This window comes from Arachis hypogaea, chromosome 2 (assembly GCF_003086295.3).
Source record: "Arachis hypogaea cultivar Tifrunner chromosome 2, arahy.Tifrunner.gnm2.J5K5, whole genome shotgun sequence".
Classification (NCBI taxonomy): Eukaryota; Viridiplantae; Streptophyta; class Magnoliopsida; order Fabales; family Fabaceae; genus Arachis; species Arachis hypogaea.
The window spans coordinates 86,846,004-86,918,092 of record NC_092037.1 but is presented as its reverse complement, the minus strand read 5'-3'; the positions used below and the strand labels follow the sequence as shown (position 1 = coordinate 86,918,092).

The following is a 72,089-nucleotide window of genomic DNA, read 5'->3' as shown; positions in this document are numbered from 1 at the left end:
CAGTTTCTCTTTGTGTGTCCCGTCCCCTTGCATTTGGTGCAACGCCTCCTTTTACCAAGTGCCTTCTTCTTCGCAACTTTCGGGGCACCCTTTACCTTAGCAACAACAGGATCCCTTACCACCGGATTACCTTCACCAGCGTTTCTTTCGCTCCGTTGCACCCCAGTACCGAATGCCCTATAGTCCATCTTGAGGTCTTTACATAAAGATTCATTTCCACACATCGTCTTCTGGAACATGGACAGCCTTTGTACCCCAAGGGAAAACATCCATTGCGAGGCGGAGTGGAGTGCCCCATGTCAGAAGAGACACCACGCTCGCTAACTTCTCCCCAATTTTTTCAGTACTGCTCTGGGGACTTTGTGTCAGTTCTCCACCTCTGCAGAACGATCGTATCGGGTATCTCCTTTAGGTGCTCTGCCTTCATGATGAAGAATATATGCTTGCATAGATAACCATGCTTCTTCCAGAAATTACACTGGCAACTTAACTTCCCAGTTGAGTGACCAAATGAGGACATTATGTCACATCAGGTTCTTCGTACTCATCCAGGGTGTATATCATTGTATTCATGATCCTCCTTTTGCTAATCAGGATCAGCGCACCAACCCCTTCAATCTCTTTCTTAACATCACCAAACACTTCTCTAGTGTACACTGAAGCGGCATGTCATTCAATACTTCTGAGGCATGTTGTCATAACCAGAACTGAGTTTATGGATTGAAACTGGAGCAGCATCTCCTTATTCCGATACTCACAGGCAACCATCTCTAAGCACTGTACCAGCTCCAAAATTGTGTGGGTGGACTTCGAAAACTTGTTTACGTATGCGTTAATTCCTTCACAGCGGGATGTAGTCCGGTAGCCCGCGCAGAACTTGTCACGCAGATAAGCACTTACCCACGTCTCTTTTTTATCATACATCTGGCACGGCACCTGCTTGTGGCGGAGGCCATACTCATCGGCGGCCTGCTCCCATTCCGACTCAAAGACCTCTGTTGCCATGTCCGCATACAACCATCTTCTGAACAGCCCACGTAAATCAGCATCCTTCGCATTCGTTGTGACGTTCTTTTCCACATGCCATGCACACAACCGATGCGCCGACTCGGGGAGGACTTCAGAAACTGCTTTTATCATTGCTTTATCCCCGTTGATCACCACTACAGATGGCTTCTTACCACACATGATCTCCATCAAATTCTCCAGCATCCACCGATAGGATGCCAAACTTTCATCAAGCAACAACCCAAACCCAAATATAGTGGTCTGCTTATGATTGTTTGATTCAGAAAAAATCACAACCGGTCTCTTGTATTTATTTTTCCTGTAGGTTGAATCGAACGCCAACACATCGCCAAAGTATTGGTAATCGACTCTACTAGATCTGTCCGCCCAAATCAGATTTGCGAGCCAGTTGTCAGTAGTCACATTATATTTTGCGATTGCCATGGGGTCTGATTCGGCTTTTCTCTCTAGATACACTAATGCAGAATTTGCATCGCCATCAGCTATTTTAATGCGCTGCCTTTTGTCAGCATAGTTATAGACATCCTTCTTCAGGAACTCCAACAACAAATAGCCCCCGGCCATACCAGCCATGTACCCCACAATCTTAGACGTTGCAATACCATGTGCTTGCATCCCAACTATCTGACTTTTTGCAACTTCCGTTAACCGACGATGATTGGCAATCAAGTGCACCATTCCTGCCGGTGTCAACTCGTGATTGTGTTCAGTAACTAACTTCCTAACCTTCCAATACTTATCATTTTTGTCTAAATAAACCGATAACATTGCCTTGCAGTTAGTTCTTGTCTCCGGTTTGTGTACCCTCGTTCTGTCAACCCTGTCGTAGTGTTTACGTTCCCTCAACCCTTCCTTGTTACAAAAAAATCTATACCTTACAAGATTCCCCTCACAGTCTTTTCCGGAGTCACCCTTTCGCACCCCAAACCCATGCAGTTTTCTGAAACCCCGATAGAACTCATATGCATTATCAATGCTGTCCCATACCTTCTTTAGGATGTCCTCCTCACTCAGTTCGGCAAGGTCTTCCAAATCAGAATTTTCTACTTCGTAAGCATCACCTTCACTCCCTCCACAATTAGCATCCTCCTCGCTCGAAGTCACCTCCATTGAAATACTTTACCTAATTAATTATTACCTACCTCAAGGAATTTACCACACGGTGAAAATTGAACCCAACAAACAACCTTACAACAAAAATAATCCTTCACTAACAAATGAATTACCTATTCCAAACACAGCCTTACAACATAACAACCTAACTTTGGCCATATGCATTCATGACAAAATTTATTTTCAGAACATCAAAATTTTTTTTTAACCAATTTTGATATTTGAGCATTCATGACAACAACTATGCGTCCTGAAACAAAACAAAAAACAGCATACCGACATCCAGACTTTCAGCACTGTTCACAAAAAAACTGATTTCCGGAATAAAATAACCCCAACAACCACACTAGAATAGCATTTACATTTTCAACGCCCATCACAAAAAAATTGACTACCAAGACAAAACAAACCCTCAACAAAACACTCTTGTGGAGATTTTTATTTCTGTTAGAGAAGAAACCATTCGGCTTACAAGAAACCAATCATCACCAATATCCAACAATAATATCCCAGACAACAGTGAATACAATAAAACAGTTTAGCAACAAATCAAGAACGGGACCTAAATACATGATCCAAGAAATTACTTCTCACCGCCCTAACAACTTAGCAAATTACATCATCATCATCCCAACAATTTTGCAAAGTTTCCACTTAACAACTTTACGCACAGGAAATCAAAACAAAAGCTAAAAAAATTGAAATGAAACGACTAACAACGATAAAATAATAACTAGCAAATCCACAACTTCCCTAAAACAGTCGAAAATAACCACAACATACTAATGCTAGTGGAATCATCATGCTAACATATTAACTTCTCTGCAAGCATGCTATTTGTGCAGCTAAAATTTCCTAATTACTAAGAACCAATTATTCTATTTTCACATACAACAAACTTACTAAGTTTCCAAAAGCTAGCAATTATAAAGCCATCCAGTGACATGGTAAAACCCCTTCCTCAGGCATGTCAAGTGTAGTAAAATTAAAACAAAATAACATACTTCAGATCTTAACATCAACGTCATACAGAAGAGAACATATCTTCGGTATACTATAATTAAATCAATTGAAAATATCCAACCTACTATTGATTCAAAAACTTACTTATTGTAATAGAACTTAGAAGTTACAGACTTTGAAGCAGAGTATTCCTCTAGTCTGGGTGTATTGTCTTGTGGCAGGCGTTGGGAAACTCACCCAGGCGACAAAATACGGCAGTTTCACGGCCACGCGTAGCTCTCGCTTAGGTCCCAGCGTTGGCAGGCGACAAAGAGGGGTGGCTTCAGGATGACCGGGAATGCAAACTCAAACAACAAACAGCGACCGAACGTCACCGGCAGAGACAGCACGACGCCAACCTCCGGATGCAGACGCGAGCGAGAACGACAAACACACGATGGCTACAATGCGCCTGAGGAGACAAGGACGATGGAGGCCGAGCCCCGAGTAGGAGTTTTGATCGGTGACGGGTTCAAGAATTCGATCACCACTGAAGCTACATATACACAACGCCGGAGTACTATGACATCGACAAGAGCTACCGCTAGGGTTTCAATTTGGTTCTACTCTAATTAGCTTCATACAGGAGGGTCGGGGTGACTTCACGACGGAGAAGTGGGGGATTGGTTACGGGTTGGGTCCATTTCTTTTTTTTGCCATTGGGTATAATATTTCCCCCAGGCCCATCACTTTTTTCATCTAACTGAGGCCCGAGAATAAAAAACAAAAAAGCAATTACATTACATTATATTATATTTAATCTCCAATTAAGTACCTTACTGTTACTTCTAATCTATTCGATTAGAAACCTCGTTTCTGGCACCATGATTGAATTGTGGGACTTTTTACTAAACCAAATGCCTTCCACTGCAACACATGCAACAGGAGTGAATGTCTCAACGGGACACGTGTTCCTACCACCTTGAGACATGCAACACCCACATCTGCTGAAGAATCCTCCTTTCAGCACAGTAGTAGCTCCCATATTATACATTGAGACATGTATATATTTTACATGAAACGGTCTTCCTTTTATTAGTTTGGTAGAAATTTTTTGAACCTTTTTTTTATAATAAGTAATAAATTGATTTTTTAAATATTAATAAAGTATTGCTAATCTCTGATCATCTTGGATTTGTTTTTTGTGTACCATTAATCGGAATAAAATTGATTAATAATTTTTTTGGGATATAAAGATTATTGTGTATATGTCACTTATGCGAATATTAATTTACCCAAAAAAAATTATATTTGGCCAAGTTGTGTGTATACATTAATAATATTTAAGTAATAAAAAATATTATTTAATTGTTACATAAGGAAATTAGTAACAATTTAGATTATTATACCCACTTATTATTTAATTATTATATGAGGAATCTGAACTCTTATGAACCATATGTGATTCATGTGCTGAGAATGACTAATGAGAATTTTCTGGTCTCTATTTTCCTGGATAAATACAATCTTGACCTTGTAACCCCCTCTGGCTAATAACTTTCTCTTTTGTTTCAGTATTGCAAAAACAGATCAACCAAATTTTGATGATGCCTTTTTATTAAATCAATTGTTTTGTAGGGCCTTTTGTCCCCTGAAAATTCTGAACTATTGAGTTTGTCTACTGGTCCATGCGACAATTCTAAGGTTTGTGTCAAATGATTTCCAATTTAAATTGTTACAATGGTGTTCTTAGTTTTTACAAAGTAACTAAAATATTATTATTCTTATATTTGTTGGTACATGATGGCGTATCCCAGGCTTGTGAGAGTGAGCCAACTCCATCACCTGCAGTTAATGAGAAACATAATTCTAAGATTCTCAGAGATAAGAAACATATTGAAGAGGTTGGAGAGGAGTCAGTTTCGTCCAAATCTAAGAAATGGAAGTGGGTTGTGATGGAGGACTAAATCATCACGCCTCTACACAGTTCGATTTATAATATATGAGAATAATTTATTTAAACTATTATCTAAATGAATTATAGTTGTTTGAGAGTGATTAGGATCTACCATATATAAGTAGTTTATTTTTCAAAATTTGTGTTGACATTAATTTATCTCTTAGAAATTGATACAAGAGTTGTTTCTTATATTTGTTTATTTAATTCAAGATTTAAGTGTGTTTTCTTTTAATAAATACTTATTATTATTATTATTATTAGTATTTGAATAATTATATAAAAATATGAAAGGCCGTTGAAGAAATAAATGTAATATTAGTGGTGGTGATAATATGTTGGCAATTGCAAGGATAGTTGAGTAAGATTCAACTATGCACAGCATGCTCGGTCTCGAAATATCTTGAACCTTGCATTGAAATCCCCTCTCTTACATGGATATGATTACTACTTTGAGAACTTGGGAATAAATCATGCATTATTGAAATCTTTTGCTCATTCAAAATCATTATTATTATCATTATCGTATACTTATTCAGTTTTAAAATAAGTACAGCTTTTACTTTAATTTAAAATGAATATTTTAATTTTTTAATAAATCTAAAAGTTAAAATTAAAGCAACAATTATTTTAAAATAGAAAGAATATATTCAATGATCAGAAATAAGAACTTTTTTAATCAATCTTTTCGTTTACCAAATTACATGTAGAAAATTTGATCAATCACAAGTAGTCTCTTTATAAATTAGAATAAAGAAAGAAAACAAAAGAAAACAAAAAGGGAATAACACGTTACTGCTTGCTGGTCTCCCTCCTCTCTTTTGTTACTTTTGTAAATTAGGATAAATAAAGAAAACAAAAGAAAACAAAATGGAAATAACACGTTACTGCTTGCTGGTCTCTCTCCTCTCTTTTGTTACTTTCATTCATTCCTTCATTTAACGATAACAAAAAGGGAAAACCCTAGCTAGCCTCCACTGCCGCCGAATGGAGTGACCGGTTGCCGCTGTCCGTGGCTATCCGAGGAGTCTCTTTTTGGATGTCGGTGTTTTCCAAGTCAAATCCCCTGTTCGATGTCTTCTTCCTCACTCGGCGCCCATCCTCCGTCGAGTCAAATCCCCTGTTCGATGTCTTCTTCCTCACTCGGCGCCCATCCTCCGTCGGATTCGTCCTACAAGAAAGCAAATGAAAACAAAAAGGGAATAACACGTTACTGCTTGCTGGTCTCCCTCCTCTCTTTTATTACTTTTGTAAATTAGGATAAATAAAGAAAACAAAAGAAAACAAAATTGGAATAACACGTTACTGCTTGGTGGTCTCCCTCCCCTCTTTTGTTACTTTCATTCATTCCTTCATTCAAAGATAACAAAAAGGGAAAACTCTAGCTAACCTCCACTTCTGCCGAATGGAGTGACCGGTTGCCGCCGTCCATGGCTGTCCGAGGAGTCTCTCTTTGGATGTCGGTGTTTTCCAAGTCAAATCCCCTGTTCGATGTCTTCTTCCTCACTCGGTGCCCATCCTCCGTCGGATTCGTCCTGCTCGAGGTCGTTTTGTCGTCATCGTCTCGGCGTCATTGTCTCGAAGGTCAATGGCTTTGGTGTGCACCTGTTCTTCGATTTTCATTTTATTCTCTGGATCTCTGTTCTGAAATCAACAAATTATTGAATGATTATAGGGTTTTGTGTTTTGTTGAAATCGTTGAATGATTATTTGATTTTTGGGTTCTGGCTCTGTTGTACTATTGCTGCTTTGTGTTTTTGTAAAATTTGTAGATGATTATTTGATTATTCAGCTCAGGGTTGTGTATTTTGTATTTTGTGTTTTAGATTACACAAAAAAACCAATTACTTAAAATACTTGCACACAAACAGCTTAACAACAGCCAGTCTTAACAACAGCTTCCTAATGGATCCTTCGTTGGGCCCTTCCCCTGTTCTCAGAACCTTGGTTGTAATCATGGTAAGCCTCTAAACTAATTCATTAATATATGTAATTTAAACCCTAATCCCAAATTGCATGCGACCCATATATAATTAATTTTATCATACAATTAATCCTATTTTTAATACATCTTTTCACGTAATTTTTTTTATTTTGTCTAAATCTTATATATATATATATTTTTTATGTCTTATGTTGCAATATTTTTTTTGGAGTCAATAAAAATCAATGCCTCAAATTTTAAATTATAGAAAATATGATACTATGTTATAAGATTATTTTTTCTAATAATTTAAGCTCATAAAAAAGGCATATGATTGGGATAAAACTATCTTAAATTTGTTATGTATGATGCCTGGTTTAGAAAACAACAATAAAATTATGAATTCTTTTGATACATATATTATGGGTATTATTATACATATATATATATATATATATATATATATATATATATATATATATATATTTTTAATCACAGAAAGACATGGATTCAGCTCTTATTTTCATATCTTTTTTTACTTAGTATATTTTGAATTGATAGTATTTATGATATAGAATAAGAGTAGTATTTTTAATTCAAATCTTTTTTTATTTTTTAAATTATCAAGACAGATTTTTTCTTCTTTTGGATTAAGGAAGAAATGTGATTTTGGATGCAGTCTAATTTTAAAATGATTTACCCAAAAAATATACCTCTTCTTAGTTGTTATAAAAGCCTAGGAAGTATGATCTTATACTGTTACCATACATACTTGCTAGAATTTACATTTACTCTTATTTTTTTCTCTAGAGAAAAAATGGATAGACAATATGATTTGTTAGAGATGATTGCACCACCAAAAGAGAGCTGGAAGATTCATGTAAGAGTAATCAGACTCTGGAATGTCTTCTGTTAAGAGTGTGGTGGGAAAAGCCTTTGCAACATTTGCTATTCCTTCTTTAGCCACCTGTATCGGGTATCTTGAGTTACGGGGAACATGTTCTGGTGAGTATCGATCAGGAAGCATCCCTCTGTTTCTTCTTGGAGGAAGAATAAAGGTATTGGGCTCCGGTTCTTCATGTTCCAGTTCTATACTGTTATTGTTAGTGGCCTCGTTAAAAACAGGGAGTAAATTATCAAATTGACAATTACTTACCTCTTGTCTGACATTCTCAAAAGGACTCTCACTGGTTGTATGTATTGAGTTGTTTTCTATGTTGAGTGAAGTAGGCTCGGTGGCTCCATCTACTTGCTCTGTTTGAACAGTTTTTGGGCAACAAAGGTTATTTAACCAACTTGGTGGTTCATTATTGTTCTCCCCCTGAATGACATGTTGGCAACTGAGGTAAAATTCGGATTCTAAAAAATCACAATCCATGGTCACATGAATACGATAAGTGATTGAATTGTAGCACCTATACCCCTTTTGGTGTGTAGTATACCCAACTAAAATATATTTTTCTGCACAAGGATCAAGTTTGGTTCTATTGATTTGAGGATATGGACAAAGACGGAACATCCAAATACTCGAGGTGGTAAGGTTAGAATAGGCGGGATTGCAGTCTGAGTAGCCAAGACTTGTAAGGGTATTTTGTGGTGGAGAACTTGGGTAGGTAGGTGATTTAGTAAGTAGGCAGAGGTCGCTATAGCTTCAGACCAAAAGGTTTTTGGAACTTGTACATCAAAAAGCATGGCTCGGGTCATCTCAAGTAACATACAATTTCGCCGCTCAGTCGCAGCATTTTGTTGGGGTGTACTTGGGCAGGAAGTTTGACGGATAAGACCATTTTTCATAAAAAAATCGCACATTGATTGGTTTATAAATTCTCCACCATTATCTGAGTGAAGTACTTGGATTTTCTTGTTGAATTGAGTTTGAATCATTTGGTAGAAAGTAAAGAATTTATCAAGTACTTCAGATTTGTGTTTTAAAAAATATACCCAAGTCATACGAGAGAAATCTTCCACAAATAACACAAAATATTAAAAATTATTACGAAAAATAGGGGCTGGGCCCCACACATTAGAATGTATTAGAGAAAAACTGGAATTGACTCTAGTGTTGGTTGGAGGAAAAAAAGCTCTGTTATTTTTTGTATGAATACAAGTTTCACATTTGAGGGGTTTAATACTACTTGTAAAAAGACTAGGAAATAGAAACTTGAGGTACCCAAATGAAGGATGTCCGAGACGCCTGTGCCATAACCAAAGTTGCTTAGTAACCGTTCTGTGAGCAAGCATGGCATGACCCTGGTATGCTACTTCATCAACGTAGTAAAGGCCTTCTCGCTCAGTACCACGCCCAATGATCTCCTTCGTAAGAATGTCCTATAAAAGACAAAAGATAGAGTACATGAGTATCACACAATTTAGTTCCTTTGTTACTTGGCTAACAGACAATAATTTTGATAATAGTACAGGGACATAGAGGCAACTTTTTAATTTCAATTTTTCTGAAAAATTAATGGAGCCTCCTCCTTTAATATCAATTAATTCTCTACTAGCTGTTTCAATATGGGCTTTTGACGGTATAGTCAAAATGTTAAAATCATGGAGGTCATGAATCATAGTATTGGTAGCTCCACAATCAAAAATTCTGATTTTAGGTCTCCATTTTATATTGAGTCGCAGTCTGGACTGAGCGGACAAGGAGTTTACTAATCCTTGCCTCACCACCACTGCTGGTCCCCCCTAAGGGAGCCCAACGCCCTCGCTGGCACATCCCCCTGACGTAGGCGAAAATTGGCAGATTAAGAATTAATTAGAAAAATGGCGTTGCAAGTACAGTTCTTAACCGGTGAAAATCCACTTATCAATTTAGAAAAGAGTTGTCACAAATTTTAGAAATAAAATACTAGGAGTATGAGTCTCAGGTCGTCTCCCAACGAGTTGCAGGAAAATGTGCTATTTTATCAATCAGAGATTTTCCAAATGGGTTTTGAGTTTGATGAACAGAAAATTAAATTAGAGAATTTATATGATTTAAATAAAAATCTTGACCGGGAGAAGATTAATTGGAAGTTCTATCCTTGTTGGAATTTTGTCAAGATCAATTAATAATTAGTCATTGTTTTCATTTAGTTAACCCTCAACGAATGAAGGAAAGTCAAATTAAAAGTCAATTTCTATTCACAAGTTCTAATCCTCTCCCTTGGGAAGGATTAGAGTTAGTGACTAACAAGCCAACCAACAACGAACCAATTACAATTGAACTCTTGAGTATTCCAACTCAAGGTTCTCCTTTTAATCGACTCCCAATCAAGTTGGGGAACTACTCCATCATCATAAATGTAGACTTCACAAAATCAATGGGGAAAATAAAAAGAGACATAATAAACAATAATAAAAGAGATTAATTTAAAAGTAAAAATATTCTTGTACTAATGAACTCTGAAAATAATCCAATATCAACTCTGGGCAAATTAAGAATATAGAAGAGTAAATGAAAGGTAAATAACAAACTATAATGACCAGTACCGGAGGTAGACTCTTCTCAAAAGCCAAAGCCAAAAATCTTCAAATCCTAAATTATGAATGTAAAAAGAGAAACCTAGGGGAGGAGTAAAATCAGATCTAAAAACTCGAAATTATGCGGAATGAAATTGTTGCCTTTGTCTCTGCATGTTCCCTGTCTCTAATATGTGTTTCTGGGCCAAAAACTGGGTTGAAACGCGGCCCAAAATCTATGCCAACGACTTCTGTAATTCTGCAGACCGCGCACGTCACGTGACCACGTCGTCCACTCGTTCGCGTCACTCAGCGTTTTTCGTACCACGCGTGCGCGTTATCCACGCACTCGCGGCGTTCGTGCAGCTTCCAATTCGCGCGGTCGCATCAGGCACACGAGCGCGTCACTGTGATTTCTTTCATTTCACGCGGTCACATGAGCCATGCGCCCGCGTCACTTCTCGCTGCGTCACTGTGATTTCTTCCATTTCACGCGGTCACATGAGCCATTCGCCCGCGTCACTTTTCGCTGGTCATCTCCTCAATTCCTTGTGTTCCTTCCATTTTTGCAAGCTTCCTCTCCATTCCTTACGCCATTCCTGCCCTATGAAGCCTGAAACACTTAACACACAGATCACGATATCGAATGGTACGAAGAAAAATAAAAATATACAATTAAAAGGTCTTTAGGAAGCAAGTTTTCAATCATGGAACATTTTCAGGAAGGAATTGTAAATACATGCAAATTATATGAATAAGTGGGTGAAAACTTGATAAAACCACTCAATTAAACACAATATAAATCATAAAATAATGGTTTATCACCCCCACACTCACTCGTCAAAACGTGTCATGTTAGGGAGAGGTATCCACACCCTTATAAGGCATGCTTCGTTCCCCTCCCCAACCGATGTGGGACCTTACACTGGTGACCTCTGGGATGCTCACAGCGGCGGCTCCCTTACTCTGATTTCTCGATGACTTGGGATTATTTTTCTACCAATTTGGGTAACCCACAATCTTAAAGCAGTTTTCTTTGGTGTGTTTCTTCTTTCTTCTTCCACTAATTATTTTTTTCATCAGAGTTGCCTATAATAGATAATTATATCCGTTTAGTTTGAAACCAATTGATAAATTGTTAGAATTGGTTTGTGATGATTGCATTCCAAGACTATTGTGTAGCATATTTACAATTTGTAATGTCAATTAGTCAGAAATAGTTGATTTTGAGTCCCTAGAACCTAACTCTTCTCTGATACTATGTTACCATGGTATAAAAAGTTTAAGAAAGAAAAGAAGAATTATTTAGAAAAGTATCATTTTTATTATTCATGTTATGTGATTACAAAGTTCTTACCAATATATAGAGTAAGAGTATGCTAATTATGGAATAATATCATAATAAATTATATTGATTTTCTTCTGATCCTCTTTAATATTTTTTGATTTTGTTCTCTAATTATGATATTCTAATAGTAAATAATTTTTAATTGTTGTTTCAAATGCTGTAATAACTTATGAAAGGGCTAAGATGATACTGTGGTTTAAGTGACATTGTACATTTTATTTCAAATTATAAGATAAACAATACATAAAGCAAAGATAGACTATAATGTTTGCAAATGCCAAATATATATATATATATATATATATATATATATATATATATATATATATATATAAAGTAAATGCCAATATTAAATAAGCAAATACAAACATAGAAGAGTATCTTAACAACAATATAGTTATCACAAAACATCTTAAACACCAACTTAAACCTTAAGCTAGAGTACCTTAAACAATAAGTTCAAACTAAAAACTATTAACTAAATAACTTAGCCATACAAGACAAAAAAGGAGGTCTATTTCTTTGAACAACACACAAAAATTTGTCACATTAAAAAAATTTCATTGACAACTACTTATTTCTTCTAGAGAGATTTAGGCCTGGTGTTGGTATGAATTGGAGGATCGTAGAAGTTGTGCCATTAGTTGTAGCTACTATTATCTTTGCAGAGACACTACCTTTCCCTTTCGGCCTTATTATTGTTTACTTTGGGTGCCTAAAGGATTGTTACAGAAGTCTATCATGCACACTTTGTTCCTACACATTTTGTCCCTGAAAGTCCAAATTAAAAAGAATAACCTAGTTAGCATACAGTATCAAAGATAAAATATAAAACAGACTAGACAATTACACTTACAGTTGCAATATTTACATGACTCTCAACATCAAGTACTATATTGGAGATACCATTATGTTGTAATGTTGTGCAACAACAAGTCTTGTTACATCAGGCTGAGTTATCACATATAAGAAACAACTATATTATGACAATAGTGTCCTTAATGAATTATATTATAAATTAAATAGGTCCCTTAAAAATTTTATTATTAGTCAAATTGATCCCTAATAAAAATGATTATATGTCACATTAGTCCCTCAAAAGAAGTAACTAGATGTTCAAACAACATAACTCAAATACAATGACTATCACAATGAGTAACAAAATGTAAATGAATTCAAAACTACCTGAGTTATGGATGCTAATTGAGAAACTTGCACCTCTTCTTGTGTTGCAGAGAGCCAGTCCTTGATTTTTTTCTTGCCTTTATCTTTTTCGTAGTAGTCCCTAGTTTAAGTGCTCCCTACAAGTCTTGGCATTGTGTCCAGATTCTCCACATTTGCTACAGGTAACTCTAAATATTTTCTTTACTTTTGTACCCTCTGGTCCATCTTTCATTGGATCTGGTCTCCTTTCCTTCACTGGACAACCTATTTGTCTCTTAATCTTGGAAGGGATTGAGCTAATTTGACTAGATTTCTCCCAATATTTTTCACTATTGACCGGACTAATAGAATAATTATAAGTTGCTTTGAATGCATCCATCCAAATAGATCTCTCTTTAAATGTCATCATATATGAGAATCCAAGCACCAAAGTTGGGGACAAATCTGTCCACTCAAAACGACGTCATTTAAAGTTGTCATCAAATGATGTCATATTAGCGACGTATACAAGTGACTAAAATGTCACAAGAGTGACGCGTATCACATGATGTCATCAACCTCCACATAGGAGAGACAATATGATCTTTATTAGCTAAACTTGGCGTAGGGATGTATCTGACGTATATTTAAGAATTTTAGGAACTAAAAATCTAGTTAATTTTTTTGGGGGACAAATTCGTCGGATGACTAATTTTTTGAAGACCTATTTAAAGTATTACTCTTAATATATTTTATACTGTGAATATTCAATTTATATAATACTTAAGAGAATATTGTTGTATATGTATAGACTTGTTTATATCAAAGTCTGAAAATAAAATTCTTTGTTAAATCGGTGGAGCTAAAAAAAATTACCTAAAAATTAAAAAATTTAAAGATTCAATTGGAGTTAAATCAAATATAATAAAATAATATATTTATATATGAATATATATATTTTAAAAAATAAATTTTTTATTTTGTTATTTTAAACTAATTAATCGTTAAAATTAAGACACTTTTATCAATTTATTAATTTTTTATCAAATTTTTTAGTTTTTTAATTAATTTCCTATGTATATGATGTTTAAAATTTATTCAATTATAAAAAAATTTTGATTATGTAATTAGAAAACATATCAACACCATTCCTTTCACTAGTAAAATAAGGACATTATTGATGTTTGAATTTAATTAGAAACGAATATAGAATACCACTGGACTTCCCTCTAGGGGCATCTCCAGCTGGCTCGGTTCTAAACTTCTAATCACATAAACATAACTTTCTTTCTGTCCCAAAAAAAAAAATGAAACTAATTGCATAAAACATAAGATAAAATTAATTGAAAGGGGCGGGTGGGTCGGGTTCCAATTTTGCAAAGAGGGACTCATATATCATGTATTTGTAGTAGTATCTTTTCTAGCCCTCACCATTCACGAGACACTTTTTCATGGTTTTTTGTTTGTAATTTGAAATGGTGAAAGTGGGGTGTAAGTGGTTTGTGACCACAATGGTATTGGCATTGGCATTGGCATTGGCGAAGGTCGTCAATTAATTCTGATTAAAACTAATATGCGCGTGATTAACTTGTCTTGTTCCTTAACCCACCCCCCATCACATGCAAATCACATTAGTTACTGTGTCATTCCTTCACCTCCACGTTCTCCCAATTGGGACAGATTAAACAAATGCAATTTTCTTGAAGATAGTGAAAAAATTATTAAAACAAGAAAACACAATTATAGAGATCATTTTTGGCCAAGATTTCCAATTAGACTTTTTCTGCAGTTTGGTAGTTCAGAATCCTCATGACCATCTTTTCTTGATTATTGGCTAATGTTGAAGCCATATCAGAAATCCTTTCCACTACCAGCAACAATTCAGAACACTTGACTTAATTTAAAAATATGGGAGATCAAAACAGACAGAAATAAACAAATTAAACTACCATGAAATAGATAAGAAAAGACGGAGTAAAATAAAATTTGCTTCATCTAACTAATCTTGTTTCTCTACATATTTAGATGAAACTTAATTTCCCTGTACATATTACCTGTCAAAAAAGTCCCTGTATAATTATATATGCGCGACATGCATATCATATTTTATGGGTTACAATACTATCGTGTTTTATACGTAGTGAAAGTTAAAATATTGGTTTTCATGTCATGGTAGTTAGCATGTTTTTGATTCATTCAAATAAAGGTGTTTAAAATATTTTTTTAAAGATATTTTTTATTAATTAAAATTTAACAATAAGATACTAGTAATAATTACGAAGGAAAAAGAGAAAGACCTTGAATTCCTTGTTGGAGAAGTTTCTAGCGAGGGAGCGAACTAGAAGTTCGGCAATGTAGTAAGCTTTAACACGAGAAACTCGAAGGACCCACCACCACTGGGGACCTAAATCAGCGAGGTTATCGAGGTTGTGCTGCTCGGTCCATGACTTCTTTTCCTTCTTCTTTTTCTTCATGAATTTTTTAGCATCAGAATTTTGGAGGATTTGTTGGTTTTATAAAATTTTTAAATTTGTTATATTTTGAATATTCATGTAAAATTAATAATTAAAATTATTAAATAATTTAATAAATTTGATTAAATTATAATTTTAATTATTAATTTTATATAAAAATATCTGTATATAATTTTTTATTATATATAATATTTTTAAATTTTAAATTTTAAATTTTATTATATTATTTAAATTTTTATTTTTAATACTTTAGTAAAATGTAAATTCGTAAAAAAATGTAAAAGAATTTTCCAAATTTCTCCATTTACACTAGAAATTTTAATACAATTTTTTAAAAGCATTATTTAAAAAAGGACATCTTTACCTTTAGAATTTCATTTTAAATTTTTACACCAAATAGTTTCTTTTAATTTTTTTTATCGTGAATGATTGAAATTTTTTTGAAAACATAAAACAATTTTAAAATTGAATTTTGTTCAATGTTTTAAATATAAATTTTAAATATTTATCTACTTTTTAAAAAATAATTAAATAAAAAACTATTCACCATAGAAAAAATTGTTTATCACTTATAAAAAATCTGATTTTTTTATTATTTTTATTACGCTTTTTAAATCACGTCATTAAAGTTCAGGAGATTTGAACCGGTAACTGCTTAACTAGTTTTTGATTTGCCGTTTAGCGCTAAAACGACCAAAACCAATTTTCAAAACCCATGTCCCGCGTAGCTTCCCCCCAAAACGCACCGAGTCTCAGATGAGAAACTCTTATCACTCATCACACTTGTTCTTCCTCTTCAGCAAAATTACAATGGGAAAGCAAGCCAGTTCCAAGCCAAGAAGGCCAGACTCGTTGGGAAAGGGGAAGGTCACTCCGATCCAGATCGCCTTCATCGTCGACCGCTATCTCTGCGACAACAACTACTCCGAAACGCGAACCGCCTTCCGAAACGAAGCCTCCTCCCTCCTCACCAATTCCCCTATTCACAAGGTCAATTGACTAGATTCGTTTCTCTTCCACACCGTTATCATCAAACTTAATGAGTTAGTTCTGTTAGTTAGTTACAACAGAATTTCAGTTCTTGTTTTTCTAACTGTAACGTTTATCTTTTAGTGCATGTTTGGTCAATTTCATTTTCGATTGAAACATTTCTCGTTAAAATTTTTTGCATGCACGGAGAATATTCAAGAGCTTTACGCTCTAGTCCAATTAGATGATAAGATGATACTTTTAAGATAGTAAGTGATCGAGTCAAATGTGTTTTGTTGATGTGAAAATGCATGATTAAATGTGTGTGTGAATCCAATTTAGACTGAGATTGAATACAAACTAAATCTTTATTCGGTATTTGTTGTGTTCTTGCCTTCTTGGTTAGGCACCGAAGAGTTTGTTGAGTTTGGGAGAGATGCTGGATGAGTATGTATGCATGAAGGAGCAGAAGGTGATGGTGGAACAGGAGAGGGTGCTTGTCGAGCAAGAGAAGAATCGTGTTCAGATGCTGTTGAACGGTATACAGAATGTTATGAACGCTTTCAATGCTACTACTAGTAGCCGGAGCATTGTTGCACCTAGTAACAGAACTCCTCCTCCAGGTAGAGGCCTTTGTTCTTGATCAATCAATTGATGGACTCTGGTGATAACTGAATTTTATAGTTCTAATCAGTAGTAAAAGTATATGCATGACTCTGTCATGAAATTTTCACAATGGAGTGTCTATTCTATTTTGTTAATAATGGTTTCTAGACACATCTATCATAAAGGAGACTGAAGAACTCTGGTTGACTTTATGGTAATCAGTAACTTACGTTTCCCCTTCTCATTAGACTTGGTCACAATTTATTGTTATACTATTTGACATGACAAAGCTAAGAATGGTTATTGATTGTCTCTAATGTGTTTGAAAGCACCTTTTAGGATTAGATTTCACTTTCAGAGGTATTTTGGCCTTTAAACTTGTTATGAGGTGTGAAATGATGTATTGATGTTTCTTTGTGACTTGGTTCTTGTTAGGTGTGTCTACTACTATGCAAAATGCATCAACTGTACATTCACTTCCTCAGCCTATCAACACCAATACAGAGTCTGCAAACTTCTCAATTCCAGTGTTGAATCTATCTGATAGGAAGAGAAAAGATACAATAGCCGTGGATGTGTCTTCTGCCGCGAAGAAATCTCGTGGAAAATCATCCAACAGGAGAATTCCTTTCCAAGGTATAGTATTATCCTTGCTCTTCTTTTTTCTGATTAAGTATCTACTGATCTTTCATAAATCCTCGGTGCCAGATCAAAACACACTGCCACAATCAGATACTTCTGCTATCACTAACCAAGTAGCTTCTCAGCCTTCTACACACCATCCATCAACTAGGAACAGCGTGCTGAGCGAATCGCAAGCTCAAGGATCCACCGTCTCCAAATGCTTTTTTAATCAGCCTTCAGCTTCTGTTCCCACAACCATTTCACCAGCTCCAAAGACACCCAGCATAACAACTTCCTCTCACCGCAATACACATATATCCCCTCCTGATATTCCCCCGGCTTTGAATCGCAACGAGGAGGCTGCACCCACATGTTATGCTGTAATATCAACCAAGAGAATTATGGTTAGCCCTACAAAACAAATGGCTTATATAGAGAGTAGTCAATGCAATAATCCTGTGAAGACAGGTACTTCAGGCAAGGCAAGTAACAAGAGGGATCATGTAAGAAGCAGGTTGGACTTCGGTGCCTCTGGCTCGGAACTGCCTATATGTTCTACATCCGATTCGACGAAGGATGTTGACTTGTTTGACATTGACATAGATGCCTTGGGAACGGATTTTTCATTCACTGAAATGTTAAATGATCTTGAAGGCATTGATTTTTCTTGCAATCCAGCATCAATGAGTTCTAAGGATAATGCTTCAGGGTAGTATTTCTTTTAATGCAGCAAGTCTCTCTATTAGTTCTATTTTTTCAAAATAATTGTCAAATTGAACGAAGTTCTGCATGAAAAAATTAGTATCTCCACCTATCCGCATAATAGATTGTCCAAAAGAATTGATTTTTTAAGTACTATTTGTCCAAATTGATAGTTACTTGAAACGGAAGTGCCCTTAATCCAGTGCTTTGATATGACTTTTATCATTATTTAAACAGGTCACCTCCAGAATGCAAGGGTAATCAAGTGATATCTGAAAGATCAACAGTGGGAGAAGTATCTGAGGAAGAAATGAATGTACCGGGTAATGAAAAAATAAAAAAACTCAGTTTGTATCTTAACAATATCTGATCTAAACTTCAATTTACCGAGAACCTTTCACTTTTGCAGGCTCTGACAATTGTTTGAATACGACATCTGTCACAAAATGCATAAAGATTTCAACCCCCGGTAAATTCATTCTTCAATTGTTCCATTATCATTTTTTCTTTCTACATTCTGTTCAAAGATCTAAATATACTGGCTCATGCCAAGGTTGTCAAACTCGCGAGTCTAGGTAACTCATAGAGCTAACCTAGACTCGACTCGTAGACTCGACCTGTAGACTCGTATGAGTTTACCTGTTATAATTTTTTTGTAAAAAATATATATATCGTGTAATATATATATATATATATATATATATATATATATATATATAGTAATTAAAACTCAACAATTTTAATAGAAAAAAACATAATAAATTAATATAATACTACAATTATAACAAGTACTCTAAAACATACATTTAAATCCTTCAATTATTACATAGTTATCCACTAACAGTTGTAAATTTATCTACTATCAAAGTGGATAAATTCAGATTTGAGATTTCAGAGTTTCAGACATTCAGATTTAGTATCAAGTAACAATTGACTAACACTAACAAGTAACAACTACAAATTACAAGAAATAGAAATTAAGAATAGACTAAACTAACACTAACATGTAACAACATGTAACAACTAAAACATGCAGCAATTCAGTAACTATTTATTTTAAACATACCTGAATCTGAATGGCTGAATGGAGTAAGCTCAGTTTAGGAACCAGACATTGCTATGCTGCGCAAGCAGACAAGAACAAACGGCGGCACAGTACACGACTAATCGGCAGAGAACACGACGAACCAACAGAGGAGGCGACGACCGAAAGAGGATGTGACAAACGACGGTAGCGTGGCAATGGTAGAGGCTCCACGAGTCCACGAGCTTTGATGCATAACAGAGTCAATAGAGAGCAGAATGAGAGAGTGAGAATGAGAGAACAACGGAGAGAGAGACAATGATGAGCTATTTGGGGAATGGCAAATGGCGAACGGAGGTGAGGGACAGACAAAACGCGAAGAGTGTTTGGAGAAGAGAGTAACTGAGTAAGTGCAGTGAGCAAAGTGAGGGATTAAGCTGTTTAGGGTTACGTTCATACGTTGCTCCCTTTTTTTTTCTTTTTTTGGCCCAAAACGGCTCCATTTTTTTGAAAAAGGCCAAACAAAGCAAATTCGCTGACTCACCCGTAAACTCGCGAGTTTCATCGAGTTTATGCGAGTTTACCCGAGTCTACCCAGAAACGAGTTTGTATCCGTGTTAACTTGATTCCACTACCTAAACTCGTAAACTCGTACGAGTTTACGAGTTAACTCGAGAGTTTGACAACAATGGCTCATGCTATATCATACTTTCAGTAAAAAGTCGCCAGAGCTCTCTAGATCAGTAGAGTTCTTACAGGGTGTGTTTGCGAGTTAAGAGTTCGGAAAATTGAATTGGTTCCTGACTTTGCTGCTGGAGATGCTTGCTTTTACTTTACTATACCAATAAAGAAAGAAACAACACCCACACGGTTACACTTGACATAGGGTGTTAAACTGTTAAACGTCATTCATTGTTCATTATAGCTTTTATCATACTGTTAGTGTTAGGTTACCATGGGAGGTTGCAACAATAAGAATTCTTAGCCGCTGTAGATAGCTTTCGTTCTCCCACCTTTTTTGGTGTATCAAATGATTACATATTTACATTTTTGTTGGATTTAGTTAGATGTTAAACAAGGTAAAACTTAGTGTGTAAAAACATCTAAGCTGGCATTGTGTAGCCTTATAGAATGTTAATCTTGATTCTATTTCTTGTATTGTCTAAACCATGAAAATAATAATGAATAAGTATCCTATTTTCATTTGAAAAACTCCATATTTTCAAATGGTTATACACCATTAGTACTTGATAAAGTGATGCTTATGACTTCGAAACCACTGGACATTTCATAATTCTTCCTTTCCATATTATCCAAGGATGTATAAAATTATGATATAGTGAGGAAAAAAAGAAACTAAAGGACTATAATTGTTGTGTGGGATTTATTTGGTTGAGATTTTATTTTATTTTTTTTATTTGTTTTCAGAATCTTTAAAAAAAATAGTAAAAAGTAGGAAGTGAAAATGTGAAATATTATTTTTACTATTTTATTTCTTTTTCACAAATTTCTAAAACCAAAAGCACTGAATTGAAATCAAAATAGACAATAAATTTTAGGTCCAATAAAGTTTAGCTCAGTCCCTTTTCACTTTTATAAGAAGACACGAGTTAAAGAATGAATATGTTGAAATGGGTTATAAACATCATCAAAATTCCGTTGTAGTCTAGGTGGGCAACGGAATATTGTTTTACCTTTTTTGAAATTTTTTAGGGACCTTGATTGAGTTTATGTCTCAGTTTCAATGCTGTTTCGGCTTTTGTTGTCTTTTGGTTTTCGTCCTAACTCGTAATTTGTTGGTATTTTGGTTTGAAGTGCCGGTGAAAATCCAACAATATATTATTCTACAATTTTCGGCCTCAAATTTTACAATCACATAATTAATTAAGTTACACCAATAATAATTAATTATTATGCTAAAATAATTAAATTTTAATTAGGTGACATTTGATCATGTAGAATTTTTATTACACGTTGATGTAATCATCACAGATCACACTATCATTTGGTTATTTGCTTATTGCAGACTTTTAAATAAGCATTTAGTCTTTTTAAAAATTAACTAAAGGAATATTTTAGTATTCTTAAAATAAGTAAAGTTTAAATATCTATTTTTGAATATAATTAAACAATCTTAAACTTAGAAATTTTTTTAGTGATTTTAAAACTAATTTTAAAAAGGCTATTTTTAATCTTTTTAAAATAAACTGAAATTTCTAATTTTCATAGGGATAAACAACTTTAATCACGCATGAGTATTTTAATCTTTTAAAATTATTTTTAAAATGTTACTGTTCATACTTTCACCCAATGCCAATATCCAAATCCAAACGAGATAAAAAGACCCGATCCATAAGATTGATCTTCTTTACAACCGACCTCGCCACAAGAGGTCGGGCTCGACACAGGCTCCGCCACAAGGAAGTCGGAAACGAAGGTTGGCTGGCAGATAACACTTATTCAAATAAATAACTGTTTCTAAAATCTCTCAACTCACTTTCAGAAGTCATATCTTGACTTCCCTAAGATAAAGGGACGGTTATCTTCCTTAAACGGTGGAACCGCTCCAACGGTGGTTATGGGTTCACCACTATAAATACACTGATACTCCTCAGATATCTCTAAGTTCCCATACTCTAAAAACTTGCTTAGACCCTTACTGACTTAGGTATCGGAGTGTCTTTGTAGGTATTACCCCGCATTCACTCACACGCAAACAAGTTGGACGGAAATTCCTGACCCGGTCAGAAGACCCCTCCTTTGAGCGATTGGACCAATCTAATAAGTCTAACCCACTAATATTTTATAAATTGACAAAAATAATATTTTAGTCTTTTAAATTAAATTAAATTCACATTTCTAATTTATTATGATAACACAATCAAATAGTCTTAATCCTAAAATAGTATTTTAGTAATTTTAAAATGTTTCTATAAGGATATTTTATTCTTTTTAAAATTAACTAAAAATATATTCTAGTACTTTTAAAATTAAAATTAAAATTTCTAATATAATTAAACAAGTTTAATCTATAAAACTATCAAAAGTCTCAAACATTTTTTAATCCATCTAATCCAAGTTGAAAAGCTTTACAAAGATGCACTCTATATATATGTATTCCATTTTATCAATTAAAAATTCCTTATTGAGATATAAAGTAACTAATAATCTCGTAGTTTATTTTTTCATTCTCCTACTACATCTTTTTTATTTTTTCCTATATGTATTGAACTTATTAGCTAGCTAGGTCGGTTATTTTATAAACACTGCCAAATTGAATCAAGTTGGGCGGCTGGCAAAACTTAAGTCACAAGAAAAGAATATTTGGCTGAAAAATAGTTTTAACATCTTTAATTAATGTATTGATATATAGTGCTTGTTAAACTTAGTTATTTATAACTAAGATAATAGTATTTTTTGAATAGTATTATATCATATGTTACTCGACTTTTCTACTTTACAGTCATTCAAACTCCAAATTAGCCTGTACAGGACAAACCTTCCTTTTATCATTTTCTACTTTTTCTTGATCCTGTCCATTTCAATATTCTATATAAATATTAGGTATGTAATTGTAATAGTCTTCAAAATTAAAGGGAAAAAGAAAACTCTCCCAAATACAAAATTGGAACCTTTTTTTTCCCATGAGGAACCAAATTCTGGTCTTTTCTAATGAAGCCAAGTTTAATGAACTAATAAAAAGGGGACACACGTTAATTTAGTTGTAATTTGTAAAGAATTGAAGAATAAATCTCCATTTAGAAGTAATTAACAAATAGATGCCATAATATTTCGATCATAGTCCATACTACGTAAAATGATCAAAGCATGCTGATATAATAATAGTGGCAACGCATGCGCATGGAATGGAAGAAATTGACCATCTAGATAAATTAAAGCAGAGAGTCAACTTCTGATATTCCAATTCCAATTTGATACTTAAAAACGTGGTGAAACGTGCCCTACGACGTCATTGGTTTTTTTTTTCTTCTTTTGGGTTAATTATTTCTTTACTTTTCTTTTTCTTTATAGCAATTAAACAAAACAACTCTCTATTTATTATATATTTTACATCAATAATTTAAATTTTAAAATATTTTATATATGAATCAGGTTAATTATTTTTTTATAAGATTACAAAAAATAGAAATAACTCAAAATCTACTAATTTATTTGTTATTTTTAATAATAAATTATTTTTTAAAAAGAATGGTACTTTTTACTTTCTCTAAAATAGGTTAACATTGATTTTTCCTTTTTCGTCCCTTTAACTTACTCAAAAGGTTCGGATTTTTAAAACCCATCTCTTCGGCTTTCAAACTAACCTATAATGGAGATCCAAAAATTTTTGACAGTGTGAATAAATATTGTACATGTATTATAATAAAAGTTTTTAATTATTATAAAATATAATAAATTATTAATTATTTGACTAATACATCCATTAAAAAATTTAATAATCTAAAATAATAAAATATTATTTAAAATATATCTATTTTTGTTTTATATTTTAAAATATAAAAAAATTAAAATAATAAAATAAGATCTCAATCACAATTGAATTTATAATTTTCATAATGTATAAATATGCTATCTTGATTTAAATTGGAATAGAATCTTATTTTCTCATTTTATCAATCTATCTCTTTAGTTTAAAAGAACATAATCCTTTTCTCTTTTTATATAGACTATTAAACAATTATTTAAAAAAATATCTTTCATACGATCACAAAGTCAATACTTTATTGTAATATTTTTAGTAAAGAATTTTTTAAATTATGATTGTCAAAATCAAAACTAACTTTAAAAAAATACCAATAAATAAACATATCCTTTATAATTTTAAAAAATATAAAAAAAATCTAATTTAAGTTTGATAATTAGTTAGATTGCATATATATATCTTATACGAAGTTATGAAGTTGATTATTAGATGCCAAAAATTAAATTTTGAAAAAAATTTCAATAGATAAAATTAAAGTAATCAAGTTATTTTTTCATTATCAAACACTAAAACTAGTTATCTTAAATTTATAAAAAGTGATTCAATATTTACTTCTATAAAATAATGGTTAAAAATTGAGATTTAAACGTTATTTATATATCAACAATTTAATAAAATATCTTAACTTAAAAATAATTCTAATAAACACTACTAAAAAAATGTTGAGTACCACTAGATTTAGTGTCACACATTAGTGGTAAATATACCATCAGATTTACAGGCAATTTGTGCATCAAATTCATCATGTCAAATAATTACATACATATTTTCTTTTTCGAACAGTAAATTTATCAGTAATTTTTGGAGGAAAAATAGAATAATAGATGTGAAATCTAAGGACAGATTTATCCGCTGTTAAGCATATTTAGTGGAACGCTACGTCTTGATGTCATTGAATACGCTCCCGTCGGATTTATCTGCCGGTAAATTCATCAGACAGATAAATCTGACGGTAACTGTGCCCTAATTTTAAAATGTGTGATACTCCCCCTTCACTTTCGAAAACTTTCTTCTTTCTCCACCACTCTCCTCTCTCTTTCTCTCTTTTCTCTCTACCTCTGGCAGCCCTTCTGACCACCTTCCACTAGCGTCGGTCACCTGCATTCTTTCTAAAACCTTCGTATACTTGCCTAGATCATGTTTTGTCGCCTGAAACGGAGCTGCTCCCACTGTCTCTACCGCCCGTTGGTGTTATTGTTGTCGCTGCTCCTTCTGTCACCGGAGCTGCTTGTCTCTCCCTCCTCCAGGTAGGTTGGACAACTTCCTCATCCCCCCTCTCTGTTGCTTTTCTTTTTTATTTTTTTTAAATAAAAAATCCTAACCAAGGCTGTCAAACTCGCAAGTCTAAGTAAACTCGTGGAGAGCTAACCTAGACTCGATTCGTGAGTTAATTTGTACGAGTTTACCTATTATAAAAATTTTTCAAAAATTATATACATATCATACATTATATATATATATATATATATATATATATATATATATATATATATATATATATATACTTAAATATAGTCATTTAAAATTAACAATATCAAATTGAAAGCACATAATAAACTAAAGTAGTAACATACATTATAACAAGTGTTTTAGAACAGAAGTTTAAATCTTTTACAATTATATTTATGCAATTAGTACAACATACAACGCACACAACTAAAAGTTTTAAACTTCTAATAAACGTAAATTGAAATCCTCCAATATCTTTATTTTTCATGACATCAATAACATCTTTATCGTCTTCATCAAAATTTTCATTTATCATTTTCTTTAAGCAATATTCTCAAACATTTGGTACCTAAATCAAGAATATCAAATAATCAAATTATTAAGATTGTCCCTAAATAAACACTATGTCCTTAATTTAGTTATTAACTATAAGTTGTTCTTAACTGTTAATTTTCTATGTTATCTCTAAATAACAACCATGAACAGTGAAGTTGAACCATAATCAAAAGACTGTAATTTAGTAACTGCCTAAATTTTCAAACTACATAAAAGGCAAGCAATAAAATTTAAAAAAAATACTTGAATGGAACAAAAGCACAACAGCTAGCTGCGAGCCTGGGATGGCCGACAAAGAACCAGCACGAAATCGAGTAGAGATGTAGCACAATTGTGCTCGTGTAGTGCAGAGATGGAGTCACGATGCAGACGCAAAGAGTGAGAAATGGTGAACAACAACAAAGCACAATAGAGATAAGAGGCACGGGCCAACAACGACAGCGCAGCGGAATTATGTACGAACGATGAATGAATGAACGAACGGTGCACGAACAAACTACGGCAGTACGATGAACTGCAGAGTCGCAGAGGACATGATAAACAGTGGCAATGAGACGAACGAGCCAGTGTGGTGGATGACATAATATTATTTTCTTCCTTAAGGCTTTATTTTATAGTCAAAATGGAAGAACATGACAGAATTTGTAAAGTTTTTGTTTTTTTAAATTTAAAATTGAGTTTCTTTTTTTTGAAGTTGTCTTGTATGTTACACACAATATTATTTTCTTCCTTAAGGCTTTATTTGAGTTAAATAAAATAATTTTACGAAAAAATTTAATTAACACAATAAATTTATATATAAAGCCAAATCTAATAAAATAATTTTTATGTTTATCTAACATAATTAGAGCAAGTTTAACAAACTAACGAGGGCAAAAATATAATACTACTGTATATTCTTAAGTAATTTTCTAAATTTTAACGGGGCATTTGTGACTTGCCCCTACTAATATATACATAAGTATGTCCTTGCCTATAATTCTATATAAAAAAAATTAAGATCCTTAAATTGTTCTCTTTGGTTTAAACTAAGACCATCAATTACGAGATTAAAAAAAATTCAATTTTGTTATGCGTACATTCTTTATTATAGACACTATTTTAATATTAATATTTTTTTAACAATCAATACATATTCTTTTAATTTTGTTTTATTAATTACAAAAAATAATCTAAATACATAATTAATTAATAATAATTATATTTTACACAAGTATTAAAAATATTTGGTATGAAAATAGTATTATTGTAATTTGTCATCTTAATTAATCTTTCACGTTGATTATTACAATTTGCATTTATACATTGTAAATTTGTAATGACATAAATACAAAACAATGGATTATATATTTTTTTGGTTTGCATCAGGGTATCCATCAGGTCGGAAATCCAAGTGAGCATCGAATTCGGGAGAGATGGTTAAAGGACACAGACCATCATTCACCTGTGCCAACTTACATTAGTAAACAATGGATTATATATTAATAGATATGAAATTAAACTGCATATTAATCCAATAATAATAATAACAGGCCTGCTATACATACAAGCCTTTTTGTCTTACAAGCTATACAAGTTGGCCCAAACCCAAGAAAAAAACACGCGCACCACTCCTTTATCATCGAGCGTAAAACGCATGCGCCTTAATCAACCGTTGCGTTTTTCCAAAACACATTCATTATGACAAACTCTTCCTCTTCTTCCTCAATCAAAAGCCAAACCGTCAAGATTCAAGCCACATTCGAAACAAACTACGATTCTGAAGAAACGTTCCAACTTCTCGCGAAGAGTAGAAGAAATCAAGAAGAAAAGATACAAATCTCCACAAAAAATCACCAGAAATAAGGAAGAAACATTATTCAAGGTACTGATTTACTATTCTTCTAGGTTTTTCACATTTATGTTCTTTGAATAACTATATCATTAGTATTTCTCTCTCTGTTTCACTGTTCTTGGTTTAGATTACTGTTCTGATGACACTGTTCTTCGTTTACGCTATTTCACATACTTCTAGTAAATGCTTTAACGTGTATTTTGATCTATTTTGGTACATATTTTCTGGATGTTTACATGTTTTTTAAGTAGATTTGTACATGCTTACATGAAAGACTCTTCATCTTCTAAATGATTTTTGGGTGTATATGGCCGATTGTTGGGTGTATATCTCAGACTTGGCATGCGACTGTTGCTTCTAGTGGCATTTTGAACTTAAATATATTTTTGAACTCATATAATGTCATATAATCCAAAAAATATAGAGGTGTATGGGACTGATATATATATTAGGAGTTTTGAAGTCTAACTAGTACTGTTCTAATTGTGCCTAACCTTGTAGTGTCATTTTATGCATGTTTGGGTGAATTCAATATGATTTTGAACTTACTTAATTTTGTTTAATTGAAAAAATAAAATGTTTATGGGACTGGGTTTGGGTGTATGTGGCTGATATTTGGGTGTATCTGACTGATATATGGGTGTATGTCTCTGGTTTTTGGGTGTATTTTTTATCTATTGACAGCATCTCTTTTTCATTGCAATAAAAATGGCAAGCAAAAACCAAGGTGAAAAAAAAATACAATGTAAGCACAAATATATGTCTTAAAACAAGTCAAATTTTCCTAATACAAATATATTTTATTCTAATGACTCTAATTTTGCTTTGTTTACAGCAAACCAAAGACTTGAAGTGTGCAACAAAATTGTTGAGTGAAAATTTTGAACATATGAGCGAGGAAAAGAAAGCAATTATTCGAGATTTAGGTTTTGGTGGACTGATGCACATCCCGCCAATGAAGGTGCATCACAAACTATTAAAGGAGTTGGTTAACTCCTTTAAATTGGGGAAAAACACACTAGAAACCAGCTATGGTTCGTTTAGAGTTAAACCCAGCACAATAGGGGGTTGCGCTTGGCCTCAACGCATCAGGTAACTCTTTACAGAAAACCTCTATACTTTCATTCTTCGTAATATCTTATTCTACTATCATATAATCAAGAAACAAACATAGGTGTATATGAGTGATGTTTGGGTGTATTTCAAGTGATATTTAGTGTAAGTTGTTTTCTTTTTTCTAGGAGATCTATTTCCTGAGAAAGTCAGTTATAAGGAACTTTCTGAAGAGAACAAACAGATTTTTAGAAGATTCTAGGGGAAGACTCTAAAAATCTGACGGATGAGATGATGAGTATTGGCGTTGGAAATGAACATGATCGCCTGATGTTCAAAAGGATTTTCATCCTCTATATACAGATAGCGTTCCTGTTGCCAACAACAATAAACAAAATCTCTCCTGTGCACCGAGCCCCAATTTTTAAGATGGACAAAATAAAGGAGGGCAACTGAGGAGCCCATGTGCTGAATTTCATCATCAAGGGCATAACTAATTACAATCTGAAAAAGAAAAAATCAATCGACGGATGCATGTTTGCCTTGATGATAGTCTATTTCCATCTGTCAAAAAACAAAGACAAGAAAGGAGAAGAAAGACCTGCACCACCCTGGATTGCCAACTGGAATAGAGAGCAGTTGGTTGAAAGGATGAGAGCAGAAATGGGTGGACATATGGTAAGTGAATAGAATACCTTGGGTGTATTTTATTTACGTGAATGCTGTTAACTAACATTTCTACTGTTTCAGGGAATCGTAAAGATGGCAGAAACAAAAGAGAAATTGAAACAAATGAAGAAAAAAGAAAAGAAAGAAAAAAACAAAAAAACAAAAAAATGAAGGCAAGTTCATCATCATCTGAGAGTGATACATCTGAAACTGAAGACTATTCTTCCTCTGAGTCTAAGACTGAAGAAGACTCAGAGGAACCAAAAAGGAAACAACCCACCCGAACATCCAAAAAGTAAGTAATATACTTGGGTGTATTTTGTCACTTTTAGGGTATTTTTTACTAATGATTGTTTGCCTTCCAGAATGGAATCCAAGAAAAGGAAGAAGATTCAGGAGGATTCCGATTCAGAAACTGAATCGAATGATGAGTAATGTTCTGAAATTATCATTGCTTTCTTTTCTGTTTATTCTCAAAATTTCATGTATTAACAAAGCGTTTCTTATTAACTTTCAGAAGAATCATCACCAGTTAAAAAAAAAACAAAGAAAAAAATTCAGAGAACACCCTAAAAGTAAGCACTGTTTTGGATAGTATTTTATCATCAATTTTATTTTGTTTTTCTGATTCATACTTTTTTTTCCAAGGCGAAATCCATAAAGAGAAAGCAAGTTGTTGAGGATTCGTCTCCTGAACAAACTCAATCCTATGATGGGTAAGATACTTTGTAAAAATATATTACCGTTTATCATCAAAATTATATTTGTTAACATGTTCTTTTATGCATGTCCTGTCAGATCTGAAACTAAAACTGAAGTATTAGAAGAATTCTTAAGGGAATCAAAAAAGAAGAAAACCAATGATAAAGCTGCTGCATAGGGGTTTGTTATTTTTGGTGTATAGTAGGCATTCTAAGGTGTTTTGGTTTCTCATAATTGTTTTTGGTTTTCCAGGAAGAAGGGAGCTCCGCTGCCATCGACAAAAGGTCACTATGACTCATCCGAAATGTAAGAACCTTTATTTGATAAAATCTTGTTATCCTGATTTAACCGTTTGATATTTTTACTGAATGATATATATTCTATGTTTAGAATACCAGAGGTGAACTTAGGAAGTGAGAATGATCCTTTGTCTCAAGGACGTACAGATCAAAGCAGCATAAACAAACTGGCGGATAGCATGTAATTTCTCTTTCTAATACCGGTTGCTTTTATCTTTTATTACCTTCTGCTTCTAATTCTGTATATATTTTTTTTAGAAAAAACCCTTTATTGTTTTATTCAAGAAAAAAAAGCAGGAAAAAAAGCCAAAATTGCAACTACGTGAGTTCTCAAAAAACAAAGCCTGTGTTTTTTTTGAATGCTTCAGGTGTATTTTTTACTTTCTTTGAGTGTATTTCAGGTTGAGTCTGGTAGAAGAATCAACCATTGATCTAGCTGAACAGAACACAAAGGTTGTGCAGGTAGAGACACAGTCACCAACTGAAGCCCTTTCAATGTGAGTTTTACAAGTAAATTTCAACCTTATAACCATTTTATTTTCACGGGCTTTCTTAACTTTTTATTTTTGTCTTGTTAGAGTTACGATTCAAGTTTATGTACCTTTGTCCCAGACAACCTCTGTGCCAAAAATTGAACCAACCCCTTCAAAGTCTCCAAGTGAAAAAATTAATGAAAAAAGAACAAAAAGGTAAGGAATAATATTGGGGTGTATTTGGTTACTATTTCGGTGTATATTGTCCTTGTTGGGGTGTATATTTTGCTTACTTGGGTATATATCTTCACATAAGATCTGTAACTAGTTTTTTTTATAATATGATTCATTTTTTCTAACCCTGCAGCACTCCAGAACCCCCGAAATCTGATGAAAGCATACCCACGGTTCCACCAGCTCCATCCAAAATGCAAGTTCAGCAGAGTAAAATTTGGTTTTCAATATCATTTGTCTAGTCTTATTCTTATAGTACGTTATATGTCATCACACAGTAATCCAGCCCCAGAAGACGCTGCTGCACTGATGATGATAGCACGGACAGCATCCTACATTCCTAAAGAATGTCTGATGCCATCATTCAGTCTTGGCTTGACAGATTCAAACCAAGAAGAAGCAGCAACGCAAGAGGGGTAGAGGGAAAAAACACCTGAAACACCAAAACTAATTGAACAATTAGGGAAACTGGTGGAAAAATTGCAAGGAGTGGGGTGAAAACAGCCACAACTAGAAAATGGATTAATACAGACAGATTTACAGACGGATTTAGTCTTTATTACAGACGAATTTTTGGTTACCGACAAAATTACCGACGGATTTTGTCCCTCTGTAAAAGCCCCGTCGGAAATTATTTACCAACGGATTTTTTTCCGTCGAAAAATTACAGACGGATTTTTAACAGTTACCGACGGATTTTTTCTCTGTAAATTTTCTATCCATTTTCCAAAGGCGACGGACTTTCCGATGGATTTTCCGTCTGTAATTACAGACGGATTTTTCGACAGATTTTCCGTTTGTAATTACAGACGGATTTTCAGATGGATTTTCTGTCTGTAATTACAGACGGATTTTTTGACAGATTTTCCGTCTGTAATTTGAACCTTGGAAAATCACCTCACATTAGGATTACAGACAGAAAACCCGTCTGTAAATTCGTCGGTAAAGTAAAATAGAAATTTTTTTAAATTTTTCCATTGCAAAATGAATACTTTAGGTTTATTTTTTAAATTTTCTCCATCAAACACACTGTAAATTGAAAAAAAAAAGAGACCAAAAATTATATAGATAAACATAATATTCATTACATGATACCTATAAAATTGGATGTTATTTTTCAACATCATTGGCCAATATCTGTCTATCATAAAAAGGTACCCAAAAAAATAAACTATTGACAGAACTATAACTATTTACATTACTCATTGACACTACTAGTTCCTTCATTTTCAACAATTTAAACAAACAAGATTTTATATTGATCCTATTCCTTTTAGATTGCATGATGGTGACTTGCTCAGAGCCATTGACAAATACATCTCCTCGACAAATAAACCATTAGACAAAAACGCTACTTTCAATCAGTCAGCAGGAGTATACCCATAGAGGCTGGACCAACTTGACCTGGAGCGTAATAATGCCGACGAAAGAGTTCAACATCTCTTCCTAAAGGATCGTTTTTGCGGACTACCTGAAAGCGTTTTGAGATACACAATTTAGCTAGTATATATTGAATCATTTTGGTGCATCTGTCAAGTAAGGCAAGACAAGTCCAAAAGAGCAATCAAAAGCTCAATAAAGCAGCAAGGCAAATCTAAAAGAGCAAAAAGTTGTGGTGGCTAATACTTATCTATGAACTTAAAACATTATTTTCAGGAATTACTACCAAATTCCACTTGCAAAGGGAAGGCACCTAAATGGAAAAGCTGCTCCAAAAAACCAAACAACTTACGCTCTCATTTTAGCAGGACTTGTCCCATCAGCTCCGCCTACTATGGATATGCTTTTAATTTTAACATCTGAAGTAAATCTATTTCACAAAGAATCAAAAAAGAAAAGGTTACATAAGAACTGATAGGATAAAAAAGAAAAAGTAAGTACCATTAATGCTTTTAGCAGAAAGTTGAACACGGAAACATGCAGAATTTCATGGCTGGAATGCAATGGAAAACCATTAGGATGAAAGGAAGTCTCTCCCCAAAAAATTAAATAAATAATCTTGGCCTTTGGCCTTCTAGTAGTCATAAACTGTCGAACAGTATATTTATCAAAATAATAAAATAGAAATGAAAATCTATATGCAATAAACTTCATGAATATGCAGTATATATATAATAACAGTAAAATAAAAAATATAGTCAATATAGCATATTAAAACATGAGAACTGCCAGTTCAGCATTCACAAAACACAAAAGGCTTCACTGTTTAGACAATAGAAACTTACGGAATGAAAACAAGTAACTCAGGATCACCCTCGTTGCTTTCCAAAAATTTTAACATAAGGAAATCTTTGTTCGCGTGGCAACTCCAAAAAGAGAAGCTCATCAATTACTCCACTACCAAATTTGATGTCATTAAGTCTAGGGAGCACTTCAAAAGTTGCCTCTGTTACACAGATCCAGAATGTAAATATTATTACATCAATAAGATTAAAGAATTCAAAGAAACATGCTCATAATATCACATACAAGTACATTCTGAGTTCAGATAATCTAACCACTCACTGATTATTATATTTGCTTATCACTGTTTGCATTCAATGCGGTCAGTTCTAGTTCTTTAATTTTTCAAGTTTAGACTGAAGATTATTATTTACTACAATTCATAATCCAATTACTGGTTAGTAGTGATTGCACTGGAGTAATACTTTTCAGCCAGAAAGTCAAACTTACAGACTAGACAATAAACAGAATTATCAGATAAATTTTTACAATTACAATATCACGTATGTTCTCACTTGCAGCATTGCAAAATAACAAAATAACGTTCTCGGTTCCTTACCAAATCCCCTTCCAGATTTAGAACCACATATGTCGCACTGCCATGCATCCTTTTGGGGGAAATTAAAAAATCCATGTCAGATTATGTATATGTCAAAAGTAAAAATAAATTAAAAGGGCAAAGCATGGTGCAGACAAAAAATAGTAATCCAAGTAAATTCAATTTTCAGACATTGAAATAATTAATAGAAAATTTAAATAACAAGCGGAGTGACTTGCCATAGATGCCTAAGGGAAAACACCAAGTGCATGATGCCCAACATTATTATACAAAGACAAGCACCACCGTTCCTTTGCTCGAGGAGAGTAATACTCGGCCACATACCGAACCATTGTAGAAGAATTGGAGCGATCCAGTAACATATCCGCCAATAACTGATATCATGTAAAGTTTTAACTATGATCAAGATTAAGAAGATGGCATTCCAAACATTATATACATGATTTAATGAATCAATAAAGGTACATTATATTCATTCTAGGCAGCAATTTCAGTGTGTACCTTAATGGCAAGTCGTCTAGTGAAATAACTGTTAGATTCTAGCAATCGAGTATTGTACTCTTCAAAAAACTGAAATGAGATAGATAGTAGCATGTTTTAGCTAATGATATGTTAATACTTAATACATTGATTGAAAAGATAATTTTGCTTTCATATTCATTGATTCACTTACCCAATCATAATTCTTGGAAAGAAATTCAGAGACGGTGGATTTGTGCCTTGTTGATAGCTCCTGTAATAGATAACAAAACTTCAAGATCTTGGATTCATTGTCAATAATGGATGAATAAAAGATGCAGAGCACTTGAAAACAGATAACTGTTGTCCAACACACATGACATATTTGTATCCTTTGTTATAATAACATCCACAACATTAAGTTGTACGGATTTATAAATGGAAATTAAATAGAGGAATGGAATCATGAGTATACTTTAAAAGTTGAAAGAGCATCTGAGGCGATTTCAAAATTCGACAGTTGAATATAGTCAAAGAACTTCTTCATGTGATCTGATCCCAAGACATGTCTGAAAAACATAAATTAAGCCGGTTGAGATTGTGAGAATGCTTAAGTATGTCAAAAAAATTTTTATTCTAATTAATCAAGAAACAGATCATTGTAGATGCTTACCTAGCAACACACTGATGGCGTATGCACTCTCTTGCAACCACACCATAAGTCAAAGCAATGTCACCATCTTGTTCATAACTAATAAAATTAAATCAGCTTGTTAACAAATGTTTGAAAATGATCAAGCACTTCAAATTTCAACAAACATTCGTCTATTTTTGATGTCTTCGTCAATTTTTTCTGATTTTTCGGCTGTGTATCCATCAAATCTTCAATAAGTATTTACATTATCAAAAAGCCATTATATTGTTAACATAACTGATATCCCTTGAATGCTTGACCTGTACCTGAGAAGCACTGGAAAGGACATTAGCCGCTAAAGACTTTGTAGAAATTTGTAGATCTCAATATCTCAATATCTCAACTATTGCAGATCTCAATATCTCAATATCTCAACAAATTTGTAGAAACTTATCAGTAATTTTAAGTTAATTAAGAACAGATCTCGATATCTCAACAAATTAAAAAATGAATGAAGTTAATTAGTATTATTTTTATTTTTCTGTGAAATTAGCAGCAGCAACAGGGAAGGGACAGGGCTAGAGCTAGGGATAATGAAATTAGAATAGAATCACAATGGAAGGGGTTAGGGATATGGACGAGAAGGAGGCGGAGGCCTACCTAAACTAACGGTGACGAGAAGAGATGATGACAAACCTCCGGCGAGGAGAGAAGAAGCAGCGACGAGAGCGGCGCGGAAGGAGCTCGTAAGACAAGAGCACGGCGGAGAGAGGTCGTAATACGATGGCAACGAAGGGAGCAAACGCGATGAGGGCGACGGAGGGAGCTCGTGCGATGCGAGCCGCAGCGGCGGTGACAGCGGATGACGTGACATCTTCAACGGAGAGAGAAGGCAGGGAGGAAGGAAAACGTGAAAAATTGAAATGAACCTGGGAGTTGGAGGACTACAGCGTTAAAAAACTAGGTGTGAATGGCGAGTGAATGGAGTTAATCTTCAATATTTCCGACGGATTTTATTTAAATTACAGATGGATTTTCTGTCTGTAATAATTTAATAAAATACACGTTTTGTCTACTCAATTATAGACGGAAAATCCGTCTGTAACTATTTTACAGAAAAAAAAATTAATTTTTTCGACGGAATTATAGATGGATTCTCTTTTTCGTCTGTAATTTATGCTAATTTATTTTTTTTGTTTTTCGACAAAAAAATCCCTCTGAAATTCCGTCTGTATTTCAGTGGGATAAAATCCGTCGGAAATATCCGTCTGTAATAACTAATTTTCTAGTAGTAGCATTGGATTATGCAAAAGGTAAAAGTCCACAGTTTGAAAAGCAGAGTGGCGAAGAAAGTTTTGAAAAGTTTAAAACTCCTCTGAAGAGCAACGAGATCTCGACTGAAATGAAAGAGAAATGTTACCTCTGGGCCACACATGTGAAGACATACGGAGATTGAAGCACTAATGAGTATGACGCCGTGTGCACCCTCAAAGCCCAAGATCGATTCATTTTGTCAAAAATCCACTTTGCATCTCTGAAAGCTGATACACATATAGAAGCTGAGGTAATATTAGAATAACGTTAATGATTTTATCATGAAATGTAATTGCAATTTATGTAAATTGATTTTTTTCTAGATTGTCACTGCTATGTGCCTGATCCTAAATGAACTGCACATTAAAAGATTTCAAGAAGAAATATACTGTCTCTCCCTAAATATTGTGGTAAGGTGTACTTCAATTCAACCTTGGGTGTATTTTCTGTATTCATTTGGGTGTATTAATTATTTCATTTGATGTTTCACAAATGTTGTAGAACATGACGATTGGGAATCATCCAGATGGCGAATTCTTACAACATAAAATCAAAAAGCCATTTAGGGTTGAAGACTACCCAATGTTTATACCGTTTTTGGACCTAAAAAAATTAGCATCACATCCATATGTAAGTTTTCGTTTCTAAAATTTCTTATCACAGTTCTTTACTTATGTGCCAATAAAACTAAAACACTGTTTAATGTGGACATGTTTTAGATTTTTGCACCTATTTGCTATTCAGAGCATTGGTGGCTATGGGTAGCTGTTGTAAAAAAGAGAAAATTTTATATACTTGACCTGTATCATAAGACATGTCTCTCTGAAGCCAAAATGAAGCTAAACAAATTCGTTGTAAGTTATTTCTGTGTTTTGTATTTTAATATTTGGGTATATTTCTGTTCAATATAAGGGGTAGTTTGTGATTTATTGAGTGTATTTTTTTATTTAATTTATTCATATATTTTGATTTGTTTTGTGTTTTAAAGGATATGTAATTTCAAAAATGAGGGTATATGCTGGGGGGAACCTCTCAAGAAAAAGGATCAGGAAATTGAACCACCATACATTAACATCTCAAGCCAAAAAATAAGGTATAAATCTTTCACTCTGAAAATTAATCTTTCCTATATGTAATTTGATAATATATTTTTTGTTTTTCAGTTATGATTGTGCTATTTATGTAATGAAGTGGCTTGAAGTAATTCAGCCTGAAAATGTTAAAAGGGAGAAGTTTGAGTGGGACAATTGGACTCAGGTAATTGTCTTTAAAAAAATATAACTCTCTATTACTTTACTAAATTAACATGGTTGATTAAAAATAATATTCTTTTAAACTATAGGACGAGGTGGACCACTTTAGAGTAGAATATGCTTCCCGAATTCTATTCCATGAAATGAATCAAGACAGAGATGAAGCCATTAGGGGAAGTGATGCAATAAGAATGTCGAAGCCATCCTCACTGTTGTTGAGTACTTATTATCAGATAGATTCTAATGATATTGATACTGATTAATCTAAATGTTATGTAGTCTTGTAATGAACACATGGTGTAAAATTTTGCCAATATAATTTAGTTTTATTATAAAAAAAATTCCATAATTAAACTGTCTTTGCTGTATTCAGAAGGTCTAAATTACGGGTTCTAAAAAATGAAGGAAAATATCAAAGCAGATATACACCCAAAACATGAAATTTTACACCCAATACAAGTTCAATATACACCTAAACTTCTATCCCCTGATGCTGGATCCCTAATACCCTGAATCCTAAAACCCTGAATCTTAAAACCCTAAAACCCTAAAACCCTTAACCCCTAAACCTTAAACCCTAAAACCTAAATACTAAATTGTAAACCCTAAACTCCTAAACACTAAATCCTAAGCCCAAACATGAAATTTCTAGTGACTGTCTCTGCTGTATTCAAAAAGTCTTAATTACAGGTTATAAAAAAATGAAGGAAAATATCAAAGCAGATATACACCCAAAACATAAAATTTTACACCCAAGGCAAGTTCAATATACACCTAAACTTCTATCCCCTGATGCTGGATCACTAAACCCTAAAATCTAAAACCCTAAAACCTTAAACCCTAAAACCCTAAAACCCTAAACCCTGAACCCTAAACCCTGAATCCTAAAATCCTAAAGCCCTGAACCCTAAACCCTAAACCCTAAATCCTAAAACCCTAAAACCCTAAATCCTAAAACCATAAACTCTAAATCTTAAACCATAAACCCTAAACCCTAAATCCTAGGCCCAAACATAAAATTTCTAGTGACTCTCTATGCTGTATTCAAAAGGTCTAAATTATAGGTTCTAAAAAATGAAAGAAAACATCAAAGCAGATATACACCCAAAATATGAAATTTTACACCCAATGCAAGTTCAATATACACCCAAACTTCTATCTCTTGATGCTGGATCCCTAAACCCTAAAACCCTAAAACCCTAAAATCTAAAACTCTAAAATCCTAAACCCTAAAACCCTAAAACCCTAAATCATAAGCCCTAAACCCTAAACCCTAAACCCTGAAAACTTAAACCATAAAAACTAAACGAAATAATAATTTCTAACATAAGACAGCAGCATCTGAAAATATATAAATGTAAAATGTCAAACACAAGAAAATTCAGAAATACACCCAAAACTCATAGTTACACCCATATTCTGTATCTATACACCCAAAAAATATTCCCTGCTGCTGGTTCCCTGAATTGATAATTCATAACATGTCTGTGATATTGGCTGGAATTTGGACGCACCACTGATCCAGCATTAAGGAGGTTTAACTGGAAGTAATGAACTCACATATTAGCAAAAACTATTAACAAGAAAATTAAACTCAATCACCACATTTTTAAAGAACATCACTTTTATCTCGTTTAAAGCTTTCGTTTTCTTCTTTTTTGAGGCATTTGCAATTTGTTTGTCCAACTTTGAACCTAGCCTATTTTTTGGACGTCCTCTTGTTCGAACCCTTGGAGGGCTTTGAAGCTCATTAACGGATTTCAAGTCGGCATCTTCGTGAGATAATGAACATGACCCCTTCCTTTTGACTTTCAGTTCTTCCATCTCAACCATGACGTTATCGTAGGCACGGTGCAAAATGACAGTCAGCTCCTCCGATTTTGATGCAAATTCGCAAATATTTTGCGAACAAAACACCAATTCGTCAAACCTCTTGCTTCTTGGTTCCAACAGTGGCTCGTCGTGGCTGCTCTTGATGTGTGTGTGTCACCTCTTTATCTTGCTTCATTGTTCCAATATATATCTCGGTGACACTTGGGTTACTCGTTTAAAGCTTAACACACTTAGGGCGTGACGGCACAATATGCCTCTTGACTCGAATAATAAGCATTGGCATTTCATTTCGACTGCTACTGAGTCGTAAGTAACCATAAACTTGTTGAATATTGAGCTGGAAACTTGTTCTCCAACTTCGTATACTGAATAGTCTAGAGCGGAGTTCGTTAATCTTGTGATGCAATTTGCCTTTCCTCTGAATTGTGCTTGGACTTCTCTAAAATTTTGGTGAGTGTACACATGTTGAAATTGAGCTTTAATGGAAGATTTTGTTGCACACGGTATGACCGTATGAAAATCTATAGCATCTGATTCTCTCTTTGCTTGTTCCCTGCTTCCGAAGAAATTATCGTATTATTTGACAAATTGGATAAGTGAGCTGTTTCGTGTAATGAACTTGTTAAAAAAATGAATGCATGCTCTTGCTCCTTTGTGTGCTTCTCATCCCTGCCCAAAAGTGGTAATCTAGATACATTGGAACCCATATATGATGGTCTTCGTAAAGATCTGCATAATACACCATAATGAGACTATATTATACCCAAAAACATGCAATTTACACCTCTGCTGCATATTTTAAAAAATATTACCTGAAAGCCACTTGTTGTCCACAAGACCATACTTCAGCAGAAAATCATTCCAATTCCTATCAAATGAGTCTTTGCTATGAGAGTTCCAAACAACTTGGCTCATTTCTTGTTCAATTTCTGCATATCCCTTGTACCCATTTAATTTGCTTGGAATCTTCTTCGTGATGTGCCAAATACACCAACGGTAAATTGTTGTTGGCATACAAGCCTCTATAGCCCTTTTCATTGACGCACATTGATCGATGAGAATCCTTTTTGAAGCATTTTCTCCCATGCAATGAAGCCAACATTGAAATAACCATTTGAATGATTCAATTTCTTCATTTTTCATCAAAGCGCATCCAAGAAGTGTTGACTGACCGTGGTGATTCACCCCGACAAAAGAACTACAAACCAAATTATACCTGAAACAAATTACGAGATTGTAGGATAAAAAATCATTACGTACACGCAAATAATGATTTTATACACCAAAAAACATCCAATATACACCTCTACAGCAAATTCAAAAAACAACATTAATTTAGCATCATAAACAAGAATAGCATATTACCTGTTTGTATTGTAGATGGTGTCAAATGAAATAACATCTTCGAAATACTCAAAGGCAGCTCTGCTACTTGCATCGGTCCAAAAAGCCAGTTTAATCGAATGATCGTCCTCGAGTTCGAGCTCGAAAAAGAATTTCTGATACTTCTCTTTCATACTTAATAAATATTTCGCGAATTCTTTTGCATCTTTTTGTTATAAAACATTCTGCACTTCTCTCGTGATGTAATTCCTCACGTCTTTTTCGATAAAATTTAAGTCGCGGTAACCCCTAGCTACCGCAACAAATGATTGGTAAGTTTTTCTTGGTTTGATACCAGCCTCCTCGTTATTCTCTATTGTACGACGAACGGACATGCTTAATTGCCTGTGCTGTTTGAGTATCTCTGCTTGAGTTGGATAACAAGGATGTGAATGATGCAACACGACCTTCGAAATGATCCAAGCACCAACATCCTTCAATGTGTGTATATAAATTCTTGCTGGACAATTTAAATCAGCTGTGGGATTTGTCTTCTCGATCAGAGATATTTTATATTTCCATTTTTCCTCTCTGCTACATGTAATTAATTGATTCTTAATTTTGTTTTCCTTTTTATTTGTGCTCCGAACTCTTGTAGAAAAACCTGCAGCCTTGGCATAGTCTTTGTAAAATTTTGCAACATCTTCAAGGGTGGTAAAAGTCATTCCAACCTTGGGAACAAACTGGTATCAACAACACAGAGGGGCTGCAAAATACACCATGTTAAAAACAAGGATATACTATAGAGTTTTTGCACGTCATAAAAAAATTAACATTTCAACCAAAATACACCCAAGAAATCCTGATCTATACCCGAACGACAACGACTTAACTAAAATAACAAGAAAAGTCATAAACTGTAAATACACCCAAACTTTCCTAAAATACACCCAAAAAATTCTGATCTACACCCCAACGTCTGGTATAAAATGCAGAAAATTAATTAAAACTAGTACATTAGATTCAATTCACAGTCAATGTTAACGCATTAATTTCACAATCAATGTTCACGTATTATTCAGCTAGACAATCATAAACGACTAGCTGCATCAAATTCAGATGCAATAATTAACTAAAACTAAATCACACCTCAGGAACTTCGTTCGATTCAAATTCAAAATCCACTTCGCCCTGGTTCAACTGACAATCTGAAGTTGAATCATCCATTATCTTCAAAACGATTTCAAAGCTTGATTTCAGAAACCATGAAAATTGAAAAAAACGAAGTAAGAATACAGGGAGAGAAATGCACGTAAATGACGAAGAAAAACTAATGATAAACGCACGTAAAAGAATGAATGAAAAGCCAAAAAGAGACGTACGAAGGAAATCGAACAAATTTGGCAAGATTTCGAAAAAGGAAATGAAATCTTTTGAAAATTGGAAGTTATATATTCGCGCGTTAATTGATTTGGATTGATTTAAAGAGGCGCGTGAAACACAGATGCCACAAGACACGCGTTTGAGAGTAAAGAACTTGTAAGCGTTAATTACTTGCATGCATAGATTAATCTTAATAATAATAATATTGTAAATAGTAGTCTGATATATATTTAAAAAGTTGTGAAATATTTTATGAAAAATATCTGGAAATCCTAATTTATATTTTTTATTATGTTTCTAGTTTTTTAAAAAAGTTTTGAATTTTTTTATCTTTTCGATATGATAAACCACCAAATTAAAAATGCTCTTAAATTATCAAATCACTAAAAGAAGTACTCTCCAAATTTGTTAATGATAAAAATATTCTTAAAATATTTTAAAATATGATAAAAAAATATAATTTTTATAAGTAACAATTGAATTTTATATTTAGCAAACTATTTGTACATTTGATCTGTAATTTTATGGAGATATTTGGATAATAATTTAAAAAGTACATGCAAAAAAAGAACTAAAATTCGACCGCTAGATTTTTTTATTTTTAAAAAATATTGTTGAAAATTTACCAAAAAAAGTTGCAAAAGATATTTATTTAGTATAAAATTACCAAATTTTGGTGATTAATTTTTTAATTATGTTTATAAAAAATTATATCAAAATTAAATTAAATTTCTGAAGTTTTTGTTGAAAATATATATTTAATATTAGATATTATTGTTATCACATTTTAAAATATTTTTAAAATATTTTTATTGTTAAAAAATTTGGAAGATACTTTTATTAGTAGCAATTTAATAATTTAAAGGCATATTTAATAGTTTACCCTTTTGATATTTTCAAAAAGTATATACAGTTAAATTTTTTATTCATTTAAATATTAAAAAAAATTTGAATAATAAATTAAAAATCTCAATCATTATTCATATTTTGTGGTGCATAAATATGAAACCAGAGTGCAAGTAAAAAAGCTAAGAATTACGAGATCGATTTGAGTTGTTTCTAGGTAGCGGTAAACCATATTGCTCTAATTTAGGTTGTGTGTTGAGGTTATTAATTAAAAAATATTTTACTGAAAAAATAATAAATTTTATTTTTTTAATATATATTGATTGTGAATTTATTAAAATAAAATATTAAAAAAATATTAATAATAGAGTATATATTAAGTCCCTTTAACTTAACGTAAGAGCTGATTAATTATTATGAGTTGCTATCAATTAGTTCTACTTAATAATTGGTTTTTGGTAGCTACTAATAAATTGTTATTTGCTATCCCTAGACATTTTTGAGTTTTGACGGCTTCATGGGAACAACTAATTAATTGTTAAGAGATTGATGTCGTCGCTTAGGAATTGACTTTTTCTTTCTTCCTCTTTAGTCCTTTTTTTTTTCCCTATCAAAGCTGCGTCAACTTTTTTTTTCAATTTTTGTTTTAATTTATTATTAAGATGGATACAGGTTGGATAGTGGATACTTGTACTACTACCGGAAAACGGAAATGAGTAAGTCAACCCATGAGTTAAACTGAGTTCAAATTATTAATAATAATTCAATAAGTTGAGTTTATGAGATCGTAATTGATGACAGTGAGCATGATATTTAAGTTTAGTTCATTTGCTCATCATGAGCTAGCTACGTTATATATAATATCAAATATTCTCACGTATAAGTTATTTTGATATATAAGGTCATATAAATTTTTTTAATTTAATTTATTCTCTTGCTTCTCTTTTTTCTATTTTTTTTATTAGAATTTTTTTTTTCTCTATCATCTTTATTTTTTTTTCTCTTTTTTCTCCATCAACTTCATCATCATCATCATGATTATAATATGATATAACAGACTTAGAATTAGTTAATTAATTATTGCTGTAAGTATTAGTCCGTTAGAGTTGCCAGCTAACAAAGTTAGTTAGGCAGATTAAGTTAATTAGTTATTGTGTAACTATATAAAAAATAAACATGTAATGCAGAAACAAATGATGAATAAACACAATTTTCATCTTCGCCAAAATTTTTCTTTCTCATCTTCTCCAATTCTCTCCTTTTGCAGATTCCAATTCTCCAAATTCCAATTCACTAACAGCTTCTTCTTTACTTGCACCTTCCTCCTCTATTTATCTTTCTCTCTCACTCTCTTCTCCTCATGTTCCACTTGCACATAATCAAAATTATCAAAAATTTCAAACACCATCAAATATGCATTCTGAATTTGTTGATCACGCTGTAAATAAACCTGCACATTTAGCACACACTACTGAACAAACAGAAAATCTTACATCACATGCATCACATCAAAATTCACAACCACTTAAACTTAGAAAATTTACAAGAATTAAAAGGTTACCAGCCTATCTCAAAGACTATCATTGTAAAGTGAACAATTCAGTTTCTAACTCCACTCATCCTCTTTGTAGGTACCCTATTTCGCAGCAAATTTTCTATGATACACTTAATCCAAAATACAAGATTTTTTCTTTGGCTGTTGCTGCAAACGTTGTACCTAGTAACTATGAGGAAGCTGTTGCTCACCTTTGCTGGAGAGAAGCTATACAAAGCGAACTTGTGACTTTGAAGAAAAATCAATCTTAGCAAATCATAACACTCCCTCATGGCAAGAAAGCTATAGGGTGCAAGTGGGTGTTCAGGATTAAATTTCTCCCTGACGGAAGCATCGAAAGATACAAAGCCAGGTTGGTTGCAAAAGGCTTCACACAAATTGAAGGTGTCGACTTCATTGACACATTCAGCCCAGTGGTTCAAATGTCAACTTTGAGAGTGGTTTTGGCCTTGGCGGCTGCAAAACAATTGCATATCAAGCAGCTAGATGTGAATATTTCTTTCTTGCATAGTGACCTACATGAAAAGGTCTATATGAGGCTTTCACCAGGGCTTCAACAATCTGAACTGGCAGCGAACGCAATGTGTAAATTGCGAAAATCGCTCTACGGCCTGTAGCAAGCTAGTAGGCAGTGAAATTTGAAATTGACTGAAACATTGAACTCGGCTGATTTCTCCAAATCAGAATCGGATCATTCTTTGTACACCAAAATCACAGCTCAGGAGGTTACAATAATCATGGTTTACGTGGACGACTTTGTCTTGACAGGAAATGACCTTGCTGAGATTGATTCAATCACGGAGCAACTTGATCAAAAATTCAAAATTAAAGATTTAGGGGACTTGAAGTACTTCCTAGGCATGGAAGTGGCCAGCTCGTCAAAAGGGATCCATCTTTGTCAACACAAGTATGCCTTAGACATTCTCGAAGACTTTGGCTTCTTAGAGCGCAAGCCAACTAGCACTCCAATGGATTATACTTCTGCATCAAAATTGTCAAGGGGAAGCGACAATGCATTAGAGGATCGAGCCTTATACAGACAACTAGTTGGCAAGCTCTTGTACCTGACCAACACAAGGCCAGATTTAGCTTACGCAATGGGGATAATTAGTCAATTTATTGATTGTCCCACAGATGTACACCTGCAAGCTGCTCACAGGGTGCTGTGGTACTTAAAAGGATCTCCCTCAGTTGGTCTGTTCTTCCTGCCTGCCAATGATCTTAAACTCACAGGGTTCTTAGATTGGGCAACGTGTGCAGATTCCAGAAAATTCATCACTGCCATTGTTTCTACATTGGAAAGTCACTCATTAGATGAAAAAACAAGAAACAGAACACTGTTGCGAGGCCGTCCTTAAAAGCTGAGTACAGAGCTCTGGCATTGGCAACATGCCAAGCTCAATGGCTATCTTACATCATGAATGATTTGGACATGCCACTGATAGAGCCCATCACACTTTTCTGCGACAATAGATCAGCCATCCACATAGCCACTAATCCTATCTTTCAAGAGAGTACTAAGCACATCGAGGTTGATTGTCACATTGCTCGAAACCAACATCTCAGGTCTCACACACCTCATGTTGGTTTCTTCATCAAACCAGTTGGTTGACTTCCTTACCAAGGCCTCAGCCCCTGGTCCTTTCTCAAGCAACATTTTCAAACTAGGCCTTTTGGATATTCATAGTCCTAGTTTGAGGGAGGCTGTAACCTGATATAACAGACTTAGAATTAGTTAGTTAATTGTTGTTGTTAGTATTAGTCAGTTAAAATTTCCAGCTAGCAAAGTTAGTTAGGTAGATTAAGTTAACTAGCTCTTGTGTAATTATATAAAGATAAGCATGTAATACAAAAATAGATGATGAATGAACACAATATTTATCTTCGCCAAAATTCCTCTTTCTCATCTTCTTCAATTCTCTCCTTCTGCAGATTCCAATTCTCCAAATTCCAATTCACTAACAGCTTTTTCTTCACTTACACCTTCGTCCTCTGTTCATCTCTCTCTCTCACTCCCTTCTCCAAATTCTTCACCCTTCACCTTTAGACTCACCTGACAGAGATTGATGAGAGCCCAAATCTCTCCAACCACGAAATTTCACTATGATCATCATCGTTATAATCATCGTCGTCTTTTTCTTACATATATCGTCGTTATTGCTATTGTTGTTGTTGTTATCGTTATCATAGAATTTTTGCCATATTGATGATATTATCGTTATCGTTATTGTTATCGTTATCATAAAATTGATTTGGATGTGTTTTTGTTGATAATTCAGTCATTTTTGTGTGTTGTTTTCAAACTGAGTTTGTATGTCACAATCAATTAAGAAATTTGGTGTTGGAGTTATGAATCTAAATTATTATTGTGACGAATCTGTTCCATTCTCATTTCGGTGTATTTTAGAAAATTTTCAGCATATTTTGGAAATCTTTCAGTGTATTGTAGAAATTTTTGGGTGTATTTTTATTCTGATAAGTTCTACATAATTTAAAACTCTTTCTCTTCCTCCTCCTCATCTTCTGTTGTTGCTTTTTATTTTTTTCACCATCATCATCATCTTTTTTTCCTATTTATCTTTTCTTTCTTGTTTTATATTCTCAAGTTTTTTCTTGTTTTACTCTCTTAACAAGAATAAAAACAAAAAAAATCAAATAAAAAAAAGAAAAAGAAATACATAATACTGTAAATTACTTGAAAGAGGATGAACCTACATTTATTCAACTAAAAGAAAGAAAGAAATAAAGAATAAAAGAAGAAGAAAAATGCATTGAAGAAAATACTTTATGTGCATTTGTAGTAAAATTTTGGTGTAGGAGTTCTGAATCTAAATTATTATTATTGTGATGAATTTATTTTATTTTTGTTTGGTGTATTTTACAAATATTTCGGTGTATTTTGGAAATATTTCGGTGTATTGTAGAAAACTAGAAATATTTCGATATATTTTTATTCTGATAAGTTATGCACAATTCAAAACTATTCATCTTCCTCCTCCTTGTCATGTTCTGCTTTTACTTCTTCTTCTTTTTCATCATCATCATATTCTTCTTTTTTTTATTCAATTTTTCCTTCTCAAATTTCTTTTTATTTTACTCTCTTAACAAGAATAAAAAAAAAATAATAAACAAAGAAGAATATGAAACATATAATGCTATAAAATTACTTGAAGAGGATGAACCTACATTCATTCAACTAAAAGAAAAAAAGAAAAAAGGGAAACAAAAGAGAAAAAATGCATTAAAAGAAATATTTTTGCATTTGTAGCAAAATTTCGGTGTAAGAGTTCTGAATCTGAATTATTATTGTGATGAATTTGTTCCATTCTCATTTCAGTGTATTTTGAATTTATTTCGGTATATTTTGAAAATCTTTCGGTGTATTGTGAAAATTTTTCGATGTATTTTTATTCTGATAAATTTTGCATAATTCAAAACTCTTCTTCTTCCTCCTCTTCATCTTGTGCTGCTACTTCTTCTTCTTTTTCACCATCATTATCATCTTCTTTATTTTTTCTTATTCATCTTTTTCTTCTTGTTTTACTTTCTCAAGTTTCTTCTTGTTTTACTTTCTTAACAAGAATAAAACAAAAAAAATCAAACAAAGAATAAGAAACACATAATGTTGCAAAATTACTTGAAAGATGATGAACTTACATTCATTCAATTAAAAGAAAGAAAGAAATAAGAAAAAGAAGAAGAAAAAAAAATACAGCGTTAGAGAAAATATTTCTATATATATGCAGCAAATTTCAGTATAAAACGAAGATATTTATATGTATTGTTTAAGAATTTTGATATTTTTGTACTGATAAGTTCTACATAATTCAAAACTCTTCTTCTTCATCCTCTTCATCTTCTGCTTCTTCATCATCTTCTTATTTCATTTTCTCATAATTCTTCTTGGGAGAAAAAATTAAACAAAGAAAATAAATACATAATAATATTACAAAATCAATAGAAAGAGGAGGAGGAAAAACATACAGCAACAATAACAATAATAAAAAGAACGACAATGAGGATGAAACACGCGAAGAAGAAGAAGATGAAGAAGGAACGCAAAGAAAAAGGAGAAAAAATGCAAAGAAGAAAGAGAAGAAGAAGGAGGAGGAGGAGAAGGAGGAGGAGGAGGAAGAACGTAGAATACGAACGTTAGAGAAGAATCGTTTCTCATTTTGCGTTATTTAAAGTTGAGGAAGCGCGTGTTTACACGCTCTCTAAATTCAAGGTTGTATTTGTTGGGTTTAGACTAACTTATATAAATTTGTATGCAAAAAAAACTTGTATATGTAAAAAGTCTCATATAATATATACTAGCAAGTAGCAACTTTGCAGACAGATTCAATTATTTTTCTATTATTTTAGAAGAATTATCTTTTAGAGTAAAGTATCCTTTTTGCTTCCAACGTTCGGGGTAAGTCTTAAAGTTGTCCCTAACGTTAAGAATAACTTTAAAACTTACCCCAAACATTGAAGACAAAAACGATACTTTGCTCTATCTTTTATAATTATTTTCAAATTATTGTAAATTTTAACATTCTAATTTAAAAGTTAACTAGAAATAATAAATTATAAAAAATATGCACTGCTTAAATTATCTTACATTTTTTGTTTTTCATTATATTTTTTAACCTATTAAATCAATGATTAATTTGTAGTGAATTTGAATTTCATTTAAGAATTATTTATCACTAATTAATAAATTGTTGTATATAAAAGCAGAATTTAAATAATTTTTGACACTTACTTAAATTAATTATATTATCTTATATTTTAAAAAAATATAATAAATAAATTTAAATTAAATAAGACAAGAAAAAAACGTTACGTTATTGTATATAAGAAACTCAACATAAAGATAAAGTATTTACGAATGCCATTATAAGTTAGTTATTTTTAAATGTCATTGAAATTTATTTCTTTTCCCACAAATTTAATTGGAAGCCAGAATAAAAATTTGTATCTCAAATATTATTCATCTTCATGCATAATATTAATGGATAAAAATTAACTTTTTTTAATTTTATATTCAATATTTTCAAATTTTTTTAGTAAAAAAAATTTGTTATATATTTAATTTTTTTTACAATTAAATTTAATTAAATTAGTTTAAATCTAACAAAAATCAATTTTATTACATTTTAACTATTTTCACTAATGTAAACATTCGTATTCTGTATTTTTTTTTCTTTTTTTTGTGTTTCGTCTTCTTTTTCTTTGTGTGTTTTCTCCTCATTGTTGTTGTTTTATTGATGTTGTTGTTGCTACATGAATTTTTTTTCTCTTCTCTCTTTCTAGTAATTTTGTAGCATTATATATTTTTTCTTTTTTTGTTTGATTTTTTTTATTTTTATTCTTGTTAAAAAAAAATAAGAAGAATTATAAAAAGATAAAATAAAAAAGAGCAGATGGATAATTTTTATGCATAATTTTAATATCTCTTTATACTTTACAAATACTTTTAAAGTAGAAATTCAAATATATGACTTTTTTGACGTGTCAAATATATAAATTTTGAAAGAACATGGTTTATATAATTTTTTTTAGTGCTTTGTTAGGAAATGCAAAAGATAAAAAAATAAAAAATAAAACATTTTTCAAAGTATGATATTCCTGCTTATTACAAAAGCACATCAAGAGAATCTAGAAACCTTTTAATGACACTTGTTTGTTAGGTTTGGAGTTAGTTATTAATTTTTACACTCCCATTTTTATGATATAGAAATTTCAGGCTTATTATCATTAGTGGTATAAGCTGAATTTTATGCATAAAAAGTGTAAAAAATAGAAAATTTCTAGAAAAATATGAATGATTACAAAATATGCGTCTTGAGTCTTGACCACGATGCCGCCTCAAGAATTTCTTGGAAAACTATTAATACATCTAAACACGTCTTAGTAGGTAATAATCAATTGCTACCATGACTCGTGCATTACCACGAAACAACGAAAGTAAACGGCTCACACCAACGATCAAAAGCAATAAAGTTTAATAATTTTTTCAAATATTTTCATAGAAATGTGTCACATATTTAATGTTGATTAAGTATATTGTGGAAAATGATATTTGTGACTAAGCCAAACTTTGAGAACCACATGTAACCGCGTCCATATACACGAATTAAAAAGTCTATTAGGGACGCGTAATTTTGTGCCACTTGTCACATACAACTATATATAAATACATTCACATTTTAGTGCTACCAAATTCACAAAACAAATTCTCCACAGCTTCTCCTCAAAGATTTGAAGCACTCATAAAAAGAAAACAAACAAACAAACAAACAAACAACACCCATAATTTTGAAACCATGTCTTTCTCAAAGAAATTGCCTTTGGTTCTCTTGTTTTCTTCCCTTTTCATCCATGCATCTTTAGGTACGTATGGTCTCTTTGCTATTTTTCATGTCTTGTTCATTTGTTTTTTCTTTCATACCACAATAATGAAGTCATTTTATATATATGGAATCAAACATAATTACTATGAGATAATTAGATATTATTAGTATAGCGTAGTTTAATTTTTGGGTCAATTAAGGAGAAACACCTTGAATATATCAATCCCTTAATATATAACACTAAGTGAGTTAATTTATATATTATCATCAATTTTTATATCCAACAATATTTTAGGAAAGTTTCAAAGTTGCACCCTAAAAAAAATGTCTCGAAAATAAGTAGTGCATGCAAATAATTCCTTAAATTAATTTGATTTTAGGATATATAAAATAATAAAATGTAAAATTGATGAATTGGCAGGTGAGTTGGTATGTGAGGACTTGCCAAAGGACTTGTGTGCATTCTCAATAGCCTCCTCAGGGAAGAGGTGTTTGTTAGAGACAGAGAGAGCGGCGGACGGCGGCGTGGAGTACCAATGCCGGACGTCAGAAGCCGTGGTGGAGAGGATGTCGGAGTACATCGAGACGGACCAATGTGTGGCGGATTGTGGCGTTGATAGGAGCTCAGTTGGGATCTCATCTGATGCTTTCTTTGAGCCACAATTCACCGGCAAGCTTTGCTCCCCAGCTTGTTACAAGAATTGCCCTAACATTGTTGACCTTTTCTTCAACTTGGCTGCTGGAGAGGGTAAGATCGGAATTCATTATATTTTTTTCCAATTCAATGCATGGAAGAATTATTTTAAAGAAATCTTTGAAAGCTAAGTCATCTTATAATATGTTTTGCTCTTACTATTCACAATGAAAGCTTTCAACAAACCACACCATAGGAAAATTATATCTTCTAATAAACTTCAAATCTAATCAAAGTATATTGTTCTTTATTCTTCACAAAATCAAAGAAGTAACTACTACGTATATGGAAGTGTTGCACATTTGCATTCTTTAGTTTAGATTGCATTGCATGCAGAGAGGACTCTGTTTATTCCATTATCACTTTTAAATGGCCAAATTTTTGTATTTGTAACCTATTAAAATGCATTTTATGGTAACTATAATTATGATGACTATAAAATTTTGACAGTACTTAAAAAAAATAGCTAAAATTAAAATTATATTTTTTAATTCAAGCAAATAAAAAAAAATATAACATTAATTTTAGCTATACATTTTAAGTGTCATTATCAAAATATACAATCACTATAAGTCCACAACTATTGTAATAATAAGTAATAATTACCATAAAATTGACCTTAAAATATATATTTAAATTTATGTAGGAGTGTATTTGCCAGAGTTATGTGAGAAGCACAAGACAAACCCACACCGAGTCATGGTTGAGTTAATAAGTTCAGGAGTTGCAGCCCCAGGACCTGTTTCTAATAATCTCTCTGAAGATATTTCATCAGCATCTGCTCCTTCTCCACAGTGATCATCATCATTCTTTTTCACTTTTCTTTTCAAGAGATGATGCATATTTTAATGGGTTGGATTCAGATTTAAACATTGGTGTTGATATAGAATTTAGCATATATAACTAGTTATATATTTATTATCTAAATTTGTCAAATTTTGAAAATATTGTTAGTCCTCTTTTTGAGAGAGATGATATGAACTTTGATACAATAAGAAAAGTGCTGTTCTCGGTACTAGATACAAATTTCTCATGTGTTTTGCTTTTTTTTTTTAATTTAATTTATTATGTATTAAACATATAAAAGAATTTTATATTATTGTCTAACATTTTTAAAATAAGAGCAATAATAATATCACAAAAGATTGAAGAAAATCAGTACAATTACAATTATAATTACTGCACGACAAATCATAAAAACACAAATCAAGTATGCTAATTGAAATTTATTGTCATCCATAGAGACAATTCTATATATTTTAGAATATTCATTGATGATGGGTAAAAGAATAAAAAATATTAGAAAATATTAAAATTTATTATTTTTTATTATCAATTAATCATTAATGTTTAAAAATATAAAATATTATATTTTATTAAATTATTAGACTAAAAAAATTAAATTAATAATTAAAAATAATAAATTTTGATGTTCCTAATATTTCTCTAAAAGAATAACCATCTTGACCTTGACATTCTAAGTTGTAACTCATAATTGATATCTGTTTGTCGATTAAATTTCTACGGTGAAAAAAATATCTTTCACCTTCCACGTGTTAGATCCCGGCACCATGAAGGAATTGGCCAATTTTTGAAACTTGAAATTTGACATTTTCAACTAGGAATATCTAAGCCATCAACTTTTGAATTTTCATGTTTGATCTAAACCTTCTAGAAATGGAGTTCTAACAGCTGATAAAGGTTTTTAAGTAAACTACAATAAATTTATTTTGGCGGCCCCTTTTATATTTAGGTCCTTTTTTTTAATCTTAATTAGTACAGTGAGAACCCGAATCTCTATAAGAGTGACCTAATTGACACTTTTGAAAATAAAATTAAAGTAACGATTGAATTGTCTCTGAATGATCTTAAATTTATGCTGTAAAATTAATTACTGGTACAATTATTAAGTTAAGTTACTTATTTATACTCTTTTGAAAAAATTATCATTTATATTCATGAATTTTGTGAACATTGACAAAAGTACCCATAAAAGAAGGAAAGTGACTTTGTATCCATGAAAGGCTGGATCCGTCTGTCGATAGTATCCGAACGTCATTAAAATGTTAGCTCCGTTAACTTAAAAGCCAACATGGTACGCTAAATGCTTACCTAGCTTTTGATTTTTAATTTTAATTTTTTTAAAAACCTTCTAGGTGGATATAGAAGAGAGAGAGAGAAACGTCAGAGTTACTTCGTGCCATTTCATCTTCTTCCTCACCACCCTTCTGCATGTCCTAACAGAGAGATAGACGTGAACCACGTACTGAACCCTATCGCCTCCGTCTGGCCGAAACACCACCGGCGATCAGCATCGCCCAATCCTTCTTCCATTTTCTTCTCCATTTCCGTATTTCTTCCCTCCTTTGCGCGAAGTCACGCTGTCTCTGCGCGAACAGCCCCTGCTTCGCATCTTCCAGTCCAGCGAGGAACCAAGGGCAGCGAACTTTTGTGCCGCTGCTAACGCCGCTCCTCCGCCTCGCCCAATTTTTTCGTCCTTCCCTGTCATCAACGCAGGTTCAATTTTCTTTCCCTGCTTCCCTGTCTTTCTTTTCTTTATTTTTATTGTTTTTCATTCTCTTTTAATGATCTGGTTAGGTTAAGTTACATGATTTCTATGTTTTGAAGTTGTTTGTTGTGGCTGAATTTTTTGGGTTGTTTGATGTCTACATGGAGCTAAACATGCTGTCTGAATTTACTGCACACCACATGCTCGATATATCGCCTGAATGGAATTTTTTATTTAAACCTTATGTCTTATCAGCATAGGACTTAAGTTTTGACTTCATTAGGCATTTTAATTCATAAATATTTGCATATATTTTATATATTTGCTATATTTTATATATTTTCTGTTAGTATTAGTTTTAAATCTTCTTGTTAGTTTAGTTTAATTTTAAATCTCGTAAATGCAATATATACTCTCATATATTTTTATATAATAAATTTAGGTGAGGAAATTAAAGCTAACAAGTTTCATTATGCTCCCGTTATTAAAACGAAAGAATTGTTGAGTTGCTTACTCATGTGTTCTTAAACATAAATGAACATATACAATAGTAGGTGTATTGATATGGACTGTTCATTCTTTTTTTATTGACAGAAATGGCTACCACAACACATATCACGTTAATAATGCACCATAGAGGTAGACTTGAAAGGAGGTTGGATGGAAAGTTGTGTTATGCAGAAGGTGAAATTACTGAAGTGGAGAGAGTTAACGTGGATACTCTGAATGGCTTCTTCATTAGTGACCTACTGAAAGACATTGAGTATCCAATCATCTCCAATTTCTACTGGCGACAGCCTGAAATGAAATTGAGGGTGGTTTGAGGCTTCTGCGACTTGACATGGATGTTGTTAAGATGTATGAAGCTGCTGTGGAGAATGGGCATAAGATTGAATTGTACACAGAGCACCCCATTAGCCAACCAGATGTTATAGATACGAATGAAGAAGCTGGTATAGAAGCACCTGGTGAGATTAATGTTACTCCATCAAGAAGGAGGAGGAAAATTTGTGTCAGGAAGACTCCAACTCCGAAGAAGGCAAAAGGTCCTAGAAGAATTCTTTACCTGGAAGGGGTACAAACTGGAAGACTCCAACTCCAACTCCTAGAAGACAAATCATGACATCTATATTTCTTTTTTTGTCAAAATTGAGTTAACTCCAATCTAACAAATATCAAATATATTAACAACCATGGACATTAATGTCATAACACAACTTGACTTTTTCCACAACAAGTGAAGATAGTAACATAATTTTGAAGTTCATCATCATCGAAACCAAACAGCTTCGAAGTTCATCATCATTGAAACCAAAAAGCTGCACAAAAAGACCTCAGGACAACATACACCATAAGAACAGTTACATATTGAATAATTGGAGTAGATTCAGCCTTACACAAATCAGTAAACTCAAAAAAATAGTTATAATCCATAACCTAATATTTCTAATTTCACCTTGTAGCTTCCCTATCTTTAACAACATCTTCACACTATTCTCTTGAATCTCTCTTCTTTGCCCAGTGACATTGACCTCGTGGTTACCACAAGAGCTATCTTGATTTTTTCTAACAAGGGCTCTTGCCAGTCCCTCCCATCCTCCGTCAATCTCATCCACCCATACAAAATACTTGCAATCTATCGTCTGTAGCGTGAAAGGGAGGAATAAGGAATCATTCACAATAAGTTAATCTGAACAGAAGCACAAAAACAAAAAGCCGTACCTTCCATAGAGGACACCTTACGAACCATCTCCCAGGATTTGTTAAGGTTCCAAATTGTAGCAACACCACACCCTGTCCACAAAACATCTCCCAGACAAAGTCTTCTCTTCACCTCTCTTGGAAGACGAAGTCCTTTCTTCGCCAATGCTTCCATTCGAAAAACATTGGTTACCTCTGCTTCTCCTAGACATTCTAGGGTTTTCAAATTGAAATTGGGAAAACAGTTGAGGATAAATTAGGGAAATGAGTGATGATATAACGGTATATTTATGCTTGGACACGTTAGACTGCTGATTCAAAGCCAGGTAAGCACTTAACGTGCCATGTTGGCTTTTAAGTTAATGGAGCTAACGTTTTAATGACGTTTGGGTACTATCGACAGACGGATCCAGCCTTTCATGGATACAAAGTCACTTTCCTTCTTCTATGGGTACTTTTGTCAGCGTTTGCAAAGTTCATGGATACAAATGATAATTTTTCCTACTCTTTTGGTACAACTTTTTTTCAAACTCAACAATAATGCAAAATGCTTGTATGCTGACTTTTTTTAAAGCATGCTTAAAAGACAAAGAACATCTCTAAGTTGGAATTTTAAAGTGCTTGAAAAGTGAAAACTAATAACGAATTCATCTCATTCCTCAACGCTTTCCATTATGATTGGTACATTTCTCTTAAAAATTCCAACTTACAAAAACACGCTTATGTAACTCTAAATTTTATACTATCACATCAATGTAGATAATTAGGCCGCCACTTCTTATAATCTTTAAATGCACCTGATTTGTAGAATTGTTTTCAAATTCCTGAAAATTTTATGTTGAACAAAATATTTCAGTATATAATTTCTAATGTAGAATTTTCAGGAATATAAAAATATTACATGAATCTCATGTTCTATTAGTTTCTACATTTTGCCTAGGACCATAGAATTCGGAATCTATATATCTAAATAATGCTATATAACTAGAACTTAGAGGTTAAAAAAAAATAAAAAAAAAACATATTTTTGTATATTTTTTCCCTCAAATTATACCCTAGTACTCTACACACAGTTAAGATTCCATGGGTTCCATATGACCGCTTCCTAGTTACTAGGGATGGAAAAAAGTCGGGCGACCTACAAGAGGTCTGTAGCTTGATTTGTGTTTGGCTTGACCTGACTTGTTATAAAAGAAGCATATGTTCAGTTTTTTTTTTAAAACTCTTAATATGTTAATAGGTCAGGTCCAAACTAACTAATTAGCCTTATTAGCCTATTAGGTCTGTTTGTGTCTGTTAAAATATAATTAAATATATAAATAATTTTTTATTATTAATAAAATTATAAGATATTTTAAATTTTTTATAAATATTTTTATATATTTTAAATATTTTAAAAGATTAAAAATTCTTATAAATATTAAATATGATATATTACATATAAATATTTTTATTAAAAAATAATTTTTTAAATAATATTTTTATTTTCGTAAAAAAAAATATCAAACCTTTTAATAAACTTTAAGTCAGGTCAGGCTGAATAACCGGCCAGACCTAATACTTTATAAAGAGTCTAAAGAGCTTATAACAGACTCAAGCCAATTAACTATATAACAAACCAGGCCTGTTAAGAGCAAAGTCTGACCTTGCCTAACTTATTTTCACAGTTAAGATTCGAACATGGTTTACTTTCCGGCATAAAAAGATGTCACTAAAAGAAGCTTGCAGCGGTAGTTTTTTTTTTTTTTTTACTTGGCAATGCTAGTTTTGTAGATTCTCAAACGAGGAACACAACTGTTTTCGGATTGATTTGAAGGAAAGAAAAAAACCTTTTTCCACAAAAAAAAAAAACCCCTTGTTAAGGCTTTGGAAGCCATCCCAACTACTTTTGGATCTATAAAGAAAGCTAACCAACCATCCCAATTACAAAAGTTTTATTTTATTTTATTTTTTCATATGCTTCAGTTTGTGTAAAATTTACAACATGTTTTCACTTTTGGGCCTGATGTGATTAGCAATTTTCTTTTCTGATCTGAAAGTTTTGCCATTTAAATTGGGGCCGAAGGCCATAACTAACAGTAGACTAATTCATTATTTTATTTTCTTGGTCAGGAGACTAATTAACTATAGTGTGGAGGAGGTCCAAGCGATACAAGCTATCAATGGGTCTTGAGTAGCCCAGTTTGAAGGAATATCCCCATAACAATTATAACTTTTAAGATCATATAATGGCCCAAAAATAAACAACCTATCAGTCCAAAAACGAAAATAAAACTTGGATTAAAAAAAAAAACTTGGTCCACTCGTAAACTTAAATAAGTGTTAAAATTTAAATCCTATCTTGTGCATACAAATTCTTAAATAAAATTTAAATTCGCATCAGATTAACTTAATTAATACTATACAATATATATCATTCATTGATGCATGTATTGGCTAACATGTTACTTAAATGTGCTACTGTAATGAGTTATAAGATTTTAAGGTAGAGAATTATCACCACAGAAATTAATTATTATTGGAGGAAGATCTAAGGTCTTTCAAGATTTTTTAGATATTTGAATTCTTGAGACTCATATGATGCACTTTATAAGGTATTCTTTAAGTAAAAAATTTTTATTGATCAGAATCTTTTACTAGTCCTTTATATTAAGCCAGCTCTCAATGAAAAAATAAATGTAACAAAATTTTTGGTAAAATCATCACTATAAAAATTAGTTATTATGGTAAAAGAGATCAATGTATGTTTATAAGAATTTTATTCAGAAATTGACCTTGAAATTCATACAACTAACTTACAATTATTCTAAATCAATCTCACTAGATAATTATTAAAGAATTTAGTCAACAAAAATCAACAAATATTTTTAAACTGTATTCTATACTAATTAATTATTATTAATTAATAATTATAGTTGTTTAAAATTAACGAATTAAAAATTATTTATCTATAAATTTTCATAAACAATAGAGTTTTAAGAATGCTAATAAATAAACCGGGTCAGTAGCCAGCCGGATTGCGTGTTTCTGTTTTGGTGGAATTGATGAGAACACAGCTAATTTCCACCTCAGTTCTTGGCTTGTAGGTGTGTGAAGTCAAGCCCTAGAAAAGTTTTACACTATTAACTGTATACATCATATTAACCCCGGATTTCTATATTCTCAGGGTTAGAAAAATATGAAACATAATATTTTTATAAGCTGAGAAGATAAGGTTTGAAAGTGGAATTTATATTTATTCACAATAAGTAAACATTATTATAAATTAGTCGTAGTTATTTGTGATGTTGTCAAAGAGATTTGGAACATCATATCTCAAATGCTTCACGAAGGAATGAAGGAATAGGTCAAAAAACTAAATGAGCATTATTTCTGTTTCGTCCATATGGGACACGAAAAATATTACAGCATGAAAAATATTAATGAAATAACCATAAGCGAAAAAAATAAATAAATTGAAAGTATGCATACTATCGTGAGTTAATAATCAAAATCGTCCCTGAAAAATATCCTAATCTCCATTTTGGTTCTTGAAAGATAAAATTAATCGAAATCGTCCTTAAAAGATACACAACTTGGTCACGTTAGTTGGATGATGACGTAGTGGGTTAATGCCACGTATCAGATTAGTGATATGTGACATGACACATGTCACTTGACATGTAAAAAAGTTATTTATAATTAAAATAGTCCTTGAAAGTTCAGACGTAAGTTATTTTCATCCTTAAAATTTTAAAAATTAATCAAATTAGTCCTTATATAATTTTTTATTTTTTCTTGATAATATTAAATTTAAAATATTTTTTGATACTACTAATTTTAATAGAAATGTAATTGACAAACAAAAAATTAGTAATTGTATCTTTTCTTCTTAAAAATTTTTTCAATAAAAATATCTCTTTCCTTTAATTCTTTGCAAAATCTCTCTTATTATTTTCTATTCTAAAATATTTTTCTTACATTATCACATTTTGCTGGAATATATGTATACTCAAAATTGAAATGTATGTATTTGTTAACCTAAACAAAGTTATATGCTCAAAATCAAAATTTATGTATGTTAACCTAAACAAAGTTATACCACTATTTTTTCTACTACATTTTTTTCTCATTACGGTATTACTTATATATAGGATGTAATAATAGTGATATTAAAACTCAAAATTCAAGAAGATCCACAAATTTTGCTTCCACTTCAAACTTTACAAAATATTGAAAATTTGTTGCTTAATTATTATTATTATTATATATGCTAAACGAATTGTTTCTTAAGCGTACTACATGCAAAAATCATAATAAATTTTTGTGGGTTTCATATGTTTGAGATAGATTATATAATTTTTCTTTTAATACATAAATTTTGATTTTGAGAATATAACTTTGTTTAGGTTAACAAATACATACATTTCAATTTTGAGTATATATATATATATATATATATATATATATATATATATATATATATATATATATATATTCCAGCAAAATGTAATAATGTAAGAAAAAAGTTTTAGAATAGAAAAGAATAAGAGAGATTTTGAGAAGAATTAAAGGAGAGAGATAATTTTATTGAAAATATTTTTAAGAAGAAAAGATACCATTACTAATTTTTTGTTTGTCAATTACATTTCTATTAAAATTAGTAGTATCAAAAAATATTTCAAATTTAATATTATCAAGGAGAAATAAAAAAATTATATAAGGACTAATTTGATTAATTTTTAAAATTTTAGGGATGAAAATGACTTACATCTGAACTTTCAAGGACTATTTTGATTATAAATAACTTTTTTACATGTCAAGTAACACGTGGCGTGACACGTCAACCAATCATCTTGTGACACGTGGCATTAACCCACCACGTCATCATCCAACTGACAGAAGGACTAACGTGACCAAGTCGTGTATCTTTCGGGGACGATTTCGATTAGTTTTATCTTTCGAGGACCAAAATGGAGATCGGAGTATCTTTCAGGGACGATTTTGACTATTAACTCATACTATGGTATTATAAATCTGCCAAATAAAGGTCCATAGTCAAAGGTACACAAAAACTGAATACTCAAGCAACCGAAATTATTTTTGCCTCACTTTTAAGTTACATATTAATGGATACTACAAGAGAGGCGGAGAGTTGAAACAGTTTTTTAGGATTTGCAAATAGAATATCATCGGTTTAAGAATTGCTTTTCCTAAGGGCATCGGATTGTATTTTACAGCAATTACCAGTAACCGCTGTAATTTACATATTTTGTATCGATAGAATTTGCTGCGGTTTTGAACTGCCGCGTTATGGCAAAAGGTGATTTCTCCGTCTTTTACCACTATCAACACCCACCGTCCTGACGCAGCAATTTTTAAAATTTTATTAGCGACGCTTTTGAACCGCCGTCATATTAAATTTGCCAATTTTTTTAAAATTATTTTCGGCGATTTTGAACTGCTGTATTTATTGCTGTTATTTTTTAACATAAAATATTTTAATAGTGTTTTTCTATAAATACTCTAGGAATTTTTTTGGAATTATTTTTAAATTTTAAAAATCTTATCAATTTTCTAAAAATTTAAATTGAGGACGAGAATTCATGAAAATTTAACAACGAAATAAACTAATATATTTATATTAATATCAATAAAGTATTTCACTAATTAATAATGCTGCATAGTCAACTTAAACAAAACATATACTTCAAAAAAAATAACGCCAAATACTAATTTCTATTTTCCGTTATGTTCATCCAAAGAATTTATCTGTCCAGCGATGTCTAGTGGTAGCTCTCCACCTTGCCATTGAATCAGATAACTTAGAACACTCTCTATTGATTGTCTCTTCATCTTTTTTGCTGCTACATCATCTTCCAATGCCTTCCTTTTCAATTTTTCTGTTGTTACTTCATCCTTTATGCCTTTCTTTTCAATTTTTCTACTGCTACTTCATTCTTCACTGCCTTCCTTCTCAATTTCTCAACCATCACCTCTGCCTATAGTTCAAACAGCATCCTTTGTGCCTCATCTGTTTGAGCTCCATCCACCAGCAAATGTAAACTCGGATAGAAGAGTTGACTTAAAGTCAATCCGAAACTTACGCCACGCAATCCGAGAGCTTGGGCAAGGGAATCATTTTCAGACAATATTCTAGTGGATTTATTACGCTGCTCAATCTCCACAATTTTTTCTTACAGACGTAAATAAGCATACATAATCAATTTCGGGCTAGAGCATACTATACCAATCCTCCGAGCTTCGTCATGTAGACAGGAGTCATTATGTCGTTTATGCACTAAGGTCCATAATTCTCCTTTACCAACTCCCCTCCCTTGTCGTTCTGACTATAACAATACAGTTTATACCATAACCATATTAAACCTAAATAAAGAAGATGCAATCCAAAATACAGTTTAAAAATGAATTCAAACCTAAATTACCTCTTCTTTTCTTTGCCTCGCCAAACTTTTAGAACTGTCAGTATGAGTGTAAAGTAGCTTCGATCGATTCACATCAATTTTTCTACACTTCTCCTGTTATGTCATCAAAAGTAAGATTAATTAATAAAAAAACTTGTCCATAGCAATGTACCATAAATAGTAATATTTCTTAACGAATTCAAAATAGATTATCTTTGTGTCAGGGTCATTGCAATAATTAAGGAACCATCTCTAAAATTCTTTATCAATTCCCGTCGTGCATTCCTTAAGATTTTGCTCAAGCATTTTTATTGGTTTGTAATATTGTCATACAACCTACCCCTTGTATTTTTAAAATATAAAATGAGGAAGAATTTGATTGGATTTTAACATTAATGACATGTTTGATCTTTACAATATTATGACGAGTATATCTATATACAGCTATCTGGCTATGCATGATGAATAAAATAGGATACAAAGGGCTTAAGTGTAAACTTATTTTAGCGGAAGCATTAATTAGGATCTTAAAAGTTGTGATGTTCATACCTGAATTGGTTGCCATAACAAGTCCTGATTACGTTAGAGTTAAACTTTAAGACTAATTTTGCAGAGTTTTGGTCACAGTAGAGTTGAACTTCAACACTGGTTTCTCTCTCTTTCCTTTCTTTTAGACGTTCATCAAGATGGCAGTTTTCTTAATATCTTTTAGTGAGTGGAAACTGTAAAGACGTTGTGTATATTGAGGCAGAGAGATGACCGCTTTTTATGTGTTATTATCTTTAAATCTAATGCGTCCATCAAACATTAGAATTAACGGATGAGATTAAATCATTAATAGTTTATAGATAATTATAATTAGGCCACAACAGAAGTTTAAATTACAATAAACTTCCAACATTCTCCCACTTGGCCTAAGTGTAATCATATTCTCACACATTACATAATTGCTTTAATATGGTAAAATACTTTGTGTGAGTTATGGTAGTCATGCATTTAATATGAAACACATTTCTTTCCATATACTACAACCACTAGCATCTTACTACATAAGCTACATAAATAACATAATTTTATATCAGTCCCATAAAGTTTCTAGATCATTAATGTTATAACTCATAAAATAATATTACTTTAACTAGAAACAACAAATTATCAATGTTCAGAAAACACATAAATAAACATAGTGAGCTCAGAGTGTTAGCATCATTCAGAAGAACCAAGACCCATTCTATGTACATGTTCCTTAAATGTCTTTGGTTGCGATCCTTTAGTCAATGGATCAGCAATCATAAGTTCTGTTCTAACATGTTCTATGGACACTCTTTGTTTCCGAACTTCCTCCTTAACGCCAAAGTACTTTATTTCCATATGCTTGGCACCTTTAGAATATCTATCATTTTTTGAGAAAAATACTGTTGCAGAATTATCACAATTAATTTTCAATGGCCTAGCAATTGAGTCAACAATGCCAAGTCCTGAAATGAAATTTCGCAGCCATAAAGCTTGATTTGGAGCTTCAAAACATGCTACAAATTCTGCCTCCATAGTAGATGTTGCTACAACGCTTTGCTTGGAACTTTTTCATGATATGACAACTTCTCCAAATAAGAATAAGTAGCCAAATGTAGACTTTCTTGTGTCAGCACATCCACCAAAATCTGAATCTGAGTAACCAATTACTTCTAGTTGGCTAGACCTTTTGTACATGAGCATATAATTCTTTGTACCTTGAAAATATCTTAAAATCTTCTTTGCAGCTTTCCAATGATCCATTCCAGGATTACTTTGATACCTTCCAAGCATTCCTACTGCAAAGCTAATGTCTGGTCTTGTGCAAGTTTGCACATACATAAGACTTTCCACTACAGAACTATATGAAATTCTTTCCATTCGCTTCCGTTCTATGTCATTTTTTGGGCATTGCATAAGACTAAATTTATCCCCTTTTTGAATTGGTGCAATTTCTGCGGAACACTTTTTCATGTTGAACCTCTCTAGAACTTTATTTATATAGGCCTTTTGAGACAATCCTAACAATCCTTGTGATTTATCATGAAAATTTTCAATTCCTATCACATAGGATGCCTCTCCCATATCTTTCATTTCAAAGTTTCTAGAAAGATATTCTTTAGTCTCATGCAACATTCCCAAGTTATTTGTTGCAAGCAAAATATCATCAACATATAAGACTAGAAAGATAAACTTACTCCCACTGACCTTTCGGTATATGCATACATCAACAACATTTTCTTTAAAACCGAAAGAAAGAATGGTATTATTAAACTTAATATGCCATTATCGTGAGGCTTGTTTTAGTCCATATATTGATTTCTTAAGTTTACACACCATACGACATTTTCCTTCAGTTGAAAAACCTTCAGATTGATCCATATAAACTTCTTCATCAAGATTACCATTCAGAAAGGCAGTTTTTACATCCATTTGATGTAACTCTAAGTCATAATAAGCCACAAGTGCCATAATGATACGCAATAAATCTTTCTTAGAAACAGGTGAAAATGTTTCTTTATAATCAACACCATTCTTTTGAGTAAATCCCTTAGCAACAAGTCTAGCTTTATATCGTTCAACATTGCCTTTGGAATCTCGCTTAACTTTGAAGACCCATTTACAACCAATGCATTTAGCACCTTCTGGCAATGCAACAATATCCCAAACTTTGTTATCTTCCATGGATTTTAACTCTTCTTTCATGACATCAATCCATTTTTCTGAATCATCACTATTTATGGCTTGTGTAAATGAAACTAGATCTTTAGATATTCCAATATCTTCTTCTTGTAAATAAGTCTCATAATAGTTTGGAATAGCTGACTTTCTTTCTCTTTGAGATCTCCTCAATGGTATTTCTTGAGACTCATTTCTTTCTGATATTTGTGAGTTAGTTTCTTCATTGGGAGCATTATCATTCAAATCTTGTTCATCACTATTAATGTGTTCAACAATAGTTGGAACAACTCTTTAAGTAGGTGTGGATAAAGGAACACTAACATGTATAGGAACATTAAATTTAATTTCTTTTATTTCTACATTTTGATGATTTTCACTCCCACTAACTTCACTATTTTCAAAGAATTTTGCATTACCAGTTTCTATAATTCTTAGACTATGGTTTGGACAATAAAAAATATACCCTTTAGACTTTTTTGGATAGCCAATAAAATAGCCACTCACTGTTCGAGAATCTAATTTCTTTTCTTGTGAATTAAATATTCTTGCTTCTGTTGGGTAACCCCAAACATGTAAATGCCGTAAAATGGGTTTCCTATTAGTCCATAACTCAAAAGGAGTCTTTGGAACAACTTTACTAGGAATTCTATTTAGCAAATACATGGCAGTCTTTAATGCATATATCCACAAGAATTTGGGTAAAGAAGAATTGCTCATCATACTTCTAACCATATCCATTAACGTTCGATTACGTCTTTCTGCCACACCATTTTGTTGTGGTGTGTATGGCATTGTATATTGTGCACATATGCCATATCTTTCTAGAAGTTTTGCAAATGGACCAGGACATTGTCCTGTTTCATTATGTTTTCCATAATATTCACCACCTCTATCTGACCTAACAACTTTCACCTTTTTGTCTAATTGCCTTTCAACTTCTTTAATATAAATCTCAATAGCATCAACTGCCTGAGATTTTTCTTTAAGCAAATAGACATATCCATAACGTGAAAAGTCATCAATAAAAGTGATGAAATATTTTTCTCCACCAATAGATGGAGTATCAAAAGGTCCGCATACATCAGTGTGTATAATTTCAAGAAGCTGACTACTTCTTGTGGCACCTTTCTTATTTTGTTTGGTTTGTTTTCCCTTAATACAATCCACACATAAACCAAGATCAGTAAAATTTAGATTTTGTAAAATCTCATTCTTTACTAATCTTTCTATTCTTTCTTTGGATATGTGACTCAAGCGTTTATGCCACAAGAATGCAGAACTTTCTTTAGGCGTATTTGGCCTAACTACATCATTCTGGTACACAATAAGCAAGGATTCAGAAAATTGATCAAGAAGTTTTAATATATACAAGCCATCAATTAAAACACCATAACCAACAATATTAGAATTTTTAAATAAATTAAAACAACCATGTCCACCATTAAAAGAAAAACCACAATTGTCCAACTTTGAAATAGAAATTAAATTCCTAGACATTGAAAGTACATAAAGAGTCTTAGGTAAATCTAAATGAAAGCTTGTATCTAACACCAAACGATAAGTTCTTATTCCTTCAATTGGCGCTTTCACACGGTTTTCCATGTAGAGGAACATCTTACTTTGGCTTATGGTTTGGATCGTAAGGAATCCCTACATTACATTAGATACATGAGTTGTAGCACCAGAATCAAGCCACCAAGAATTATGAGGAATATCAATTAAATTTGATTCATAAGTACATACATATGTTTCAAATATACCTTTTTTTTCGAACCATGCCTTACATTTAGGACAATTCTTTTGAAAATGTCCTTCCTTCTTACATAAATGACATTGTTTTGTATTGGCATGTCCTTTCTTCTTAAAATTCTTGGGCTTTGTCTTTAATTTCTTTTCTGATTTGTCAGCTCTTTGAACCAAGTTGACAGAATGACCACCACAATTCTTAAGTCTATTTTCTTCCTGTATGAGCTTTCCAATCAATTCATTAACGTCCTATTTTTTCTTCATGACATTATAATTAATTTGAAAAGCTCCATACTCAGAAGATAATGAGTTCAGAATGAATTGCATCATAAAGGAGTCATCAACTGTCATACCCAGTGACTTTAATTTTACAGCAATATTAGTCATCTCAATAGTATGCTCTTGCATGCTCTTAGACCCATCAAACTTCATGGCCGTGAGCTGTGACATTAATGTACTAGCGAGTGACTTATCAACAGAACGGAAGCGGTCTTCCACCAACGCAAGATATTCTTTAGTACTTTCTGTTTGTGGAAGGGTAGTCTTAATATTGCTTGCAGTAGTCATTCACATAAACATAAGACTTAATCTGTTAGAACGTTCCCATGTCTTAAGTGCATACTTTTCATCTTCATATTGTCATCAGTGACAATGAGTTTCTCTTCTAAAAGTGACAAGTCAAGATCCAAAAAGACCTAAATGAAACTTCACTTGCGAATGAATTGAAATACCTGTCATTTAATCATACAATGCTCATATTAAGTTTAATTTAATCATCTACTCAGATTAGAGAACATAACAAGCATATTACAGTTCACCTTTGGGTAAAATTCTATAATATACTAACATTAACATACAAATGAATGCCATATTTATCATATTTGAAGATTAAAATTTTCTGCCAAATACATATACCATTTTTGGACAATACATATATCTGACCTAATAATAATAATTTTTTTTCTCGTTCAAGTCTATTAATAATAGATGAGATTTCCTTTGGATAAATCTAATTCTAAAATTAATTAACACATTATTAAATATACTGGCATTTTACATTATAACTTGGTCACTTTGGTGTACACAAACAGTAAATAATCTAAATAAATTTAATACTATAAATAAAATATTTATAGACTTTTCATAAAATTAGAGTACATTACGTACTCAAAATAATTTCATAATTGTCATCAATACTAAACATAAACTCAAGATTAAATTCATACATGAGCATAATTTATGATCAAATTAAAATTAAAATATTTAGAAGAAAACATATAAAATATATACAACCACAAATATGCAGTTTTGATGGCATAAAATTTGAAACCCACTTAATTAAAATCCAATTATGAATAATTAATCAGAAACATGAAACACCGTGGATATCATAATTAGATCAGAGAAAATCACATACTTTCAAAACACATGTTCTGATACCACATGTAAACTTATTTTAGCGGAAGCATTAATTAGGATCTTAAAAGTTGTGATTTTCATACCCGGATTGGTTGCCATAACAAGTCCTGATTACGGTAGAATTAAACTTTAAGACTAATTTTGCAGAGTTTTGGTCACAGTAGAGTTGAACTTCAACACTGGTTTCTCTCTTTCCTTTCTTTCAAACGTTCATCAAGATGGCAGTTTTCTTAATATCTTTCAGTGAGTAAAAACTGTAAAGACGTCGTGTATATTGAGACAGAGAGAGGACCACTTTTTATGTGTTATTATCTTTAAATCTAATGCGTCTATCAAACATTAAAATTAACGGATGAGATTAAATCATTAATAGTTTATAGATAATTACAATTAGGCCATAACAAAAGTTTAAATTACAATAAACTTTCAACATTAAGAATATATTAAAAGAAAATGACAATCGTTATATTTAGGATGGAAAAATATTTCTTCAAAAGGCTATATATTTAACTATAGTTTATGTATCTCAAAGAGAATAATTGCAGATAGAAATACTAAAAATGTTCCTATTTATATTAAGGGGCTAACCTCAAAAGGCCTACTAAAAAAATATTTCAATATTTTGGTAAAATAATAAGTAAAAGATTTCAATAAGTGTTAACTATGTGTAAAATAACCATAGACATCATACGATCAAAAAATTATAATTTTAAGGAGAAGTCAGAAAAATTGAAGAATAATTAGATATTAACCTGACTTTAAAATAATTTTTATATATTATGTCCTTTAAAATATATAAATTAATTTCTAACAAAATTAATTATTTATCCTTATTTACAAAATTACATATCTAGCTATTCATATTAATTATACGATGCAATTGGTGCTATACATAAAATTCATGCACTAGTGATCGATTGTGTCTTTTAAAGACTAGATTCTATTTGTTGGTAGAAAGAAAATTTCATCCCAAAATATTATAGCTACATATAATTTTAATATAAAATTTACTTTTGTTCTGCTTTGACAAGCTACTTTTAAAATAACATGCTTAGCTTATTCTAATTCATAGGTGTTGAAACCGCTGCAATTAAAATGAGATTATTCTGTATGGTAACCCAAGCACTACTTAATTCTATGTATTCTTATACGTATCGCTATCCATTTTATTGATGGTGATGACTTTAGTTTGCAGAAATGATCATATTCGTTATATTCTGAACCCTAACACAAGTCATGGAAAAAAAAAAAAAAAAGAAAAGAAGAATAGCATTATTTCCCTAATTATAGCTAGCGCACATCATTTTCACCAATATTAGAAATAAAACGTTGAAAAATATTTATATTAATAGAACACATGCAATAATGTTCAAGAAATGATTGCCACATATGATACATGCTGATCTACGTTGACATCGCTACCGAGATGGAATTAAGAGGCAAAACTTGCTTTGAAGGCTCATATACACCACGGGACCGTGGGGAATTTTTTTTTAAATAAACAATTTAATTATTTTAATTAATTATCAAAATATATAATTATAATTTGTAGTGTATTTATAAATTTATATTATATTAAAATTTTAAATTTTATATATTTACAAATACATTTAGAATTATCTTATTTACCGTGTAAACGAAATAAATTAATGTAATGTAAATTAATAAATACGCTACAAATTATATATTTCGTAATTAAAATAATTAAATTATTTATTTGAAAAAATTTCCCCACGGATCCGTGCTACTCAAATATTTAAAAAATTGAAAATTTTGCCACAAAATTTGTCAACATCTACCTAACACAAAAGAAATATAATAACGACAATTCCCCCTCTATATATGGGCGGAGAAGTTTTGCTTTTGGAAGAAATAAATTTAGTTATTTGATTTTTCAAAAATGAAAAGAATCCTCAATTGATTGGGTACTTCAAGATCATAATCATATTTAGCAATAGCATATTTTTCCTATCGATCTAGCTGTATGTATTTAGTTACAGCTTTACACGTTCGTAAAAGCATGACAAATATGAAATCTGATAAATATAGTTATATATATTTTTTGAGTTGAACGATTGCGTTATATGGTCAACTATAATAACTATTATAAACTCGCTTTCTAATTCAACGAAAAGTGTGTACGTAAAAGATACTCATATGCTGGTAATAGCATATAAAGAAATTAAAATGCATAATAAATGTATAAACATATGGATTTATAATATATATGAGCGTATTGGTCCATAATTTTCTTGTCTTTTATTTATTTATTTATTTATTTATTTTCTAGAATCATTGTTGCTGTAGAGTAAACCTTAAATAGAAAAAGCAATAAAAAGGAAACAAAATATTTCCTTGCACATGCTGTCTCATTTTTAAATACAATAATTTGATCTTGTCTGTTTCGCAAAAAGAAAAATTAAAAATAATTAACAAATCATGAGCAAACAAAATTATTTTAATTATGTAATATTGTACGTGTTTTATTTTTAAAGTGTTACGTTTCTTTAAAAATAATAATATAAATATATATATTTAAATTTTTTCTCCAAAATATAACTAAATATTTTTAGACAAACTTAAATTTTCAACTCCCAAGATATTATCTTATTTTATTTTTTTAAAATTATGTTTAGAAGAGAGATTAAAATTAAGAGATAGAGACTAAATTAAATATTTATATTTATTATATTTGGTATAAAATATATATGAATGAATTATGTTTTAGTATCTTATTTGATTTACGACAAATACAAAGATAAAAATAAATAAAATTATTAAAATATCATTATTAATAAAAAATAAAATAAAAATTAAACCCTAATTCGCATCATACATAATTCATAACAAAAAAGACATGGAAAAAAAAGGAAAAGAGAAGACGAGGAGAGAGAGAGTCATTGGTGGGAGTCACTACTATGGCCATTATCGTCGTGGGAAGAAGACAAATCAAAGAAGAGGGAGAGAGAGAAAGAAAGAAGACAAATGAGAGAGAAAACTCGCCAGAAAAAGAGGCAGATAGTGACGATGACAACGATGACGATGCTAAAAATGAGGGCTGTCGTCACCGAACCGAACACACAGAGAGAGAGAGAGTTCTTAAAGCAATAGAGACATTGCAAAATGCGATGGAAGCCCTTGATGTCTCCTTCATTCCTTGTTTGGCAGTAACGGCTCCTCTCTTTGTCGCCGTCATCATTTTGTTCCTTCCTCTCTTTTTTTCTCCATCTGTTTTGGCTTCAGTCTCTATTTTTCTCTTTTCTTTTGTTTTGATTTTGAAATCATCTTCTTTAAAAAAAAATTTCTTTTTTTTTTCTATTATTGAATCTAATTTTAAAATATATTTATGAGATTGTTTTGTTCTTTATATTATTATTGTTGGTGGTAGTGTATTATAAATTTTAAATGAAAAATTTAAAATAAGAACATTTTAAAGAGTGAGAGAGCATTTTAAAGATACTGATCCAAATGCATGTGGTGATAGAAATGAGAGATGGGATGAGATTCCGGATGAGAGATAGAGGCTGTGAATAGTAATGTTGGCTTTGGGTGAGAAATTGTGAGGACAAATTTAAAATATAAAATTTAAAACAAGAACATTTTAAAGAAGAAAAATATTAAAAAAATTTTAGTCTCATTTTTTAAAAATATTAAAAATTTTAATATCTGATAACTAAATATAATATTAAGTCATAATTTTAATTTTTCGGTCTTAGTTTTGGTACAACAAAAAAATGCAGCCTAATAATTTAAAGTAGAATTTTTTTAAAAATAATTTTAAATAATTTTTTTTCTGTTTGTGCTCAATTAAACACATCCTAAAAAATTATTTGTATGAACTCTTTATTATATATATAAAAATTTTGAAAAATAAATTAAAACAACTTTTGGAAATAATTTTAAGTAACTTATTTAGTTTGTCATAATTATTAATACACTAAACTAGAAAAGTAAAACGCTAATAATGAATCTTATATGTAGTCATTGTCATCAAAATATACTACTATATATATATATTGGATATATATATGTAAGGAAGGTGGTGTTTGAATAGAAAACTTTTTAAAGTTTAAACCTTCACTATCAATAATACAAACTAAAATAACTTGACGTAAGTAAACTTTTATAGTTTCCTTATTGAGAAAATATTATTGTATCCACCCCCCTCACCACTTCGTCTTTTTTTTTTTTGGTCAATAACGAACCCTCCCTTGTTTTCACTCATTATTTTCTTCCCTTCAGCATTATTATTATTCACCAGCGCCAATGTATTTGAGAACTTTGATTTGTTCAATAAACCGACCCTCTGACTTTCATATTAACACACTGCAAATTACCAATTGGCGA

At 32.0% G+C, this 72,089-nt stretch overlaps 4 protein-coding genes and 4 long non-coding RNA genes across 9 annotated transcripts in view; 4 read left to right on the top strand and 4 right to left on the bottom strand.

Moving 5' to 3' along the window:
* Positions 1–3,761, bottom strand: part of LOC112727382 (protein FAR1-RELATED SEQUENCE 5) — a 4,285-nt gene extending 524 nt beyond the window's left edge. The window contains exons 1-2 of the mRNA XM_025777114.3: positions 3,250–3,761; positions 1–2,167 (exon numbers count right to left, since the gene is read on the bottom strand). The exon at positions 1–2,167 is cut by the window's left edge and continues 82 nt beyond it. Of these exons, the coding sequence (XP_025632899.1) occupies positions 670–2,139 (1,470 nt within the window). The 5' untranslated portion in view covers positions 2,140–2,167; positions 3,250–3,761 and the 3' untranslated portion in view covers positions 1–669. The remainder of the gene's footprint in view (positions 2,168–3,249) is intronic.
* Positions 3,762–16,082: 12,321 nt separating this feature from the next.
* LOC112749111 (uncharacterized) lies at positions 16,083–27,428 on the top strand. 2 transcript variants are annotated; one of them, XM_072219231.1, is made up of 7 exons: positions 16,083–16,367; positions 16,753–16,969; positions 17,388–17,588; positions 17,661–18,285; positions 18,516–18,601; positions 18,688–18,747; positions 26,960–27,428. In XM_072219231.1, the coding sequence occupies exons 1-7, from the start codon at positions 16,134–16,136 to the stop codon at positions 26,986–26,988; spliced, it is 1,452 nt and encodes a 483-aa protein (XP_072075332.1). In that variant the 5' UTR covers positions 16,083–16,133; the 3' UTR covers positions 26,989–27,428. The 2 variants fall into 2 exon arrangements, with proteins under 2 accessions (XP_072075332.1, XP_025653172.1); XM_025797387.3 differs by lacking the exon at positions 26,960–27,428 and having other exon boundaries at positions 18,688–18,943.
* On the bottom strand, positions 17,362–20,464 carry LOC140179679 (uncharacterized). Its single transcript, XR_011873444.1, has 2 exons — positions 19,345–20,464; positions 17,362–17,954 (listed from the first exon to the last, which is right to left on the bottom strand). It is a non-coding gene; the product is annotated as an uncharacterized lncRNA (long non-coding RNA).
* Positions 27,429–30,401: 2,973 nt separating the features above from the next.
* LOC140177920 (uncharacterized) lies at positions 30,402–31,756 on the top strand. The gene is made up of 3 exons (XR_011869570.1): positions 30,402–30,645; positions 30,727–30,837; positions 30,989–31,756. It is a non-coding gene; the product is annotated as an uncharacterized lncRNA (long non-coding RNA).
* A 135-nt stretch (positions 31,757–31,891) lies between these two features.
* LOC112749103 (uncharacterized) lies at positions 31,892–33,557 on the bottom strand. Its single transcript, XR_003175066.2, has 3 exons — positions 33,081–33,557; positions 32,588–32,665; positions 31,892–32,326 (listed from the first exon to the last, which is right to left on the bottom strand). It is a non-coding gene; the product is annotated as an uncharacterized lncRNA (long non-coding RNA).
* Positions 33,558–33,954: 397 nt separating this feature from the next.
* On the bottom strand, positions 33,955–34,406 carry LOC140177918 (uncharacterized). The gene is made up of 3 exons (XR_011869563.1): positions 34,311–34,406; positions 34,139–34,207; positions 33,955–34,011 (listed from the first exon to the last, which is right to left on the bottom strand). It is a non-coding gene; the product is annotated as an uncharacterized lncRNA (long non-coding RNA).
* A 10,568-nt stretch (positions 34,407–44,974) lies between these two features.
* LOC140177190 (uncharacterized mitochondrial protein AtMg00810-like) lies at positions 44,975–45,595 on the top strand. The gene has a single exon (XM_072210109.1). The coding sequence runs from the start codon at positions 44,975–44,977 to the stop codon at positions 45,593–45,595; it is 621 nt and encodes a 206-aa protein (XP_072066210.1).
* A 4,708-nt stretch (positions 45,596–50,303) lies between these two features.
* Positions 50,304–52,295, top strand: LOC112749095 (uncharacterized). Its single transcript, XM_025797364.2, has 3 exons — positions 50,304–50,615; positions 50,997–51,323; positions 51,916–52,295. The coding sequence occupies exons 1-3, from the start codon at positions 50,549–50,551 to the stop codon at positions 52,065–52,067; spliced, it is 546 nt and encodes a 181-aa protein (XP_025653149.1). The 5' UTR covers positions 50,304–50,548; the 3' UTR covers positions 52,068–52,295.
* The last annotated feature ends 19,794 nt before the right edge of the window (positions 52,296–72,089 follow it).

Excerpts from the sequence above, each read along its gene's own strand:
- LOC112749095 (XM_025797364.2), top strand. The coding sequence starts at position 50,549 with ATGTCTTTCTCAAAGAAATTGCCTTTGGTTCTCTTGTTTTCTTCCCTT. Across the intron at positions 50,616-50,996 it reads TTTCATCCATGCATCTTTAG|GTGAGTTGGTATGTGAGGAC; the intron begins GTACGTATGGTC and ends ATGAATTGGCAG. Across the intron at positions 51,324-51,915 it reads CAACTTGGCTGCTGGAGAGG|GAGTGTATTTGCCAGAGTTA; the intron begins GTAAGATCGGAA and ends AAATTTATGTAG.
- LOC140177190 (XM_072210109.1), top strand. The coding sequence starts at position 44,975 with ATGGTTTACGTGGACGACTTTGTCTTGACAGGAAATGACCTTGCTGAG.
- LOC112749111 (XM_025797387.3), top strand. The coding sequence starts at position 16,134 with ATGAGAAACTCTTATCACTCATCACACTTGTTCTTCCTCTTCAGCAAA. Across the intron at positions 17,589-17,660 it reads CAGGAGAATTCCTTTCCAAG|ATCAAAACACACTGCCACAA; the intron begins GTATAGTATTAT and ends CCTCGGTGCCAG. Across the intron at positions 18,286-18,515 it reads TCTAAGGATAATGCTTCAGG|GTCACCTCCAGAATGCAAGG; the intron begins GTAGTATTTCTT and ends TTATTTAAACAG.